Genomic DNA, 71,501 nt, shown 5'->3' with positions numbered 1-71,501 from the left:
GTCTAGGAGAGTAGATAGAGCAGTAATAAATTTTATTTGTTAAGATGCAGGCGTGCATAAAAGGGCACCTAACCCAGGCTTGGTGGGGGAGGACACCTGACCTGGGCTGGAGGGATGGGTGGGAGGAAGCAGAAAGCACCGTGGGAGCAGTTAGAGCCACGCAGGAAGGCAGAAGGAGCCCAGCCTCTGTGGGAAGACATGCTTGTTGCTTCGTGTGGCCAATTTGGGAGGGAGGTAAGCTGAAGACAGCTTAGGATTCTGAAAAGACTTGAATGCAACACAAGAAAATTTGGGTTTATTCCTCAGAGCCATTAGAAGCCACCAACGGTTTTCAGAGGGGAAAGGAGAGAAACCATTTTTTTTTACAATAAGTCTCCAGCAGCTGTGTGCAGAGTAGAGGAGACAAGGGACCACTGGGGGCTGTCACAGCCATGTAAACAAAATGAGATGCCAGAGTCAGCAAAGGCTTCAGGAATGAGGTGAAGGGAGGGACCCCACTAGAGAGAAAATTAAATGTACCAGACATGGTGACATATAGGGTAGAAAAGAGGGACTCATTCAGCAAACTCAGCAAGTGTTGAGCCCCTACTATGTTCAATGTGTTCATGAGGTCTTCTGGGCAATGGGAGTGCAGCACCAAGCAAAACAGACACTATTCCTGCCCCATGGACTCCTACTGCAGGGAGAAAGGTGATAGACAAAATGAAGAATAACTCAAATAGTACAAGAGAAGGTGATAAGGGCCACAGATAGAGCCAGTTGAGGGAGATAGGGAGTATGGGGTGGGGGACACTGCAATTTTTTTTATTGTAGTTGATTTATAATATCGTGTTGTTTTCAGTTGTACAGCAAAGTGATTCAGTTTTTTTTTTTAGATTATTTTCCTTTATAGATTATTATGAGATACTGAATACAGTCTCATGTGCTATACAGTAAATTATTGTTGCTTATCTATTTTATGTATAGTAGTTTGTGTCTGTTAATCTCACACTCCTAATTTGTCCCTCCCTCCCTCCCTCTCCCCTTTGGTAACTATAAGTTTGTTTTCTATGTCTGTGAGTCTGTTTCTGTTTTGTATATAGATTCATTTGTATTATTTTTTAGATTCCACATGTAAGTCATATCATATAATATTTGTCTTTCTCTGACTTACTTCACTTAGTATGACAATCTCTAGGTCCATCCATGTTGCTGCAAGTGGCAATATTTCATTCTTTTTATGGCTGAGTAATATTCCATTGTTTATATATACCACATCGTCTTAAACCAGTCATCTGTTGGTGGGCCCTTGGGTTGTTTCCAGGCACACTGCAATTTTAGATGGGAGGTCAGGGAGCCATGTGGATTTCTGGAGGAAGAAGATTCTGGGGAAAAGCAAATGCAAAGGCCCAAGGTGGGAGTGTGTCTGGCATGTCCAAGAAGCAAAAGGAGGGTAGTGTGGCTGGAACAGAGTGGGGGGGAGTAGGAGAGGGTGTCAGGGGGTCAGAGGACCACATGTCAAGCTGTGAGGGGGAATGGCAGCCCTTAGAGGGTTTTGAGCTTGAGGAGTGACATGATCTAGTTCTATTGGGTTGGCCAAAAAGTTCCTTCGGTTTTAAAGTACAAATAAAAGACACATTCTTTATTTTCACCCAGAACTTTATTGAACAACATATTCACTGTTTTGTTCCACTACCTTCTGAAATTTTTCAGACAACTTCATAATTCCATCTTCCCAAAACTTTTTGGCTTTTTGAGCAAAGAACTGTTCCTTTACAGTCTTCCAGGGAACTGAAATTTTTTCCATTAAGAGAATTTTGTAAAGACTGAAAAAAATGGAAATCCAAAGGTGCAATGTCTGGTGAATACGGTCGATGGATCAGAACTTCCCACCCAAGCTGTAACAGTTTTTGCCTGGTCATCAAAGAAACGTGCGGTCTTGTGTTACCCTGATGGAAGATTATGCATTTTCTGTTGACTAATTCCAGACGGTTTTTGTTGAGTGCTGCTTTCAGTTGGTCTAATTGGGAGCAGTACTTGTTGGAATTAATCGCTTGGTTTTCCAGAAGGAGCTCATAACAGAGGACTCTCTTCCAATTCCACCATATACACAACATCATCTTCTTTGGATGAAGACCGGCCTTTGGTGTGGTTGGTGGTGGTTCATTTCGCTTGCCCCACCATCTCATCCTTTCCACATTATCGTACAGTATCCACTTTTCATCGCCCGTCACAATTTGTTTTAAAAACGGAAACTTTTCGTTATGTTTAAGTAGAGAATCGCATGTGGAAATACAGTCAAGAAGGTTTTTTCGCTTAATTTCTGTGGAACCCAAACATCAAAGTGATTCATATAACCAAGCTTGTGCAAATGATTTTCAACACTTGATTTGGATATTTTGAGTATGTCAGCTATCTCCCGCGTGGTATAATGTTGATGGTTCTCAGTTAATGTCTCAATTTGATCCCTGTCAGCTTCAACTGGTCTACCTGACCATGGAGCATCGTCCAGCAAGAAATCTCCAGCATGAAACTTCACAAACCACTTTTGACACGTTCGATCAGTCACAGTACCTTTTCCATACACTGCACAAATCTTTCTTTGCATTTCAGTTGCATTTTTACCTTTCTTGAAATAATAAAGCATAATACGCTGTAAATGATGCTTTTTTTCTTCCATCTTCAATATTAAAATAGCTACACAAAAATTCACCAATTTTGATAAGTTTTTTTTAAATGCATGCTGATATGACAGCTGTCACAATACAATCTAACAAAATTGTTGTGAATGAAGTTAAAGACAACTAAGCGCTACTCGAGCCATCTTACGGAAAACACTGAACTAAACTTTTGGCCAACCCAATATTTTTAAAGGATCGTTCTAGCTGCCAGGTTGAGGGTAGATTTCAGGCTGCAAGGGTACATGCAAGAGACAGTCGGGAGGCTGCTGAATTACTCAAGGGGAGAGGTGATTGTGTCTCAGACAGGGTAGGAGGGCGCAGGGAGGAGGGTAGTGGTTGAGTTTCAACCTCATCCCCTTCTGCTGTGCACTCAATCACTCCATTCTATCCACATTAGCCTTGTCATTGTTCTGCAAACATACCAGGGCCCCCTCAGGCCCTTTGCACTGTTTCCTCTACCTGGAATGCTTTTCCCCAAAATGTCCACATGCCTCATTCCGCTCTTTACTCAAACGTCACATTCTCAGCAGGCCTTCTCTGGCCACTTTACCCAAAATTTATACCACCACCCCCAGCCACACACACACACATACATAAATACACACTAGGTATCTTCCTTCCCTACTTTGTTTTTTATTAGCATGTTTTATTATCTGATACGTTTGCATTTTCCTTGTTTATCATATGTATTTCTGGTCTTGCCCTATGACATGTAAGCTTTATGAGGGCAGGATAAGTGTGAGATGCCAGTAGACATCCAAGTGGAAATGTCTGGGAAGAATTGAGTCTGGGATCTATGAGTCTAGAATTTGGGAGAGCAAACTGAGCTGGAGATAGAACTGTGGGCATTACCAGCCAAAAGTCAGTGAGCCTGGCTGAAATTGCCAGGAGAATGCAAAGAGAAGAGATTACAAGACTCTTCTTATAAGGGCACTCCTACACGTAGCAGTGGGGACATGAGGAAGAAGGAGCAAAGGCAATTGACAAGGAGTAGAAAATCCAAGAGAATGGTGCCCCAGAAGCCCCGGGTGAGATGAGAAGTGTCCAGGATGGATAAGAGCTGTATCTGCATGTGGGAGGGCTGGGGTGGAGTGGGGCAGTGGGGCAAAGCAGTGGAGTGAAAAGCAGGTGGGGAAGAGGAGGCGGCACGTGTGGATAGAAAGGGTGGAGAGAATGAAGTCATAGCCAGAGAACCAGCAAAGAGGGTGCAGCTGTGACAGAGGCAAGCTCACAAGTGACTGATGGGTCGAGAGCTCTACAACACAAGTAGGGACATGAACCTTGGGTGGGAGGAGAGACTCCTTTCTTACCAAGGAGGAAGACAGGTGAAGAAGGTTTGAGTGAGTGCCCAACTTCTTTGTCTTGTTTACTCTGTGAAACAGGAAGTGAGATCAACTGCTTTGGAGAAGGCGAAGGGGCAGACTGCAGGGCCTGTGGAGAGGAGTAAAGGCTCAAAGGAGCTAGTGCAGGAATCGGTGGCGGGGGGAGTGGGCTGAGGATGGGTGGCAAGATTGCTTGAAGCCAGGACACAGAGCTGAGGTTGGAGACCCTAAGCGTGTTCAGAGTGTGGGTGAATCTCTCCAGAGTTAGGATCTGGCTGGATAAATACAACCCAAATCCAGAAGGACATGCGCATGGAAGGACTGAGGAAAGAATGGCTGGGGTGCAAATGAGGAGAAGTCTCAGCTAAGCAGAGATGATAGGAGAAATCCAAGGGGCTGGCAGGTCAAAGTTCCGATGAGAAAGAGAGAGAGGACAGAAAGCTGCAGTCAGCAGTGGAATATAGGTTTAAGTGAAGAAATGAACTGCTCAGCCTTATGTTTTAAAAGGACACCCCCCCCCAGCTACTATGTGGAGAACAGGGTACTATGGGGGGCACAGGGGCAGGAACAGAGAGCCCACTTGGAAGGGCACTGTAGGTAGATGATGATAGTAGCTGGGACCAGGGTGGTAACAGGGGATGGAGCAAAGTGGGGGATTCAGGACCAACAGGAGCTGGTAATGGAGGGGACGCAGAGTGTGACAGAAAGAGGGGGGTCAGAATGTGTGGAGCGCCTACGATGTGCCAAGGATGGTGTGGGGAGCTCTCCATTTAAGGATCAGATAGATGGGAAACCGGTAGTTACCCACAGTGTTCTTGGCATTGAGAAGTGAATAGATGTGCTAGAGGAGGGGGGAATACAACTAACTCTGCTGGGTCGGGAGGGGGTGGTGTGACAAAGGCTCCCAGGAGGAGATGCCACTGGAGCCAGCACTACCAGGTGGAGGAAGGAGGAAGGGCAGTCCAGGATGATCCTGTGCAAAAGCACAGAGACAAGACGGGGAGCCCGCTGTGGCCAGAGGGCAGTGAGCAGTCAGTGTGGCAACTTAGCTGATGCACATGAAGACGGAAGAGAAGCGGGAATTGCAAGAGAAAGGAGAACAAGGGGGTGGTGCTGGGCGCCTGGATGGCGGGAGGCAGAGACAGGAGGGTCCCATGAGCACCTGTTTCCAGTGACAACTGCCAAGATGAGTTAGCACAGCTGTGCTTTATGCCTTCAAGAACGGCTGTGGACAATGTGGGGAGTAGGAGAGGGAGCCAGCTCAGGACCGAGAAGGGGAGTGCCAGGTACTGAGAGACAGAGGCCTTGCCTCCGAGCCTCCATGTACCCATTGAGGCTTTCCTGTAGCTGGGCTTCCGGGGCTGGCAGAGGCTTGTGCTGGGCAGCTGGAGAGGACTGAGAAGGCAAGAGAGGTGAAACCAAGTGGTCGACCTAAGAGGCCATAACTCAGAGTGGCTGGAGGAGGAGAAAGTTGGGAGTGGCTGAGAAGGGGCTTGTCCACTGATGCCCTGACAGCAGGGCAGTGCTGCAGGGATAATGCCAGTGAGCACCCTCGGGAGTCTCAGGACAGTTACCCACCTCATCCATGGCAAAGGGGAGGGAAGTGCCCACAAGCCCCCCTCCCCCAACCCAGAGATCCTTGAAAGAGGCTGTGGGCAGAAGAGAGAATGTTGGGGCAGGCAGGCAGCAAAGAGTGAGGCAGGGTGCAAGGAGGTGTAGGGGGTAGACTGCAGCACTCTGGGCAGAAGTAGGTGTGAGGCTCAGGACTGCCATATGTGAAAGGAACAGAGTAAAAGTCTCTTAGGAGCTCCTGTCTGTGAAAGCTGGAGCCCAAGGCACAGACGTCTGTATTTTCCAGGCAAGATGTCTGTGCACAGAGGGCAGACAGCAATGAAACAAAATTGTGGTGGCTGCTGTCAGTGCCCCACCCATCCCCCCTGAACATGGGTCACTTTCCGCCCCAGTAGCTGCCTCCATATCTTCGCCTGCAGCTTTCTCTGAACAACAAAATCGTCACTGTCCACCCACACAGCAAGCAGGAAGTATGGAAAATTAACACCCTGAGGGAGCAACCCAAACACTGGCTTATGGTAATGGGAGTATAGATACCCCACCTCCCTCACCTTACTGGTCCTGTTCTCCAGTCCCCCAGAGCTCCCAGTGAGATTGCACCTCAGTTGCCCACAGCAGTGACTAACTTGTTAACTCTCCTTTCATTGGCTTCCTTCTCTTCCCTCTTTTTATCACACTTCACTACTGGTGTTTCATTTACCTTCCAAATTAACAACTTGCATTTGAATCCTTGTCTCAGGTCTGCTTCTGGAAGAGCCCAAAGTAAGACAGAACCCTCAGCAGGACACAGTAGGAAAAACTTGGGGCTGAAAGGCTGAGTTTGTATCCCAGCTCCTTTGTGTGTAAGGAATTCCCAGCTGGCAGCAGGCTTCTGCATAGGTTGGTTGAGCATGAATTAGAATTTTAATGCTTCAAACAAGGCCCAGGCCACACTACTATATGCCATGTTGCCCACCAATCCGAATCAAAACCACACCAATAACAAAGCCCTTTGGCTGGCTTTTGGCTTACTGCTTAAAGCATAGTCCCCTGATTTGTCATCCTGGGCTAAATATAAAAGAATTCTAGCCTGAGTCAGAAAGTTATTTTCAGCACTCTGTCTTATTTTGCAGCCGTTGAGGGATGCTGTTCAGAGGCTGTCTTTCTGGAGGCTAAGGTCAATGCTGGTGGCCCCCACATTCCAGGGACAACTGCCCAATTCTTCTCCCAAGGGAAATTATCTCCTTAACACATTCTGATTTATGCCCCAGCCTCCCCCAAACCCACCAGGTCTCGGCTACTGTTTCTGGCCACTCTCCAGAGCTGGGAAGGGGGTCCCTTCCCAGGGCTGAGGTCTCCTCTCTCAAAAGCCACAGAAGTAGGGAAAGGGGGAGTGAACAGACTCCAGTATTTACTACAAACCTGCGAAGTCTTGTGCCCTGAAATTTATGAAGCGTCACAAAATCCCTTCCAGAGAAATTGTTGTGTATATCTCACAGAAAAGAAGAGTGAGACTTAGATGGCCAAATAACTTGCTCAAGGCTGCGTGACCAGGGTTTGAAAATGCTGTGCCATACAATACTGCCTGACACTCCTCTTCCTCCACAGTGTCTCTTAGCATCAGGGATCCCACTGGGTGGGAGGCGGGTGATATGCAAGGGTCCCCAGGTCAAAGAGGGGGGCATGGTGCCTCTGCTCCCTCAGTAGGGGGCACTGCTCTTATTTCTTTGAGGGCAAGGAGAAAAGAAAGCAGGTCCCATGATTTGTCAAGGACCACTACCCCTTGTCTCCTCAGCCTGGCAGACACCTGAAGCTTTTGCCTGGCATGGGACGCTCCTGCCGCCTACCCCCAACCCCTGCTGATGTTGAGGATAGTGAGGGTGACAAAGTGGCCTCTGCCTCCTGGATGATGTCTTTGCATTTTGTTAGGTGCCTTTGGAGACATGACTCCTTGAGGTCTATGGTGGGGAAGACAGGGGAAAGGTATGCAGGGAGGAGGGTCTTCCTGGCACAGCTCAGACCCCAGTGCCCCCACCTCCTCCTGCCTGGCACTCTGCTCCCTTTCAAAGCCATCCCAGAAGCCTTCCTGACCACTTCCCACTTCCACTGGGACAGCCCCACTATCCTGCATTCCGACAGCTCATGGGCATTGTGTTTATTGAGGCTTAATTCTAGGTACTATCTCTTGCCTGCTCAAAAATATCCATGGCTCCTAACTACCCACAAAATAAAAGCCAAACTTCCCAGCATTTAAGGCCCTTCACCATTTGTCTCAAATGAAGTTTTCTGAGCATATCCTACAGGACATTCCCATGCCCCAAACTTGTTATCCTCTTGCCCACCTGTCCCTTCCACTCCTGATACCCTCTGCCCTTCCTCATCCTGCCTGGCTCCTGTCCATCCTGAGACCCTGGAAGCCCCCCACCCCAATATACTGAGCACCACCATCATCCCACCTGCATTCCCATGATATGTGATCCACATTGCTACCGGGAGAGCAGGGCCTCAGGTGTTTGATGAGAGCCCAGCACAGTGCCTGGCTCAGGGCAAGCCTGGGTCAACATTTAATTCAGGAGTTCTTACCCTTTTTATACTAGGGACTACTTGGCCATCTGGCAAAGTGTATGGAGCCTTTCTCAGAGTTACTCTTTCAAATGCAAAAAATAAAATACAAAGGATTGCAGATGAAATCGACTTCATTTAACTGAAATCTGTGATTTAGTCTCCAATGTGCTTCCATGTGAAGGCTTTAAATAACAAGATCTAGTGGTGTGATCTAGTGACTGACACTTCCAAATAGTGAGGAGCGTAGACAATATTCCAAAATATCTGTAGCAACTGCTAATATTAGGGGGTAAACTGCCAATATTGCACCAGTTTTGAGCTACAAAACAGTGATTTCATATCGTTTTGTCTAATTCTACTCAGGTTTGTTGCTTACACTCGCTGGAAATGCTCAATTTCAGGTAAACGTGAGTAAAACTGAAGATGACTATTTTTCCTCATTCAAGTTCATGGACACCCTCAAATTATATCAGGGACTCATTGAGGAGAGATATCTTGAGAGCCACTGGTTGATGAATGGCCAGGGCCCCTGAAAGGGGTGGGGGGAGGGGGAGTAGTGCGGAGAGGGTGGCCCCTTTGCACCAGGCGCTGCCTGGGACTCCCTCTCCCTGAGCATCTAACCAGCCTGGGTCTCTGCTTCCCACAGGCTCCCTTTTCCCACAGCTGAAGCCCTCAGAGGGCGTCTTCAAGGTTATCTTCTGGCTGGGCTACTTCAACAGTTGCGTGAACCCGCTCATCTACCCTTGCTCCAGCCGGGAGTTCAAGCGGGCCTTCCTCCGCCTCCTGCGCTGCCAATGCCATCGTAGTCGCCAGCACCACCGCCCCCTCTGGAGCATCTACGGTCACCACTGGCAAGCCTCGAATGGCGGCCCGCGCCCTGACTACGCTCCTGGCCCAGGCGCCGCACCCTCCGGGGCCCTGCTGGCCCTCACCGCGCCCTCAGCCCCCGGTTCCCCAGGCACACCCAAGGCGCAGGCTCCAGTCGTCGGCCGTCGAAAGCCGCCCTGCGCCTTTCGCAAGTGGAGGCTTCTCGTGCCGTTCCAGAGACCCACCACCCAGCTGCATGCCAAGGTCTGCAGCCTGTCGCAAAAGAAGCACGCCAGAGAGGCTGCGTGCGCCCTGCACTTGGAGGTGGAAGCTGTGTCCTTAGGCGTCCCCAGTGATGCAGCTGAGGGCACCACCTGCCAGGCCTACGAACTGGCAAACTCTAGCCATCTCCGGGAGACTGATATTTAAGGACCCCTGAGTTAGGCCGAGGAGTGTGCTGGGGATGGGAGAAGGGTGTGGAGATGGAGGCTGGCTTTGTTCAAGAGGCTGGTGAGAATCAAGGACCCAGAAACTGATCAGGGAGACTGCTCTCCAGAATCCTTGAGGAACTGAGGTGTGGGTGAAGCCCTTGAAGGGTGGAAAGTTATGGGCTCCCCCTCCTGGACACAGATGCCCCCAGCTCCTCCTTTCAAGGGAGAGGCTGAGGGCTCCTTGGGGCCATTTGCTTCCAATCCCTGTTTGAGAAACACTGCCCCATCCATGACTTGAACCCTGGGTAGATGGCCCCAAGTATGGCCAGGCAGCCCTGTCCCTCCTCTTGGGGAGGAAAGGGCACAGAGGCCCTGCCTGGCTGCCCCCAATGCCTCCCCTCCGGAAAAAGTCAGTGGGGCCAAAGCTTCTCAATGGACACAAGTTATCCTTACTGTAGACTGAAGGAATCCAGTGGCCTGCCATTGCCACCCACAAGCTTTGGTGGCAGATTGGATGACTGTCCTACAAGCCTGTTGTATTAACCTGTGGGCCCACTTTGCCCTACTGAGGCTCCGCCCTGCCCCTCACTTTGTCTCCCCAAGGGCCTTACTGTTTACACTGTATATAGCTCCTTGTGCCTGTGCCCATCACTTCTTGCTGGGCTCTGGAACCATCAAATGGGGAGAACTTTGTCATTTTTAGACATATTTATTGGTCAGAGTACTTCTATTTTGTCCAAACTGTGCAAACTGTTCATCTTCAGCTTACAACCCATAAAGAACTACTTTTTGTTTTTCTAAAATCCTTCAAGTACTAAAGGCCCACAAGAGGATAAATTGGGTCTGTGTTCACCTTTCTAGTTTCAACCTGTCTCTTTAACTGATGGCTGCTGTCCTTTGGGACTTTCAGCATAACCAAAAGATTCGGGCATTTTGTTGGCTTTTAAAACTCACATGATTGGTCTTGGGAACAAACAGTAATTATAAGCACAAAGTTTCGCTTTTTTCAGTCTCACCAGATATATCTGTGATGCTCTGAGGGCCTCAGTCTGGAAGGTGGCCATCAGTTAAATGGGTGAAACATTACTTTACATGAAAAAATGTACAAGCCCAAGTAGACAGGTATACATGGTGAGAGAACACCTACCTAGGAACCATGCTTATTAGCTTTGAGTAAAATGTCGAACACTTGTCATGTTCCCAAGAGACTACAGGTAGTTCAGTCTTCAGCTAGATAATATCAACCACATACATCCAACCAGCATGGGAATGATGACTGTAGCCCAATGGACCCTTGGAAGGAGAGCTGGTTAGATAATACCCTGGGCTGTCTGGAGTGGAGGTGTTCTGAAACTGGAAGAACCAACTGCTGGGGTCAACATGAGCCAGTATTTTGAGCCAAAAGCTTCCATCCTGTAGTAGGGAGGTAGTCTGTTTAAAAGATCACCACAATTTCAGACCCCTCATCCCAATATTACAAGGTAAAAAGACAGCCAATATCTGGGCTTGGGAGCAGAAATTTCACACTGTGGGTCTACAGCAGGTACTGGACTTTCAGGCCTGGTAACCCCCACAAGGAACAGGAGGGGCAGTTAAAAGCAGGTACTGGGAGCATGTTGCACACCCCAAAGAGGGCTTCATCTTGCAGCACACTGGCTGCCCTAAAGCTGGGGACACTGGGCACAGCCCCCACAGTCTTCTCACAGAGGTGGGGGCCATCCGTCAAAGCAAAGGTCAGCAAGGAGGCAGACCCTAGTGTCAGAGGATTGAACTCTGGGCTCCCCAGCAGGGGTTCAACAGCAGGGGAGGGTCTCTGAGAGGGTTTCCCACATGCCAGGGCAGCTGAGCCCACAGGAGGTCAACAGTGAGGACAAGGGAGAAATGTAGGGAGGGAGCCTTCATCAGAAGGATTTTAGGGGGCCTCCCTGTCCTGGATAACAATGGGTGTAGAGGCAGGTGGGGTCAGCAGCTTGCCCAGTACCTTCTCTAGGCTTGATGATCAATCAGCAAAACATATCTGACCTTTAAGCCTCAGCTCGTGTCTCCTGCACACGGGACTCTCTGCACACAGCTGCCTCCTCCTGTGCCCTCCACACCAGGGAAGGAGCCTTCAGGAGAGGGGGGTGGGGCTACAGAGCCCCAGAGAGGCTGTGCCACAGCAGAGGCATCCAGCATCACAGTTCTAATCATCAGTAAAGCACTGAGCTGCTGACCTTGTTCTCAGGACATGGCAAAGAGTCCTGGAGTGGCCAAGAGGAATGGAGGGAATAGCAACAGCCCTTCTAGAGAAGGTAGCCTCTTGCAAGTGATTCTGCGACATCTGGGAGAAGGTCCTCAGGTACCCCAGCCCAGCCCATACAACTGATTAAAGAGACTGTCCCTGAGGTGCATATGAAAAATGGGGCCCTAGACTGCAGGAGGCCCCTGTGAAATGTCAAGGTGACTGGGGGAGCGGGGAAGACTCTCAGTACCCATCAAAATGGGACTAGGAGTTCCTTTACACAATCCTCCAGGGATGGAGTGAAGCCTGAAGGATTCCGTGAGTGGGAAGGAGGATGGTCTTGTGAAATGTGACAGAAACAGAAGCAAGCCTCCAAGGGCACTGGTATTTGCCCAATTCCCCCCACACACATGCAATTCCTTAGAAAGCTGCATTCCCACTTCCCTCACAAGGCCCCAGCTCCAGTCTACCCTCCCTCTCCAGCTGGGCTCTTGCCACCCATCTTGCTTGCTTCCCACACTCCTTCCAGGACCTCTGTCCCAGCATCCCCCAGGGCTGCTTTTGCAAGTCACCTGGGACCTTTCATTTCCCCAATCTCCTCCCCGCCCCCGTCTCTGCCGTAGTCCACACTGGTGGCTGCTCCCTGCTTCCTGAAATATTCCTCGTCCTGCCTGAACCACACCCCTGGGATCTTCTCTCTCCCTCTCTCTCTCTCTTTCTCTCCCACTCTCTCTCTCTCTCTCTTTCTCTCTCTCTCCCTCCCTCCCTCCCTCCGTCCCTCTCTCTCCCCCTCTCTCTCCACCCCCTCTCTCCCTCCTTCCCTCTCTCTCTTTCTCTCTCTCCCTCCCTCTCTCTCTCTCTCCCTCTTTCTCTCTCTCTCCCTCTCTCTCTCTCTCTCCCTCCCTCCCTCTCTCTCTCTCTCTCCCCCTCTCTCTCCCCCCCCTCCCTCCCTCTCTCTCTCTCTCTCTCCCTCCCTCCCTCTCTCTCTCTCTCTCTCTCTCTCTCCCCCCTTCCTGTGCAGGTGCCTCTCTATGCCCTTAAGTGTCCCCCAGGGTTTTTTTTCTTCTTATCTCAACTTGCTACCCAATCTCATCCACTCCAAATCATCTAAATGACCACTTGTACATAAATGGATCCCAAGGGTCTACTCTAGCTCTAAATGTGTGTTCACCCTCCTCTGGATGACCCCAGACACCTCAAATACAAGCCCAACAGCCTCCTGCAAAGCCATGTCCTCTACTCCATGCAGGCATGACAAGGCCACTGATGCTGAGGCTTCAGGCTCCCAGAGGCCCTGAGCCTGCCCGCCCTCTCCACTCACCATTATCTTCCCAAGACCTTCTTCCCAGACCCCCTGTTCAGAATTAAGCCCTGAGTAGCCCTCAGCCTCTCCAGTAGCTCACATCAAGCTCATCCTGGCTTAGAGTCCACTGATAGAATCCATGTCTTCATCCACTATGAGGAAGTGGACTGTCTGACCCAGGGCTGCTCCAGACTAGGTATAAGTGTTCATTAAATCCTAGATTGATGGAGTTGCCCCATTACCCTTGCCTGGGACACTGCCCCGGTGCCAACCTGATGGCTGGCTGACATCACCATCTTTGCAAGACCCTCCCCCCAGCTGGTTCCACCAGTCCTCAACGGGCTAGAACCTGTATTCTTCACCAGCCAGAGAGCCAGCTACACCCTGGACTTCTGCAGAAAGAAGTCCTCCTGCTCCAGGTGCCCTGCAGCCCACCCACCCCACCCACCTGGAGCCCCACTCTCCCCTGCAGGCCCCTCACCACCACTACCACCACTACCACCAGTACCACCACTACAACCTAGTCCCTTAGTCCCTCCTGCTCCAGGCACTGACAGGTCCTGGGGAAAGGTCTGGGACCTTGGTGACCTGTCAGATCCCTGACTCCTCAGTGCCCTCCTGACCCTGTTTCTATTCCCATCCTGTCATATCCCCAGGAGGTTACATGTTCACTGTCCACTTGCAAAAGAATTTCCTTTTTTTTCTTCTTCTGTGGTTCAGCGAAGCACAAAACCAGATGCTTGTAAAGGCTAAATCCGTCCCGTAGCCTCTCAGCTCAGAATAGCTCTCTGGGGAGCCCAGTGGACCCAGGTGGTGCTGGGGGTGGTACCTTTGGGAAGTGGGGCTGTGCTCAGCTCTCCTGCAGGTCTGGGCTGGCGTTTCTTCCCTTCCCCCATCCACCCCTTGGTGGAAGCAGGGAAACAAAGGGGGTGCTGAACAAGCCCCTGGCCTACATTCTCTAATTGCTCTTTTCTGGAGAAGAATGAAGCAGGAATTCCAGGGTGAATTTGGAACCAAGAAGAAATGCAGGAACTGGGGCCACAACAGGCTGAGCTTTTAGAGCCAGGAGCAGGAGGGAAGGATGCACTGGAGGAGTACCTCACCCATGACATTTGTGGCCATTCCTTCCAGGAGTTCGCCATTCATGTGACTCCATCATGCTGTTTGCATCCACCTTTTTCTGTCCTGCCAGAAACCATAGGAGTCTCAGCTCTCATTCCTGAGACCAGCCACAAAGATCGTGGTTCACTAGCCAGTCTATGGATTGACTAATTTGAGGTCAGGTCTGAACAGCTGAGCAGGCAGATGGGAATGAGATGGAGCATGTGATACAAAACACAGCTGTCTGGGTACCGGTGTCTGTGGGTAGAGTAATTCTCCTAGATGGGGGAGGGGTGGAGCACATAATGAAGGACATCTCTAGCACACTGGATCAATTAAAAATGCAGCTGCAAGTAATAAGGAAGCTGCTTAAACATTGGTCATTATTTTTCTCACCTGACAATTTATGAAGTAGGTAGTTTCTGGCAGTGTAAGTCACACACACAAGCTCTGTCTTTGCTTCATAGTCTTCAGTGTGTCGGTTTTTATCCTCCTTGTTGCTTCACCATGACCAATGGCACCATAACTCACGTTCATATTCAAGCAGGAGAAAAAAGGAGAAGGGTCTGGGCTATGGAATCTGCCTCCTTTTATCAAGATAATAAAGTTTGCCCCAAACCACCCTTCCCCAGACACCTCCACGTAGGTCTTAAGGGCCAGAAGTGGGTGCCATGCCCACCCTGCAAGGGAGACTGGTAAAATAAAAAACAAGATGGAGTGATTGGTTTAGAGCAGAGGTCTGCAAAGTGGGCCAAATTTAGCCCACCACCTGACTTTGTACAGCCTATGAACTAAGAATGGGTTTTACATTTTTAAATGGTTGGAGAAAAAAAAGTCAAGAGAATATTTCATGACAGGTGTATTGTATGAAAGTTATCTCTTGGCCCACAAAGCCTAAATTAAAAAAAAAAAAAAAATTTGTCGAAAAGTTTGTTGACCCTGCTTTAGGGCAAGGTGGATCATTGCCTCCCGTTGGAAACACTGCTGTTCTGAACAAAATCACGATTCTGGCAGCAGGAGGAAGCAATGGATATCAGGCAGGCAGCTTTCAGTGTCTGTCACAAAGGCGAGTCACCACACTGCAAGCCTGTGTCAGTTATCTAATCTGAAACAGCATAAGCTAAGAGTTCCCCCTCTCACCACAAACATAACACAAGGGGTTTTTTTTTGGAAGCCCTCTACCTCAAGGACATTTTCCCTAACTGACCAAATGTGTGGGATTTTGAAAGAGACTAATAAAAAGTAAAAGGGGACACAACAAAATATCTGGCTGGCTGTGCCCCAAAAGGCTCAATGAGGTATTATTTGCTCAATGAACTTGCCCCCAGCCAAGGGACAGGTCCTCAGTATTACAGGTCTAGAAAATGGGTCTGGTCGGTGTTCCAAGGTGTTCCACAGTCTCATATAAGCTGACACAGATGGCCTAACTCACTAGGACATGAAGATCATAAGCTCAAAGCCAATGTGCTCATTTTTAATGGGAACTATAATTTAACTATCACACAAGCCAATGTCCTCATGATAATAAATGAACCTGATGGGAAGCCAAACTGTGGTCTGAAAGCCACTAGTGAGTTCAGAGGCCAAGCCAGGAAGTTAAAGGGAAGAGTCACTTATTTAGTGCACCAGGCATGGAGATCGGTCCCCAGGCCAGGGTTCCATCTCCCAGTGCATTGTGCCTCTGTTTCCATCATATATCCCTCTCCATCCTCCCATCTCATGCTTCAATCCCAGCCTTTTGTCTCACTCTGTACCTCTAAGTTTGCTTTACTTGTCTCTAATCTCATTTATCATGTGTCCAATCTCAGAGTGGAACCCTCAGAAGCCAGTCTTGAGAGCTTTTATGTCCAAGCTCTTAGGGAATAGTCACCCTAGTAGACAAGCCTACAAGTGCCAAATGCCTGGGCCTCTTACAGATTAGGCATTTGGTATTCCTCCAACCCCAGGTGGGAAATGCACCTGCTCAGATGGGCCCAGGTGCCCTCTGATGCCTCTCAACCAATAACAAATGGCCAGGTGATGGTCAATAAACAATGCATGCATTTTATAATATTTACTGACCACCTACTATGTGCCCAGTCAATGGGGATACATCCATTTAAAAAAAAAAAGTCAGTCTCCATGGAGTTCTCATTTCAGGAGAGACAGGAGTGATAGGTAATAACAACAAAACATATAGTAAATGGTGATAAGCAAAAGAAATATAACAGGGAAAGGGAACAGGAAGTGTTGAGGCTACAGGATGTGGCACTTTCAGTTTGAGTACCTAGGGAAGGTCTCAGGTAGAAGGTGATGTGTGAGAAAAGGCCTGAAGATGGTAATGATGTAAACCATGCAGATTGCTGGGGGAAAGCATTCCAGGCAGAGGGAACAGCAGGTGCAAAGTCCTAACTTAGGAGGAGACCTGGTATGATCAGATTAGCGAGGACTGTCCTACTGCCAAGAATTGTTTTCTGAGCAGCCGAGAACACAGTAATGATCACCCATCCTCTTGATTCCCTGCAGGAACTCTCTACCTTCAGCAAAGACTTTAATACTGTCCAAGCTTGTGGGTCTGGGTCAGAAGGGACCTTGAGAGCAGAGGGAAACATTGTAGTTTCTCAGGTGCTCCATTTGGTGGAAGAGGAGTAGCAGCAACTCTGAATTTTTAGAACAAAGTTCTTCCTCATGAGCTGAGAACTGGGCAGTGGCAGTTAGAAGATCCTTCCTCAGTCTGGTAGAATGGAACTTAAAAAATGCCACTGGCTTCTATCTCTTCCAGCTCCTTAAGCCAGAGTCAAGCCATGAAATGAACCCTCCAGGAATCTGAATCCCTTGGCCCATTCCTGCCAGGCCCCTTTGCTGGAACTGTACCACCCTGTACCGTGGGTGGCTTCCCAGTCTATGGGCCATTGCTCACTCTATCACTAGTGCCTAGAAATATCCCTCTTGGGCTAGATGACTCCCCCATAGTGAGGTGTAACAGTCAACTATTGCCATGATAATGCTGCAAAACAAGCCACCCTTAAATTCACAGGTTATAAGAGCAAGCATTTGTTTTTCTTGTTTATGTGTCTGTCTGCAGGCAGTAGGTTTGGTTCCAGGCTTCTGTAGGCTCACATCTATTCCCCTTTCTCCATATTCTCCTTGAAACATCAGCTATCAGGGACCTGTTCTTCTTATGACAAATGGCAAGTAAACGAGAGGCCAAAACCAACTGTGCAAGCATGCTGGAAGCTTCTGCTCATACCACATCATGTCTGTTCATTTTCTGTTGGCCAAAACAAGTCAGATGGCCAAGCCCAAAGTCAATGGGGCAGGAAAATATATTCTGCTCCCAGAGGAAGAGGAAAGCGATTGAATATTTGCTGAATAATTTTTAATCCATTATAGGGAGCTGGGTTAGGACTTCAACACATGAATTTGAGGGGACATAATTCAGCCAATAACAACCTCTTTAGTGGGAGGAGATGCAAGATCACACAGCAAAGCAGGGAGAAATGAAGAACTGAGGTCACTTTTGCCATTAACAACCACAAGTGGCAACACCAATCTAGCTTTTGCCCTGAGCTAGAACAAGCTCTATTAAAAGGAATCAGGGTTCCCTGGAGAAACGGCTGTTTCAATGACAGAAGCAGGAAATATACAAGATAAGCCTGGAGAATCTTATAGTGCCAGAAAGTAAGGAAGTGCCCAAAAAGGAAAAAAAACCCACACATTGATGGGGGCATGTCAAAGGGACATGGGAGCCAAATGAAAGAGCTCCCAGCGACCAAAGTGGGAACAATTTAACAACAGTATAAAGTAGTATTAGATTATAATCCAAAGTATAAAATAAATATCCATGAGTCCATTCTGATATAAATAAATGATTGAATAAGTTAATAAATAGAGAGAGGTAAGGGAAGAGAAGGGACAATTTTCATACGTAGAAGAATTCCAAATAAATTATGTAGATACTCTACTCTAAAGGAGGGGAGCATAACTCCTTAAGTGTGGGCTGCAAAGCGACTTCCTTCCAAAGAGGACAGTACGATGGCGGGGGGTGGGAGGTTGGGGGTGGGGGGGGGGGCGTGGAGATAACTTTATAGTACAGAAACCTGACAAAGTCTATCTCAGCAAAGTGATCAAGGTCATATGATGAGATGAAAATGGCACTTTAATCTGTGGTTTTCCTCCAGAAACCTATAACCCCAGTCTAGTCATGAGAAAAACATCAGAAAAATTCTAATAGAGGTCCATCCTACAATATACCTGACTATACTCCTCAAAACTGTTAAGATCATCAAAGACAAGGAGAGTCTGAGAAAACATCACAACCAAGAGGAACTTAACGAAACATGATGGCTAAATGTAATGTGGCATCCTGGATGGAATTCTGGAACAGAAAAAGACATTAGTTTATTCATTTAACCTATGGACTTTATTTAGTAATAATATACCAATATTGGTTCATTGATTATAACAAATGCACCATATTAATGTAAGATTTTTTTCTGTAGCTGGATTTTTTTTTAATATTTTATCTATTTATTTATTTGGCTGCGCAGGTCCTAGTTGCAGCACGTGGGATCTTCACTGCAGCATGCAGGATCTTTTAGTTGCAGCATGCGAGATCTTTTTTAGTTGCGGCATGCGGGATCTTTTAGTTGCGGCATGCAGAATCTTTAGTTGCGATATGCAGGGTCTTTAGTTGTGGCATGCAGGGTCTTTAGTGTGGCATGCGGGGTCTTTAGTTGCAGCATGCAAACTCTTAGCTGCAGTATGTGGGATCTAGTTCCCTGACCAGGGATCGAACCCGGGACCCCTGCATTGGGAGCGTGGAGTCTTAGCCACTGGACAACCAGGGAAGTCCTGTAAAATGTTAATAATAGGGAAAATGGAGGTGGGGTCTATATACTCACTTTTTCTGTACATCTAAAACTGTTCTTAAAAAAGTCTATTAATACAAAAAACTGATAGAGTTGAAAGGATAAAGAAATACACAATTATAATTGGACACTTCAACTATTCTCTCAACAATCAAAAGAACTAGACAGAAAATCAGCAAGGATATAGAGGAAATCAACAACACTGTCAGCCAGCAGGATCTGATCAACATCTATAGAACATTCCACCCAACAACAGCACACTGCACATCCTTTGCAAGCACCATAGATCATATACCAAGATATACCATATCCTGGGCCATAAAAAAAAACCTCAACAAACTTAAAAGAATTGAAATCATACAGTCCAGATTCACTTGGGGAATAAGTTCATACTTATTTATTTACTTAATAAACTTATTTACTGAAGCATAATTAAACCTTTCTAGCACAGAAGCTGGCACACAAAAGTCTGCTGGATGAACAAAATAATGAATGAACGAATGAATGAATGAATAAAAAAGAAAATATCTTGGGGGCCAACAAGGCCCCTTTTTAAAAAAGGTTAAGAATGAAAAATAGGGCTTCCCTGGTGGCACAGTGGTTGAGAATCTGCCTGCCAATGCAGGGCACACGGGTTCGAGCCCTGGTCTGGGAAGATCCCACATGCCGCGGAGCAACTAAGCCCGTGAGCTACAATTACTGAGCCTGCGCATCTGGAGCCTGTGCTCCGCAACAAGAGAGGCCGCGACAGTGAGAGGCCCGCGCACCGCGATGAAGAGTGGCCCCCACTCGCCGCAACTAGAGAAAGCCCTCGCACAGAAATGAAGACCCAAAACAGCCAAAAATAAATAACTAAATAAATATTAAAAAAAAAAAAAAAAAAAGAATGAAAAATAAACGGTGTTCTAGAATAAGTTACAATCTTACTTTATTAACTTATTCAGCATTAATTAAAGGTACTTTCTATGATTTATCGAATTTTTTTTTTTTATTCAGGAAAGCTCACAGAATCCAGGACACAAATGTTCCCTGTGCAGCAAGAGGGTTGCATTCCAAAATAGCCAGCAGATGGCGCCAAAGGATGTGGTTCAGCCCATGAGGTTGTCCTTCCACAGACCTAGAGGTTCTCCTCACCTCTCCCAGCCATGGAAAGGAGAGCCAGCCCAGTCCTTCCTGTGTCTCCCTCTGTGGCCTGAGGACCCCCACCAACCACTGCTAGGGTGAGGATAGTAAGAATGCAGAGAGAGCAAGTGTAGGAAATGCTAACGTGATGCTTGGCTGAAAGAGAGGCAAGGAAAAGTGGGAGTAAGATGAGGGTTGGTGATGGGAAAGATGTGAAGACACTGAAAGGTGGGTGGCAAGCATGGAGTGGACAGAATGGGGATAGGAAAGGACAAGCAAAGTCCCTGAGTTTGGGGCATGGGATGCACAAGTGATGGGTCACACACTTCCATTGTGCCTGGGAAAGGTCTAAAACAGCAGTCCCCAACATTTTTGGCACCACGGACCGGTTTCATGGAAGACAATTTTTCCACAGACTGGGGGAGCAGGGGGGATGGTTCAGGCGGTAATGCAAACAATGGGGAGCGGCAAATGAAGCTTCACTCACTCACCTGCCACTCACCTCCTGCTGTGCAGCCCGGTTCCTAACAGGCCGCAGATCGGTACCGGTCCTTGGCCCAGGGGTTGGGGACCCCTGGTCTAAAAGGACAGGTGTGAAGGCTAGCAGTTTGTAGATTTGTCGAGGAAGTTGCCTCCAGGTGGCTTCTATTTTGTCCGTGAAGCAGGAGACCATGGTGCCTGTTGACAGTTGGTGGGGGAGGGGAGGTGTCAGAGTTGAAGGGGAGCTGACAAGGGAAGCCCACAAGGACTGCTGGCCAGCACCAAGGGTCGGTCTGGGGGATGACACCATTCAGCTCAGCTTCTTCATTCACTTGTTCATTCATTCTGCAAATATTCATTGATAACCCACTACACCAGGCACTATTTTGGACAATGTAACCTACATCCTGGGGAAGGGGTGGGGGGGACAGATGGACAAATAAACAAAAAAAAAATATGACATCATGGAAAGAGAAGGGCTATGAAGAAACAGGCAAGGGGAGAGACATAGAGTGCTGGGAGTGCTGTGAAATGGGGTGCTTAGGGAAGTTTTCCTAGAGAAGTGACAGCTGATTAGAGAACTGAATGCAGTGAGGGAAAGAGACTTGTACTACCTGGGGGCAAGCATTCCAGATAAAGGGGACAGCTAGGGCCAACAGAAGGGGGCCATGGAAGGAAGTGGGGGCCACAGAACAGATCACACAGGACATTGGAAATCACCTTTTATGCTCAGTATGATGGGAATCACTGGAAACCAGGGAAGCACATAACTGGATTCATATAGTTTAAAGGATTACACTGGCTGCTGTGTGGAGAACAGGCTAAAAGGGCCAAGCATGGAAGAAGGGACACCAGCTGGTCATTATGAGAAAACACGGCTTTCATGTGAATATACCATTATGTTTGGCAGACCATTAATTAGACAGGCAGTTCTCTAGAACTGAACCAGCAGCCCACCTCACTCTGCACCTTGGGATCACCTGTGGGCTCATCCTGACAGCCCCGAGCAAATGCAGAGTGACTCAAACCAAAGGCACTTCACTCCTACCTTTGTTTGTAGGTAGGGCAGACATTCCAAGTGGCTCCCATGAAGGGGGAGCTAATACTGCTCACCTGTTCCAGAGCAGCAAAAGTGGAAAGAGACAGTATTTGCCAAGTAACCCAGGCCCCCTGAAGGAACATTTCTGAGGCTTCCACAAAGCCACAACTGAACACCTTGCCCATGGATTCACTAATGCCCACAGCACAAGAAACCATGCAACAAATTCTACACAGAATCCAGTGCCAGGAAAGAACTTTCCTCTCAGGTGACCTCCCACATGTGACAGAAATTGTATAGCAGGCATAGGCCCAGGTGTTGGCCTGAGCATGCCATATTAGACACCACTAAGAGTCATTTGAGTTTCAATCAATGCCACGGCTGTTTCAGAAACCTAATCACAGGAAGGAACTCAGCCTGTGTCCCTGGTACATCTAGTCTCTGGTACATATTTCTGGTGGGCATATGCACTCATTTCTCTTCGGTATATACCCAGGAGTGGAAATGTTGGCAGGCACATGGCCTGCTTTAGTAGAATCTGCCACCACAGTTTCCCAGTGTGGTTGTACCCTGTTCCACTCTGTCTGGTAATGGCCTAAGATTTTTTTTTTTGATGGCACCAGCCTCTTCTTTTTATCACATAATAACTAGAATAAGCCTGCACTGTAGCACCAAACAGACCTTGGATCAAGTCTCAGCATCACCACCTACCTGAGTGATCTTAGGTGCATTACTTGGATTACTTAACTCTCTGGAAGTTTTGCTTCCCCGATGGGATGAATCATCCTTCCCAGCCTGAGCTGGCATCCATGTCAAATTAAGAGACTACCTCCAGCACTGACGACTACCCTCCTGACTTGCGCACACCTGAATCTCCCCAACATGCAATCACCAAATAAACATTTCCAGCCCTTCACCCTCATAGAGTTCTTCAAAATTCCTACACCTGTGATCCAGAGACTACGTATTACTTTCATCCCCCATACTTATGTGATGGGCCACTTCTGTCACCACTTTCCCCAGCACAGTTGGTGGGGAAAATCCAGGACACGGGGAGGGTCCAAGACTGGATCAGTGCCTCCAAAGGTGAAGTTAATAGAAGGTGCTTCCTGCAAAGTAACTCTGGCCAGGAAGGAGACAGACACTCTCTGACCAAAGTAAGATGCAAATTGACATTGTCCATTTAAGTATTGTTATGGAAAGATCTCCAAGATACATTATGTTAACTAAAACAAGCAAAATACAGAACAGGATGAATACTTTGTCACTTTAGCATAAAAAGGAGAGAGAACGGTATACATTTACAGTGACATATCTAAAAACGGATACACAAGATACTAATAACATGGGGCCATTGGAAGTGGCGATGGTATTGGGGACAGGCGTGGGAGGAGGTTGTTCAGTGTATCCTTTTATGACTTTAGAGCTTGAACTACATTGATAGATCCTCTATTCAAAAAAATTTTTTAAATATATACTTACAGTTTTTCAAGTTATGCATCAGGTGAACATGAATCCCTGACATAAACTCCATGAGGGATATCTGGTGGGTCAACCCTGGCAAAGCAAGGATGCCTATTAGATATGTCCATGTAGGTGTGTGTGTAGGGGTGTATATGCATGTAGGAGGGTGTGCATGTAGGGATGTGCAGGCAGGTGCAGGGAGGCGTGTAGAGGTATATCTATGTGTTAGACATGTCCATCACAGCCTGAGGTGAGGGGGGAAAGGATGTAGAGTCGTATCAAGGGCACTGCCCTAAACTTCTGAAGAGTGGACCCAACCTAAGTTCATACAGAGTTAGACCAGGGGGTGCACCTGACTTTTCATCACTTCCTCCACCACCCAACCCCTCAACCCTATAGAATTCAAATTCTGTCACTAGAAATCTGGAGTAAGAAAATGACTAAATGTTCTTTAAGGTTTTATGCATGTGTGTAGGTGTAGTTGTGTATAGGTGTAAGGGTGTGGGGTAGTGTATCTGTGTGGGAGTGATGTATGTGTGTGGGGGTATATAAGGGGAGTATATGTGAGTGTGTGTGTGTTTTCACTCAGCAAAAAAATGGCTGGACTATCCACCTTCCCAGAAGTCAACAGCAGCTAAGCCAAGGGCCAGACCCAGGGCCCTGTGGCCAGGTGACACTGATTAATAATTAACACATCTGAGCTTGGCATGGAGCCACAACAGGTGTCCCCTCCCATAAAACTCACCTTCACTCCATGTGGCCATGTTACCCAATCAGGCTCTGAGAAGTCTGGCAAATGGCCAACAGGCAGACCCAGGCCTGTCCTGAAGGAGCTGAGGCTGGGCAGTGAGGGGCCCTTACTCCAGAGGGGTCTCACGGGCAGGAAGGGAAACAACCACAAACAGATTGGGGTGAGGGGATGCCCCTTCCACTAAAGGCAGGCACCTTCCTTTCTGGGGGTATAGCCAGACCACAGCGCCCCCCACCATCCCTTCACTCAAAGAGGATATGACAGATAAACACAGACACACATACACACACGTACACACACACACACACACACACACACACATATACACACGAGTCTAAGAAAAACGGAAGAGAGAAGCTGAGGAGCACAGGAAGGGCAAGCCTCTTTTATTATCCCAAAATGTAGAGTATTGAAGGCACTTACAATAACAAGTTCGGAGATGAGGGGAGGCATGGGGAGGTCAGAGGTCAGAGCACAGAGGTAAATCAACAGACCCCACCCTGGTCACCACCCAGCAAGGAGAAAAGGAAAAGCTACAGGGCCAGGTCTGAAGCCATTTAGATGTCTAGCTCTACAAAAGATACAAATCCATTCTCCAGAGGATTAGGAAATGAGGAGTACACAAACAGCAAGGGGCAGGGCTGACAGTCACAAGTTAGTGGTTCTTTAAGGAACACGCTCGGCAGCAAGGAGGCCCTCAGGTTCCCTGCTGGAAGAGGTCTCGGTACATCTCAATGAGACGGGCAGCCTCGCGCTGGCCAGAGAGCAGAGCACCATGGGTGGTGGAATAGTACTTGCGGTGGGTGGCCTCACCTGAGAACAGCACCTGCATGGGCTGGGCAGGGGGACAGGGAAGTGAAGGTGGAGGAGCAAGAAAGGCTACCTGTCTGCCTCAGAACCCCCCATCCATACTACAAGTCAGAGAGGAATAAGCAGGCATCTGAGATGCAGGTACTGCTATTTCCACAGGATGAGGAGTTGCCCATCCCCCTGCCCATCTTCCCCTGCTTCTTCCCCAAACATCCAGGCCTCAGTCCTTTCTGCTCTGAGGCTTTCATGAGTCCTGGCTCTACAATTTCAGAGACTCACTGTGCCTCTTACTAGTGAACTCAGGGAATGATTTAACCTCCCTAAGCTTTGATTTTCTCATCTCCAAAATGGGTTTATACCCTCTACTTCTGAGAGTGGGTGTAAGAATTAAGTGAAATAATGTATTTAAAGGACTCAGAACCTGAAAGAATATAAGCCCTCAATAAAGTTAGGCAGTAATTTAACAAACCTTTATGGAGCCCCTATTAGGTTCCAGGGACTGTTCTGGGCACTTGGAAGATAAAAGGTGACCAGGCAGCTGCTTTGAGGAGCTTCCTTGCTGGTGGGGAAGCCAGACACGAAACCCAATTACTAAATGGCGTCATACGTGACGTGATGGGTGTTTGGGCGAGGTGCTGAGAGCCCACAAAAGAGGCCCACTGTCAGGGAGATCACACAAAGCTTCCCAGAGGACAGGACCTTTGGGCTTCTTCTCAGAAGATGCTGGATAAATAAACAGGCAAAGGACGTTTCAGGAAGAAGGAAAAATGGGGGCAAAAATGCACCAAAACAGGCCTGGTCTAGGAGACAGAGAGAATTTTGGTATAGCCAGGGCTTAACCTTAAGAAAGGAGGCTGTTTAGGTGGGGTCCAAGCACAGAACAAATGCTTGCATTCCAAGCTTGAGTCTGGATTTTATTCCAGTACATCCCAAACTGAATGTGCAAAGGTACCAGCTGGGGACCGTGGTAGGATGCAGTTTTTAATTCATCAGGTCTGGGGTGGGCTGAGAGTCTGCACATCTAACATGCTCCCACATGATGCCAGTGCTTCTTGTCCATGGACCACCCACCTTGAGTAGTGAGGTTTTAACCCATCAACAAAGAGCCCACAGAGGTGGTTAAGCTGAAAGGGGGGCACGTATTGTGGCAGAGGGCAAGCTCCCTACTCCCACATCCATTCTCTTTCTCCTCAGTAACAAAAATCCTGTCTTTTAACTGGGTCCATTGCCATCCAGAAAAAAAAAAAAAAAAAAAGATGTATCCCAACCTAGTATCCCACTAGCAGCTGGTGGAGTCATGTGACTAAGTTCTAGCCAATCAACTTCAAGTGCACTGTTGCTTGGAAACACTGACTCAGCCCAGGGGTTCCGTTCTTTTACCCATCAGCCTGTCACAGACATGAGAGTGAGAGCAGCAGCCTCCACAGCCCTCTTGGACCACGAGGTGACCTGGAAGATGGAGCCAGGTGCTATTGATACTGGGCCCTGACACCTACCTCCGGATTTCCTTTTATGTGACCTAAGTAAAGTTCCATCTTGTTTAAACCACAGTTTGTTTTGTTTTGCTTTTTGTTATATGCACTAGTCCTAACTGATGCAGGTGACAAGAGAAGGTGTGCTTTTCAGGAGGATGGCTGTAGCAGCAGTGAAGGCCTTTTCCTCTCTCCCCCTGAGCACAGCCAGGGCAGGTACAACACATATTGGTTGACTACAATCTTCTTCACCAATTACACCAAAGAATTATTTTAAATATAATTCTGTTGGGATTTTAACATTTATTGTATGTGTATGCTTGGTGGGGGAAACTCAAAATTTACTTCATGGGAACAGAAATATATAGAGATAATTTCTTTTCAATTTATTATTTTTCTGTGTATATTATTACATAGTTGATGTAATTTGGGGGAGGGTCAGTATTCTCAATTTTATTTTCTAAAACATATCGGGGAAAATAAACAAAACATACTCGGTCAGTGCTGTCCAAAAGAACCTTCCACGATGACAGAAATGCTCTATAGTGACACACTCTAACGTGGTAACCATGAGTGACAGGTGGCTCTCAAACTTGAAAGGTGGCTAGTGCAACTGACGAACAAAATGTTGTATTTATTACTTTAAAGCTAATGGCTACCATATTGGACAGCACAGCATTAAATGGCTCAGTTTTTATAACCTCAAGAAAGAGTTTAACACATCTCTATTTGACTCTGTTCTTCCAGATGTTAAGTGCACATTTTCTTGTTTTCTCCTTCATTATGGGAGCTACTCCATCTATCTTACCTTGGCACTCCTCAGTGAACACTACCCTCCCACTCCTCCCCTGGACCAAACACACATACAAAATGCCCATTGCACCCCTCACAGATCCCCTCACTCTGCACCCCCTCACATACCCAGCACACTCACACTCACCGCTGTCTTGGAGCTCTCCGTGTATGGCAGGGGCTTGGCCAGCTTCTCCACATCTGCCCCACTCGAGCCCACCTGTGTATATGAATAGGATCCCCGGAAGTAGGGGTTGCTGCCCCAGGCCGAGCGCAGAATTCGCCGAGGCTTTGGAATGTTGGGGTTCCCTGTTGGGGAGTAAGAAGAGCCAAGGGGAGGGAGAATATGAAATGGCTGCACACAGAAGACACCCCTGAGAAGACAACTCCCACTCTACCTCTAGGGCTCCAGAAAGGCCAGGCTACTACGGATAAACATGGAGGATGGAGGAGGGAGGGATGGAGGCTGGGGTTCAAGCTGTGTACCCCTCAATGCCTCGTTGTGACCCCCAGCAAAACACCTCCTCTCTGTGGGCCTTAATTTTCCTATCTGAAAAAAGTCCAGATAATAATGTTCCCCCTTCCAACTTCAGGGGTTCTTGTGAGGCTCTTCTGGGATAGTGGAGGAAAGATGTTCAACTAAAAATCAGACAGAAAAAAACCACAAATCCATCTCTTAGCAAGACAACATGAGTAGGAAATCGGCAATCTGAGGTTTTGCGGTGAAATCTGTTTTTTTCACCAACAGCCCTTAGAAACAGAGAAGAAATACAGAGTCTGTGGTTTTGAGTGTCTCAAGTTCCAAACAGGGGGAGAGCCTGCAATTTAGGAGGCCAAGGCCAAGATGCAGTGCCCTACCGCATCTCTCCCAGTGGGCACACCACCTCAGTGTCACAACCTAGGGATGAGGATGCTAGCACACGGTTCAGGAGACTCAGAGGGTCTAGCGGAGGAGGGCAGACGCAGTGAGGCCCATGGAGCAGGCAGCGGGGCAGGGACAGGGACGCACCTGTGAACTGCCGCAGCATCTCTGTGCAGATCTCGGCCACTGCCTCGTCATCACACTTCTCCATGACAAGGGCCTCCTCCCCACAGATCCAGCCACTCAGCACGTGGCCGTAGCGCTCAGGCGGGTAGAGGACATCGAAGCCACAGATCTTGCGGTACCAGAGCTCGGGTGGGTAAGTAAGCGTGTGGCTCTCCGCCTCGTCCTCCCACACAAACTGTAGGCTGTTGCACTCGGGGCCCCAGAAGGGCTCCTCGAATTCTAGAAAGATCTTGTCGGTGGTGCCGATGCCCAGTCGGTGGATGGCAGCCACCTTCTCGGCGGGCAGGCCTGGCCGGAAGAAGCTGGCATGCTGCGTCTTGAGCACGCCCAGCGACACGGTCACGATCACGTGGTCCGCTGGGATCACCTCACAGTCCTCGCACTCCACCACCACCGGCCACTGCTCATCCTCATCCTGCCTCTCCCCCTGGGGCTCCTCTCCACCCTGGTTGCCCTCCCCAGTGTCATGATTATGGTTACCCTCACCCCGGGGCTCAATCTCAGGGCCCCGAGGACGGGAAGAGGCCTGGTCCCAGTGAACACAACGGACAGGTTTCCCCAGCTGGATGATGTGGGCCGGGATGCCCTCAGCCAGCAGCTCCACAACCCGCATGAAGCCCGAGGGGATGATGTGGTGGGCACCAGGAATCTCAGTCCACTCCCCAAAGGCGCTCAGGGACACCTCGTCCATGCTGTGCGAGCTACTCTCACAGCTCTCCACCTGTGGGAAGAGCCAGAGGGGAGCCAGGTGACCGCCAAGGCTGGGCAGGGGTAGGAGCAGGACTTTAGGGCAGTGCCGCCCTCCTCGGACCCAGATTCCCCAGGGTCAGTCTTCCTCACTCTGGCATTTGTACTCAACAGATCTCCGAGATGGCAAAGATACCTTCAGGTACTGCTGGATCATGGCGAGCTTCAGGCGCTTGGTGGCCTCTGGATCATCAGGGTCGCCCCTAATGCGGTTGCGCACCTCCTCTCGGGTGAACACCCCCACGCTGTTCTGACTCTCAGCATTGACTGGTTTACCGTGCCGGAAGAACTCTTGGGTCAAGTTATAGACCTACAAAGAGACCCCAGGAGACTGAAAACACATTCACTCATCCCACCTCCATCTCAGACCTAAGAGCTCCAATTCAGTAGTCACCACCTCCAAGGTATTCCCGGATGTGCTGAGCCCATGGGGCCTCTCCTTTAGTAAATCAACATGGTGCTCAGTGCTGCACTGAGGCTGAACCAACAAAATTGAGGTTTGGGGCTGAACCTGGGCAGTCAGCTTCCTTGCCTCCACACACAGGAGGTGGGATGGGTCCCAGAGGCTCTCTTGCTGAGCCCCTGCTTAGAACAAAGTGAAATGTCTGGTGCCTATACAGTCTGTGGGGAAGGAACTGCCACTTCATGTGCTCTACATGGCTGAGCGTACTGCCCACTGAAGAACCCAGGTCTACACACATTTCCCTTTTCCAAGAACCAAATGCACAAACCCTTCCCCTGACATTCCTGCTCAAGTGTATCTGCTTCACCCTATCGCAAGAGGGCAGTCTGGAGCTGTGGCCTGGGTGTTTTGGGGGAGAGGGAGCAGAAGGGGCCCTGAAATCTGATCTTTCGGGAGACCCTCCCTATTCATACTCAGATCCACACAAAGTGCCCTCTTTACTGCAGGACCCAGACGCATTTAAGGAAGATGGCCATGTTGGGGCAGGGCATGTGGAGAGGAAGGTGGCCCCACTGCACCGAGGAATGGAAGTATATTTCACGGGCATATTTTGGCAAGAACTCCAAACCACACGTCATCAACAAAAAGCAATGAACAGTCCCTTGGAGTGGGGGCCTATTGCCTCCCCTGCCTGCCTGATACAAAACTCCCACCAAACACTGGGCAGGTCTCCCTGAGGAAAGTAAGCCAGTCCTGGGTCAGGCTGGGATCCCCAAAGGGCAAGGTCTGAGCCCCAACACTCACTCAACAAACATTTACTGGCCTCTGTGCCCAACACAAGTTGTAATGGTGAGGAAGACGGACATGGAACCAAGCTCCTGTCCTCACTCAAGTTGGAGAGATATCATAACTGGGCTGTTTCTATATGATGTGCTGTGACAAGAAAGAACCCAGGGGTTGTGAGATCAACTCAGACAACCTTGGACAGTCAGGAGATAGCCAAGTAGGCAGTGGAAAGGAGAGGAAAAGTATTTCAGGCAGAAGGAACGGCATATTCAAAGACAGGGGAGAGGGAGAGTGTAAGATGCAAAGTGTCTCTGTCTTGCTGAAGTGGGCAGCGAGGAGAAAGACAGTTGCAAGAGAGGACTTTGGAAAGGCAAGCAGGGGCCAGGGCACGAAGGACTAACAGTCATGCCAAGGACCCTGGACTTTATCTAAGACCCTGGCAGATTTCCCTGGTGGCGCAGTGGTTAAGAATCCACCTGCCAATGCAGGGGACATGGGTTCAAGCCCTGGTCCAGGAAGATGCCACATGCAGCGGAGCAATTAAGCCCACGAGCCACAACTACTGAACCTACACGCTGCAACTACTGAAGCCCGCACGCCGCAACTACTGAAGCCCGCGCGCCTGGAGCCCATGCTCTGCAAAAAGAGAAGCCACCACAATGAAACCCGCGCACCGCAAGGAAGAGTAGCCCCCGCTCACCACAACTAGAGAAAAGCCCGTGAGCAGCAACGAAGACCCAATGCAGCCAAAAATAATTTTTTTTTTTTTTTTTTTTAAAAGAGCCTGGCATCACTGAAGGGTTGTGAGCATGATCACATGCCCACTCTCCCTCCCAGGACACTGGCAAGTTTGGGCTCCTTGGCCAAACATCTGTGGCTGATGCTGATTAATGGCGTGTTTCCCCTCCTAAAGTGAATCTGAATTTGGTCAACACACATTCATAGGAATATGTCTGCCCTGCAACCCGGCCCTGGGGCTGCTGAGTAGAGGAAGGAAGGTGGCATGGCCCACCCCCCACCACTCCACTCAAGGGAAAAGCCTCCACATAAGATAGAAACATGAATTAAACATGTCTTTGAATATAAAATATAAAGAAGAAAATGACAAATTATTCCTTTTTCTTCTCCCTACAGTCACAAGATGCTGGGCGTTTGGCCTTAACTGGAGTCCTCAGCAAATTCCTCACCCAGTTCCACTGCCAAGGAGTCAGGCTTTCAACTTGCCTCCTCCCCACCCCGGGTTTTTCCCTTCAGTGATAAGCAACACAGTGGCTAGTCAGCTTATGTTAACTAAAGGCCAAAATGCCCAACTGAGGACAAACAAATTTAGTCCATCTATGTGATTCTTTGTGTCAACCACTGACTAGGACAGCCTTAACTGAACATGCATTCGTCATGTTCAGTCTCCTGTCCTGGGTTAAATGACATCTTTCCAATGTGATGCAAGGGAAATGGGACAGGTCTGTAACAGCTAATAATACTCACCCCAATTCTCATTAAGCACTTTTCATTGGATCTCATTTAACCGTCATGACACTATGAAGTAGGTATAACTGTGTCCACTTTACAGGTGAGGAAAGTAAGGCTCAGAGAGGCTCAATAACTTGCTCACGATTATACAGCTAATAAATGGTAGAACTGGTATTGGGTTGGCCAAAAAGTACCTTCGGTTTTTAAATAAAAATAAAAGACACATTTTTTCAATTTCACCAAGAACTTTATTGAGCAACATATTCACCATCTTGTCCCACTACCTTCTGCCATTTTTCAGGCACCTTCATAATTCCACCTTCCCAAAACTTTTTATCTTTTTGAGCAAAGAACTGTTCCAGGTGCCTTTTACAGTCTTCCAGGGAATTGAAATTTTTTCCATTAAGAGAATTTTGTAAAGACCGAAATAAATGGAAATCCAAAGGTGCAATGTCTGGTGAATACGGCGGATGAATCAGAACTTCCCAGCCAAGCTGTAACAGTTTTTTCCTGGTCATCAAAGAAACATGAGGTCCTGCATTATCCTGATGGAAGATTATGCATTTTCTGTTGACTAATTCCAGACACTTTTCCTCGATTGCTGCTTTCTAATTGGGAGCAGTACTTGTTGGAATTAATCATTTGGTTTTCCAGAAGGAGCTCATAATAGAGGGCTCCCTTCCAATCCCACCATATACACATCATTTTCTTTGGATGAAGATCGGCCTTTGGTGTGGTTGGTGGTGGTTCATTTCCCTTCCCCCACAATCTCTTCCGTTCCACATTATTGTACAGTATCCACTTTTCATCGTCCATCACAATTTGTTTTAAAAACGGACCATTTTCATTACGTTTAAGTACAGAATCACATGCAGAAATACAGTCAAGAAGGTTTTTTTGCTTAACTTCTGTGGAACCCAAACATCAAAGCAATTCACATAACCAAGCTGGTGCAAACGATTTTCAGCACTTGATTTGGATATTTTGAGTATGTCGGCTATCTCTCGTGTGGTATAACGTTGATCATTCTCAATTAATGTCTCGATTTGATCGCTATCAGCTTCAACTGGTCTACCCGACCACGGAGCATTGTCCAGCAAGAAATCTCCAGCATGAAACTTCACAAACCACTTTTGACACGTTCAATCAGTCACAGCACCTTTTCCATATACTGCACAAATCTTTTTTTGTGTTTCAGTTGCATTTTCACCTTTCTTGAAATAATAAAGCATAATATGGCAAAAATGTTGCTTTTTTTTCTTCCATCTTCAATATTAAAATGGCTACATAAAAATTCACCAATTTTGATAAGTTTTTTTTAAATGCATGCTGATATGACAGCTGTCACAATACAATCTAACAAAATTGTTTTGAATGAATTTAAAGACAACAAAGTACTACTAGAGCCATCTTATGGAAAAAAACGAATGAACTGTTTGGTCAACCCAATATTTGAGTCAAGGTAATCTTGCTACAGAGATTAAGCTCTATATGATAACTACTGAACAAACTCATTTATTTGTTAACAAATATAATACATTCAAATGAGTAGCCCTTCAAAGTCATCACCTTGGGAGGGAGGCTACATATTTATTATGAAACCACCCTCAGGCAAGGCTTCACATTCTTAGAGCACACCTCTTCAGAATGGCCTCCAGCATTGTCTAACAGCTACATAAGGAAATCTCTCTTTTGACTTCATGGTTAACACCTCTTCCTTCTGACCCAAAGCAGCACTACCCAGAGCGATAACCCACCTTTATTCATCCTACTTTCCATGACTCACACTCTTGGCTTTCAAAAATCAAACCCACAAGCAGAAGTTGATGATTATCTACTTTGAGGGACATTTAAAAGAACAAGTAAGTCATGGACCCTGAAAGTCATTCTCAAGAGGCATCCATGCTTGAAGCACTCACAATAACATGGGAATCAGGACGTGACTGATTCCCAGTAGACCAAGAAGGTCTACTTTGAAGAATACTAATTCTTACCTGCTTAATAATAATATTAGAAGTGAGAACACATAACACTATAGAATTGTACATAACATACTATGTGGGTGCACACACATAAGACAGTGAGTGTGCCTGCCCTCCATTGAGCAGGGATGACCCCAAAGCAAGAGTCATTTCTCCTTTCCCATGCCCAAGAGACATAGAAAATGTACAATAGGTGGCTGTTGACCAATTTACTGACCTGAAGTGAAGGGTCATTACACTATAAATGACAAGCTATCAGAAGGCAAGATCTACATGTTACCTTGCTTGTTCTTTGCAGTTCTTTTCAGCACCACTGAAAGTTACTAAAAATATTAACATTCTTTTTTAAAACCTGAATAAGACAAGGATGTGTGCCATTGACACTTCTATCCAACACTGTACTGGAGATTGACAGTGCAGTAAGGCAAGAAAAAAAAATTAATAGTTTTAAGTTATGCTGTCCAATACAATAGCCACTAGATCTCTATAGCAATTTAAAATTAAATTAAGCATTTAGTTTCTCAGTATTCCTAGCTACATTTCAAGAGCTCAAAGGCCACATGTGGCTAGTGACTGCCATACTGGATAGATGTCTAAAACATCTCCATTATCGTGGAAAATTCTATTGGACAACACTGGTCTGAGGATTAGAAAGGAAAAAGCAAAATTCTCATTTTTTGATATAGGATTATATACATAAAATTCCAAAATACCATTAGAACATAAATTAATGTGGTATATTAATAGATATAGTATTAGAGTTAAAATAATAATTTAGCAAGGTAGCTAAAATCAATAAATAAAAATCAGTTATAAATACCCATGACATTTTGCACATAACTAGAAAAAATAATCTTAAATTTTATATGGAACCACAAAAGATCCCAAATTGTCAATGCAATTTGAGAAAAAAGAACAAAGCTGGAGGTATCACACTCCCTGACTGCAGACTATACTACAAAGCTACAGTAATCAAAACAGCATGGTACTGGCACAAAAAGAGACACATAGATCAATGGAACAGAACAGAGAGCCCAGAAATAAACCCACACACAATTAATCTTTGAAAAAGGAGGCAGAATATACATGGGAAAAAAACAGTCTCTTCAATAAATGGTGTTGGGAAAAGTGAACAGCCACATGTGAAAGAGTGAAATTAGAACACTTTCTCACACCATATACAAAAATAAACTCAAAATGGATTAAAGACCTAAATGTAACAATGGAAACAATGAAAATCCTAGAAGAGCATAGGCAGAACACTCTTTGACATAAATTGTAGCAATATTTTTTTTCAATCAGCCTCCTAAGGCAAAAGAAACAAAAGCAAAAACAAATTTAATTTAATTTAACCTAAAAGTTTTTGCACAGCAAAGGAAACCATTAACAAAACAAAAAGCCAGCCTACTGAATGGAAGAAAGTATTTGCAAATGATATGACCAATAAGGGGTAAATATCCAAAATATATAAACAGCTCATACAACTCAATATCAAAAAAACTATCAACTCGATTAAAAAATGGGCAGAAGATCTGAATACACATTTTTCCAAAGAAGATATACAGATGGCCAACAGGCACATGAAAAGATGCTCAACGTAGCTAATCATCAGAGAAATGCAAATTAAAATGACAATGAGATATCACCTCACACCTGTCAGAACAGGTATCATCAAAAAGAACACAAATGGGGAATAGGGCAAGATGGCGGAAGAGTAAGACGCGGAGATCACCTTCCTTCCCACAGATACATTAGAAATACATCTACACGTGGAACTGCTCCTACAGAACACCCACTGAACCCTGGCAGAAGACGTCAGACCTCCCAAAAGGCAAGAAACTCCCCACCTACTTGGGTAGGGCAAAAGAAAAAAGAAATAACACAGACAAAAGAATAGGGACGGGACCTGCACCAGTGGGTGGGAGACATGAAGGAGGAAAGGTTTCCACACACTAGGAAGCCCCTTCATGGGCGGAGACTGCGGGTGGCAGAGGGGGGAAGCTTCGGAGCCACAGAGGAGAGCACAGCCACAGGGGTGCGGAGGGCAAAGCGGAGACATTCCCGCACAGAGGCTCGGCGCCGAGCAGCACTCACCAGCCCGAGACGCCTGTCTGCTCACCCGCCGGGGCGGGCGGGGTCTAGGAGCTGAGGCTCGGGCTTCGGTCGGATCGCAGGGAGAGGACTGGGGTTGGCGGCATGAACACAGCCTGAAGGGGTTAGCGCGCCACAGCTAGCCGGGAGGGAGTCCGGGAAAAAGTCTGCAGCTGCCGAAGAGGCAAGAGAATTTTTCTTCCCTCTTTGTTTCCTGGTGCGCGAGGAGAGGGGATTCAGAGCGCCGCCTAAATGAACTCCAGAGACGGGCGCAAGCCGCGGCTATCAGCGCAGACCCCACAGCAACAGGGGCGCAGAGGGAAAAGCGGAGAGATTCCAGCACAGAGGATCGGTGCCGACCAGCACTCACCAGCCCGAGAGGATTGTCTGCTCACCCACCAGGGCGGGCGGGGGCTGGCAGCTGAGGCTCAGGCTTCGGTCGGATCGCAGGGAGAGGACTGAGGTTGGCGGCATGAACACAGCCTGAAGGGGTTAGCGCACCACAGCTAGCCGGGAGGGAGTCCGGGAAAAAGTCTGCAGCTGCCGAAGAGGCAAGAGACTTTTTCCTGCCTCTCTGTTTCGCGGCGCGCAAGGAGAGGGGATTCAGAGCGCCGCCTAAACGAACTCGAGACGGGCGCGAGCTGCGGCTATCAGCGCGGACCCCAGAGACGGGCATGAGATGCTAAGGCTGCTGCTGCCACCACCAAAAAGCCTGTGTGCGAGCACAGGTCACTCTCCACACCGCCCCTCCCAGGAGCCGGTGCAGCCCGCCACGGCCAGGCTCCCGTGATCCGGGGACAACTTCCCCTGGAGAACGCAAGGCGCGCCTCGGGCTGGTGCAACGTCACGCTGGCCTCTGCCACCGCAGGCTCGCCCCGCATCCGTATCCTTCCCTCTCCCCCGCCCGAGTGAGCCAGAGCCCCCGAAGCATCTGCTCCTTTAACCCCGTTCTGTCTGGGCGGGGAACAGATGTCCTCAGGCGACCTACATGCAGAGGCGGGTCCAAATCCAAAGCTGAACCCCGGGAGCTGTGTGAACAAAGAAGAAAAAGGGAAATCTCTCCCAGCAGCCTCAGAAGCAGCAGATTAAAACTCCACAAACAACTTGATGTGCCTGCATCTGTTGAATACCTGAATAGACAATGAATCATCCCAAATTTAGGAGGTGGACTTTGGGAGCAGGATATATTAATTTTTCCCCTTTTCCTTTTTTTGTGAGTGTATATGTGTATGCTTCTGGGTGAGATTTTGTCTGTATAGCTTTGCTTTATAATAGCTTTATTTTAGTTCATTATATTTTATCCTCTTTCTTTCTTTCTATTTTTTCTCCCTTTTACTCTGAGCCATGTGGATGAAAGGCTCTTGGTGCTCCAGCCAGGCATCAGGGCTGTGCCTCTGAGGTGGGAGAGGAAGTTCAGGACACTGGTCCACAAGAGACCTCCCAGCTCCACGTAATACCAAATGGCAAAAATCTCTCAGAGATCTCCATCTCAACATCAAGACCCAGCTTCACTCAACGACCAGCAAGCTACAGTGCTGGACACCCTATGCCAAACAACTAGCAAGACAGGAACACAGCCCCATCCATTAGCAGAGAGGCTGCCTAAAATCATAATAAGGCCACAGACACCCCAAAACACACCACCAGACGTAGACGTGCCCACCAGAAAGACAAGAGCCAGCCTCATCCACCAGAACACAGGCACTAGTTCCCTCCACCAGGAAGCCTACACAACCCACTGAACCAACCTTAGCCACTGGGGACAGATACCAAAAACAACGGGAACTACAAACCTGCAGCCTGTGAAAAGGAGACCCCAAACACAGTAAGATAAGCAAAATGAGAAGACAGAAAAACACACAGCAGATGAAGGAGCAGGGTCAAAACACACCAGACCTAACAAATGAAGAGGAAATAGGTAGTCTACCCCTGAAAAAGAATTCAGAATAATAATAGTAAGGATGATCCAAAATCTTGGAAATATAATAGACAAAATGCAAGAAACATTTAACAAGGACGTAGAAGAACTAAAGAGGAACCAAGCAATGATGAAAAACACAATAAATGAAATTAAAAATACTCTAGATGGGATCAATAGCAGAATAACTGAGGCAGAAGAACGGATAAGTGACCTGGAAGATAAAATGGTGGAAATAACTACTGCAGAGCAGAATAAAGATAAAAGAATGAAAAGAACTGAGGACAGTCTCAGAAACCTCTGGGACAACATTAAACACACCAACATTCGAATTATAGGGGTCCCAGAAGAAGAAGAGAAAAAGAAAGGGACTGAGAAAATATTTGAAGGGATTATAGTCAAAAACTTCCCTAATATGGGAAAGGAAATAGTTAATCAAGACCTGGAAGCACAGAGAGTCCCATACAAGATAAATCCAAGGAGAAACACACCAAGACACATATTAATCAAACTGTCAAAAATTAAATATAAAGAAAACATATTAAAAGCAGCAAGGGAAAAACAACAAATAACACACAAGGGAATCCCCATAAGGTTAAGAGCTGATCTTTCAGCAGAAACTCTGCAAGCCAGAAGGGAGTGGCAGGATATACTTAAAGTGATGAAGGAGAAAAACCTACAACCAAGGTTACTCTACCCAGCAAGGATCTCATTCAGATTTGATGGAGAAATTAAAACCTTTACAGACAAGCAAAAGCTGAGAGAGTTCAGCACCACCAAACCAGCTTTACAACAAAGGCTAAAGGAACTTCTCTAGGCAAGAAACACAAGAGAAGGAAAACACCTACAATAACAAACCCAAAACATTTAAGAAAATGGGAATAGGAACATACATATCGATAATTACCTTAAATGTAAATGGATTAAATGCTCCCACCAAAAGACACAGACTGCCTGAATGGATACAAAAACAAGACCCATATATATGCTGTCTACAAGGGACCCACTTCACACCTAGAGACACATACAGACTGAAAGTGAGGGGATGGAAAAAGATATTCCATGCAGATGGAAATCAAAAGAAAGCTGGAGTAGCAATTCTCATATCAGACAAAATAGACTTTAAAATAAAGACTATTACAAGAGACAAAGAAGGACACTATATAATGATCAAGGGATCGATCCAAGAGGAAAGTATAACAATTGTAAATATTTATGCACCCAACATAGGAGCACCTCAATACATAAGGCAAATACTAACAGCCGTAAAAGGGGAAATCGACAGCAACACAATCATAGTAGGGGACTTTAACACCCCACTTTCACCAATGGACAGATCATCCAAAATGAAAATAAATAAGGAAACACAAGCTTTAAATGATACATTAAACAAGATGGACTTAATTGATATTTATAGGACATTCCACCCAAAAACAATAGAATACACATTTTTCTCAAGTGCTCATGGAACATTCTCCAGGATAGATCATATCTTGGGTCACAAATCAAGCCTTGGTAAATTTAAGAAAATTGAAATCGTATCAAGTATCATTTCTGACCACAACGCTATGAGACTAGATATCAATTACAGGAAAAGATCTGTAAAAAATACAAACACATGGAGGCTACACAATACACTACTTAATAACGAAGTGATCACTGAAGAAATCAAAGGGGAAATCAAAAAATACCTAGAAACAAAGGACAATGAAAACACGACGACCCAAAACCTATGGGATGCAGCAGTTCTAAGAGGGAAGTTTATAGCAATACAATGCTACCTTAAGAAACAAGAAACATCGAATAAACAACCTAACCTTGCACCTGAATCAATTAGAGAAAAAAGAACAAAAAACCCCCAAAGCTAGCAGAAGGAAAGAAATCATAAAGATCAGATCAGAAATAAATGAAAAAGAAATGAAGGAGACAATAGCGAAGATCAATAAAACTAAAAGCTGGTTCTTTGAGAAGATAAACAAAATTGATAAACCATTAGCCAGACTCATCAAGAAAAAAAGGGAAAATACTCAAATCAATAGAATTAGAAATGAAAAAGGAGAAGTAACCACTGACACTGCAGAAATACAAACGATCATGAGAGATTACTACAAGCAACTTTATGCCAATAAAATGGACAACCTGGAAGAAATGGACAGATTCTTAGAAATGCACAACCTGCCAAGACTGAACCAGGAAGAAATAGAAAATATGAACAGACCAATCACAAGCACTGCAATTGAAACTGTCATTAAAAATCTTCCAACAAACAAAAGCCCAGGACCAGATGGCTTCACAGGTGAATTCTATCAAACATTTAGAGAAGAGCTAACACCTATCCTTCTCAAACTCTTCCAAAATATTGCAGAGGAAGGAACACTCCCAAACTCATTCTACGAGGCCACCATCACCCTGATACCAAAATCAGACAAAGATGTCACAAAGAAAGAAAACTACAGGCCAATATCACGGATGAACATAGATGCAAAAATCCTCAACAAAATACTAGCAAACAGAATCCAACAGCACATTAAAAGGATCATACACCATGATCAAGTGGGGTTTATTCCAGGAATGCAAGGATTCTTCAATATACACAAATCAATCAACGTGATACACCATATTAACAAATTGAAGGAGAAAAACCATATGATCATCTCAATAGACACAGAGAAAGCTTTCGACAAAATTCAACACCCATTTATGATAAAAGCCCTGCAGAAAGCAGGCATAGAGGGAACTTTTCTCAACATAATAAAGGCCATATATGACAAACCCACAGCCAACATCGTCCTCAATTGTGAAAAAGTGAAACCATTTCCACTAAGATCAGGAACAAGACAAGGTTGCCCACTCTCACCACTATTATTCAACATAGTTTTGGAAGTGTTAGCCACAGCAATCAGAGAAGAAAAAGAAATAAAAGGAATTCAAATCGGAAAAGAAGAAGTAAAGCTGTCACTGTTTGCAGATGACATGATACTATACATAGAGAATCCTAAAGATGCTACCAGAAAACTACTAGAGCTAATCAATGAATTTGGTAAAGTAGCAGGATACAAAATTAATGCACAGAAATCTCTTGCATTTCTATACACTAATGACGAAAAATCTGAAAGTGAAATTAAGAAAACACTCCCGTTTACCATTGCAACAAAAAGAATAAAATATCTAGGAATAAACCTACCTAAGGAGACAAAAGACCTGTATGCAGAAAATTATAAGGCCCTGATGAAAGAAATTAAAGAGCATACAAATAGATGGAGAGATATACCATGTTCTTGGATTGGAAGAATCAACATTGTGAAAATGACTACTACCCAAAGCAATCTACAGATTCAATGCAATCCCTATCAAACTACCACTGGCATTTTTCACAGAACTAAAACAAAAAATTTCACAATTTGTATGGAAACACAAAAGACCCCAAATAGCCAAAGCAATCTTGAGAACGAAAAATGGAGCTGGAGGAATCAGGCTCCTTGACTTCAGACTATATTACAAAGCTACAATAATCAAGACAGTATGGTACTGGCACAAAAACAGAAATATAGATCAATGGAACAGGATAGAAAGCCCAGAGATAAACCCACACACATATGGTCACCTTATCTTTGATAAAGGAGGCAAGCATATACAGTGGAGAAAAGACAGCCTCTTTAATAAGTGGTGCTGGGAAAATTGGACAGATACATGTAAAAGTATGAAATTAGAACACTCCCTGACACCATACACAAACATAAACTCAAAATGGATTCAAGACCTAAGTGTAAGGCTTGACACTATCAAACTCTTAGAGGAAAACATAGGCAGAACACTCTATGACATAAATCACAGCAAGATCCTTTTTGACCCAGCTCCTAGAGAAATGGAAATAAAAACACAAATAAACAAATGGGACCTAATGAAACTTAAAAGCTTTTGCACAGCAAAGGAAACCATAAACAAGACCAAAAGACAACCCTCAGAATGGGAGAAAATATTTGCAAATGAAGCAACTGACAAAGGATTAATCTCCAAGATTTACAAGCAGCTCATGCAGCTCAGTAACAAAAAAACAAACAACCCAATCCAAAAATGGGCAGAAGACCTAAATAGACATTTCTCCAAAGAAGATATACAGATTGCCAACAGACACAGGAAAGAATGCTCAACATCATTAATCATTAGAGAAATGCAAATCAAAACTACAATGAGATATCATCTCACACCGGTCAGAATGGCCATCATCAAAAAATCTAGAAACCATAAATGCTGGAGAGGGTGTGGAGAAAAGGGAACCCTCTTGCACTGTTGGTGGGAATGTAAATTGATACAGCCACTATGGAGAACAGTATGGAGGTTCCTTAAAAAACTAAAAATAGAACTACCATACGACCCAGCAATCCCACTACTGGGCATATACCCTGAGAAAACCGTAATTCAAAAAGAGTCATGGGCTTCCCTGGTGGCGCAGTGGTTGAGAGCCCGCCTGCCAATGCAGGGGACACGGGTTCGAGCCCTGGTCCGGGAAGATCCCACATGCCACGGAGCAACTAGGCCCGTGAGCCACAACTACTGAGCCTGCGCGTCTGGAGCCTGTGCTCCGCAACCAGAGAGGCCGCGACAGTGACAGGCCCGCGCACCGTGATGAAGAGTGGCCCCCGCTTGCCGCAACTAGAGAAAGCCCGTGCACAGCAACGAAGACCCAATGCAGCCAAAAATAAATAAATAAATAAATAAATTAAAAAAAAAAAAAAAAAAAAAAGAGTCATGTACCACAATGTTCATTGCAGCTCTATTTACAATAGCCAGGACATGGAAGCAACCTAAGTGTCCATCGACAGATGAATGGATAAAGAAGATGTGGCACATATATACAATGGAATATTACTCAGCCTAAAAAGAAATGAAATGGAGGTATTTGTAGTGAGGTGGATGGAGTCAGAGTCTGTCATACAGAGTGAAGTAAGTCAGAAAGAGAAAAACAAATACAGTATGCTAACACATATATATGGAATCTAAGGGAAAATAAAGGTCATGAAGAACCTAGTGGCAAGACGGGAATAAAGACACAGACCTACTAGAGAATGGACTTGAGGATATGGGGAGGGGGAGGGGTAAGATGTGACAGGGTGAGAGAGTGGCATAGACAAATATACACTACCAAATGTAAAATAGATAGCTAGTGGGAAGCAACCACATAGCACAGGGAGATCAGCTCGATGCTTTGTGACCACCTAGAGGGGTGGGATAGGGAGGGTGGGAGGGAAGGAGATGCAAGAGGGAAGAGATATGGGAACATATGTATATGTATAACTGATTCACTTTGTTATAAAGCAGAAACTAACACACCATTGTAAAGCAAGTATACTCCAATAAAGATGTTTAAAAAAAAAAAAAAAGAACACAAATAATAAATGTTGGTGAGGATGTGGAGAAAAGGAAACCCTTGTGCACTATTGCTGGGAATGTAAATTGGTGCAGCCACTGTGGAAAACAGTAGGGTTGTTCCTCAAAAAATTAAAAATATAACTACTATATAACCCAGCAATTCCATTCCTGGGTATATATCCACAGAAAAAGAAAACACTAATTTGAAGAGATACTTATACCCCAAAGTTCACTGCAACATTGTTTACAATAGGCAAGCTATGGGAGCAGCCTAAGTGCCCATCAACAGATAAATGGATAAAGAAGATGTTAGATAGATAGGTAGATAGATATAAAATATATAGTTATATAGTTATAGTTATGTATATATATATATAATATATATACACACACAATGGAATTTTACTCAGCCATAAAAAAGAATGAAAATCTGCCATTTGCAACAACATGAATGGACCCAGAGGTTTAGTGAAATAAGTGAGACAGAGAAAGACAAATACTCTGTTATCACTTATATGTGGAATCTAAAAAATAAAACGAATGAACAGAACAAAACAGAAATAGACTCAGATATAGAGAACAAACTAGTGGTTACCAGTGGAGAGAAGGAAGGGGGGAGGGGCAATACAGGGGTATGGGATTAAGAGATACAAACTACTATGTATAAAATAAATAAGCAACAAGGATATATTGCACACAGCAGGGAAATATAACCATTATTTTGTAATAACTTTAAATGAAGTATAATGTATAAAAATGTTGAATCACTATGCTGCACACCTGAAACTAATATAATACTGTAAATCAACTACACTTCAATTTAAAAAAAAAAAGATGCAGTTATAATTCTATACACCGGGAACAATTAGAAAATGAAGTATTTTAAAATTACCATTTAAAAGAGTATCCAAGAGCAATAACAACAATAATCATACCCACTTACCTAGTAATCTAATAAAAGATGTTTAAGGACTTTCTGGGGAAATATTTAATCATGAGTATCAATAATCTCTTACCTAGTACTGCTCCACTCATTGTCTTCATTCTACCCTCAAATTGTCCTGATTTTCCAAATGCAGGGCCCAGAGAATGTGTAGACATGACCAGGATCGTAGAAGACCCAAGCAGGTCACCCAGCCCCCTCAAGTCTGATACATACACACACACACACACACACACACACACACACACACACTGCCAGGGCACTCCCTGCCCCACAAACCCTTGGGCCCAACTATCCCCCTAATACCTCACCTCGTTGTATAAATCACTGAATTCCTCAACCACATCCTTGGGGATCCTGCAGCCACGGTTGGTGAGGTAGCAGGCCACGCCATTCTTGGAGTAGAGGCTGATGCGGCCCACACTGCGCTCTCCATCAGTTGTCTCTTCCAGAAGGCCATTGGCTTCTGCTAGATGATAGATGGGATTCCCGTGGGAGCCATGGATCCACGTGGCTCCCAGCTCAAAGGTGGCGTGTCCTGATGGCGACAATAGGCTCTTATAGGGGCAAGGAAGAGGGCCAGAACACTGCCTCACCCTCCTTCCTCCAAGAGGATCCTTCCATCCCCAACAACAGGGGAAAGGAAGGGGATTAGGTCCCGCTCTAGCAACGAACCAAAATCTTCAGTGAAAATATCTCAGTAGAAGCCATGTGTGGCACAAAATGGATTCCACTTTATAGCTAACTTCCACCCTGAATAACTCTATGATCTGACACCAAGTCATCTCACTGGAATAATTAGAAGACTCTCCTAAGATAACACCAGACAACAGACCTCTCCTCCCCATCAGGAGAACTTCTATGGGTACCAGTGGGTACAATGGGCCCAGTGAGGGGAGCAAGGGTGCTTGAAATACCCAGTGAGGAGGCCCAGCCTTCCAGACCCAAGGTCCCCATTTGGCCTTATTCCAATTCCTCAAAATCCAGTGGCCCAAGAGTCTAAGCCACTCTGCCAGATGGAAAATGGTCACCTCCCAACTCAGTCTGGGGCAGAAGAAAGAGGGCAAACATTCCAGTTTGGAAGACTCCTCCCCAAGGCAGTCTAAAACAGACTTCTGGAGAAAACTAAGCTTTCTCATCCTATGGCACAGGTGGCAGAACCCTAAGAGTCTGACTGAGGCAGAGGGAAACTCCTGGGCCCAAGTTGGGACAGGGCTGGTGGCTCATTTTACCACCCCATCCATAGCCAAGGTATCAGATGCTCTGAGGCAAGTTGTCACTGTGCCTGTGCCTATTTCCTCTTCTGGGCCTCAGTTTCCTTTTCTCATGCTGCATGCTGTGATACATTTGTCTCCTCCCTTGCCTAGCTCCCAGGGAAGCTGAAACAATGAAAGGAAAACAGAAAGGAACATTTTTTGGTGTTTTGTTTTATTTTTGGAGGCCTGATTCAAGACATCATGTGTGGTAACTTTTTTGCCAAGATGGTCACAATAATCCCTCTTATTCTTACACACATGGCCCTTTGCAACGTGACTTTGCCAGTCCTGCCATCAAGAGATGGAGTCTTTCTGCACCCCTTGACTCTGGGCTGGGCTTGTGACTTGCTTTGATTAATAGAATGCAATGAAAGCAATGTTTGTGGTTTCAGAGCCTAGGCCTCAAGACACCTTGTGGCTTCCACTCTCACCCTCTTAGACTGTGACCACCATGAAAAGAAACCCAAATTTCTGGAGCCACAGAATATCAGCAAATAAAATGGTGTTGTTTTAAGCCACTACATTTTAGGGTTGTCTGTTATGCAGCAATAGTTATCTAATACACTATAACAGACAACACTCACCCCTCACCCCAGGAACTGGGCATTTCTCTTTTTTGTGTCTTCTCTTTCCTGGGCTGCTTCTAATTAAACCATCAGTTACTTAAAAAAAAAAAAAAAAAGCCCTGTGTGCATCTATGTGCCAAACACAGAGCAAGAGAAAACACAATCAACCTCAAGCCACAGCCAGCAAGACAGAATTTCCTGGTGACTCTGGAATCAGAGGCAAGAATGTGTGGGTCCCTTTGTCCAGGGAAAGTGGGCAGACCAGAAGGCACGAAAAGCTAGAAACCCAGTGCCCTTCTTCCTCCATGGGGTTCCTGGGGGGGGGGGGGGGCACTGGGGACATTTATTACTAATTCTCCTTTAGAGCCTCAGGCTCCCCAAGGTGTTTTGCCTGGTTTGAGCTCCCAATAGGAGCAAAAGGGGCCTGTACCCTCCCCAGGGTACACCAGGGAGCTCCAAGTCATAGTCACCGGGCAGTGATGTCCAGGCATGGGGTATCCAGGCATAAGCAGGAACGAGGTAATCAGCTCAAGGTCAGCAGCAAGGTCAGTGCTCCACCCCATCCCCCAAGCTTTACAAGGAGGTGGGGTGGCCCAGAGTACGCCTCAGTCTGAGGATGTTTCCTGCCCTCTCCCACAGGCCTCTCACCTTTGTCATCCTTGTTACATCCTGCATCCAAAGGGTACCAGGCACCATCTCCACATCTACCTCACGGTGTCCTTGGGGCTTCTGGTCATCGCCGCTGCCCTTACCACCGGGATTCACAGCTAGCATCTCACACTGCTGCAGGTCCAACTGCAGCCTGGGCTTTCAGCCCTGGGTGTCTGCACACACAACACACACACATACGCCCTTGCCTGGATTTGCTCTCCCGTATCCTGGCAGGGTCTGCCTTGATCTGATTCTTCACATACATCATGTGTGCAATTCCATGTGTGCAATTACCCCCTTCCTTCTTTTCACTACCTATCCAACTCCCCTCATCACCTGAGGCCCACCCAAGCTCCCTCCCCTCTGAGGAAGGCTTCCTGCCATGTGCATACCCTCAGCCTCCTGCAGCCCCATCCCTTCCACCTCCCTCCCTTCTACCATCACTTCCCTGCACAGCACGTCTTGGCTGTCAACTACCACTGAAACTGGGCTGTTTGTCCTCCCGTCTTCTGCTTTTATGTCAGACCCTGAATGTCTTATCAAGATTCAAGAACCACAAATGGAGCCATCCCATCCCTAAGGCTCCTAGTCAGCCAATCAGGTGTTGAGCAAAGAGTCTCAGGGCTTCCCAGCTGGCTGTCCCCAGGTTTGCACATGCCTTGGACTGCACTTTCATCCTCACTGCCAACACATACTCCTGTGTGTGCCCAGGGAAGACAGTATGTATAACTTCACATACACCTTCCAGGAAATACTCTAAGGGAAGACTTTTAATGTGATCAAAGTTTTTGAAAGAAAAGAGAAGGTTGCTCCTCAACCTCTGCTTATTCTAAGTCTGACCACCTACTTCTCTGAGCCATTTGCCCCATTCATCAAAAGTAAGCACACAGAATCTGCTTGGCCTTGCTGCCCATGTAGCAACAGACACAAAATCCTCTGGAGGGTCAGTGTAGCCCACACACTCCAGGCCACCATGAGTGGTCCCAGTGGGCCATTTTCATGGTCAGACCCCCTGGTTGGGAAACCCCCCTGACTTCTACCTGCATTTCAGGCAATTTCCCACCCTCTAGGACCCCTGGCAAAACCTGCCCACCCCTAGGGTATGTCTCTTATCTGGCTGCTTTCTCCAGAGGCCTCATTTCTCTGCAACCTGGACAGACCCTATTCCTGGACAATCCTAAGACCTGCCCATCACTCACAAGGAGGCCCAAAGTCTTCTTCCACCTCCACTGCCCTTAGCTCCTATTGTCCCAGGGCTAGCTCTCAGTCATGATACACTAATTCATACTCAAAAGTTAACAACTAATAGAAACTTGCATAATTCCCCTTCTTGTGAAATAGAAACCAGTCTACCCACTGCGAAGTTTGGTTCTGGGTGTCCTTTCCCTCCTAAACACTGTGAATTCTAGGTCATGTTCCAAAAATAGAGGCCAGAGCCCCATCCTGCCCACCTCAGAAGAGTGCTGAGGGGGGCAAAGGAAGGGAAAATGCCCAGGCAGCATGCATGATAGAACACTAACCCCCAGAAGAAGATAAAATAACGAGATTTCAGGCTAGGCCAGGGCACTGGGAGATAAGAAGTGACCTTAGGAGATGACTGGACTGAGGTGAACTGAGGCACTTACCAAGTTTCACGCTCTGTACGCGGCCTCCAATGCGGCTGGAAGCCTCAAGCACAGTGACATCCGTAAAGCCCTGCTCCAGAAGTGCTTTGGCAGCAGCCAGGCCAGCCAAGCCGGCGCCGATCACCACCACACGAGGCTGTCCCCTTCTCCGCAGGCCACGACTGAGAGGGTCATCCGCACTGTCACCACTGGATTCACAACTTTGCATACCGTCCACACTCGCCTCCTAGGAACCTGCAGGGGGCAGGGGGTCACAGCTCACCTGCTCTGCCTTCACTTCCCACCTGCCCCAAGAGATGCTCACAGGCTCTGCCTTCAAGGGGGGACCCTGAGCCCTCTCAATCCCTTCCGAGGACCTGGGCAAGAAGAGCCAACTCCAAAGGATGTGGGGAAGGAGGGAGGGAGCCACAGGGAAGGAAACAGGAAGGCAGGATGCACCATGGGCCCCCATCATCAAAAAGGAGAACTGACAGCCCACCTCAAACCCCTGAAATCCATCAATCCCATCTCAAACCTATTAGGCACCACCTCTTCCCCAAGGATGAGACAAGAGTCAGCAAGACAAGAGTCTTGGTCTTGTATCACCAAGGTCAAAATCAGGAGAAACTGATCCTGGTGCTGCTAACCTTGGACCAACACAGCCTAGCACAGCCCAGCACAGCCCAGTACCACTGCTGTGGTCCAGCTCACAATGACCTCAGGATGCTCTCATGGACCCCAGGATACTTGTACAGACCTCAGTGTGCTGGAGCCAACCCCAGGATACTTGCACACACTGCACTAGACCCTCTGCTCTCCCTCCCTTCCCTGGCCCTTGCCTCACTCTCCCTTGCCCTGTCTTCTCTCTCCTCTTGCTTTCAGCTAGTCTTTCACAGCCTCAATGAGGTGGCAATTTGGTAGGCAGGACACAGTCCCACCCTCCCCCCAGAAAGTGCCACGAGGCTGGTATCGAATGAACCTCTGCTATTCCGGGTAGGTCTCCAGTTTTTTTTCCCAGGCCACCCAGCCCCTCAGTCACCACAAAGCAGCAAAGAGCCCAGGAAACAGTGGACCGTGAGGACCCATGGCACCAGAGGCCAGACATCAAATTGACAGTTACGCTAAGCCAGCTTGCTCAGAGACGCCAGCCTAGGGAGCTGACGGGAGGCCAAGGGGGTCCCTGAATCTGGCCCCAGGGCTGGGAGAGGCTACCCTTCTATTCCTGGAGTGACTACAAGGGTTTGAAGGTATCTGTGGGCCATCCCAAGGGGCCGCTCATATCTGATCCTGTCCCCATTCCTTTCCTGACCCAAGCTGCCTAAGGTTTCAGCGGCAGAAGTTGCATACTGTCCAGTTAGTTATCCATACTATCCATAGTATCCAGGACCTAACAACAGGGGAGTGAATGTGAGTGGAAAGTAGCTGCTGGGCAGTGGACAGGGGGCATATAAAAAGCTGTCACCCATACCTAATAAAGCTAAGTAAAACCCTTCCTATGACACAGCAATCCCACTCCTAAGAATACACCCAAGAGAAACAGGGTATACTCCACCAAATAGACATAGAATGCTCATAGCAGCTTTATTCATGATAACCAAAAACAAATACCCCAAAGGTCCATCAACAGAAGAATAGATAAATATATTGTGCTATTTGTAGCATATTCATACAAGGGAATATTCTTCAGCAATAAACAGAACTAAACTACTCTCAGCAACATTACATTGAACAAAAGAAGCCAGAGACAAAAGAGCACCATATGGTATGACTCCATTTATGTGAAATTCATGAAGAGGTAAAATGAATCTGTGATGACAGAAGAGAGATTGGGAGGAGGGGAATGAGTGAAATGGGTCAGAAGGGAACTTTCTGGGGTGGAAGGAATATGTATCTTTATATGAATGGTGGTTAACAATGTACATAGTTGTATACTTAGGATTTGTGCCACTCACTATATATACGTATGCATATACATCTCAATAACTATTCAGATATTCATTCCTGGTTCACTATAAAAAATAAAATAAAAACTGTGCGCTAACTTCCTCCTTCACACGCCTCAAGGTCTGACCACTTAGGTTTCCACCCCACCTCTAACATCTTTTTATCACAGATTTTAAAAGCGGTCTTTTTCTAAATATTCTCAGTCTGAGAAGCTGCTCCTTGCACCTCCCCCGCCCACTTCACCTGCCGATGCCACACCTGGGCACGGACAGGAATGTCACCCCAAATCCCCTCCAAACCACACCCCACCCCCCACCCCCAGGCGGCCGACTCGGTGCGGGACTGGTTCCCTAGAGGGCCGGAAGGTGGCGCCCGAGGCCCAGAGAACCTCAGAGGCCGGGGCTCCCCACACAGCCTGGATCCCTGCCTTCTTCTAGGAGAGCCTGTGTCCCGGCTTTCCCATTCCTCCCTCCTATGTCCTTCTGTCCTTCTGCGGTCCACCCCACCCCCCACCCCCGTCCCAGTGATGTCCTGTTCGGCCTCCTGGGAGCATGGAGGTCAGAGCTGGCGTAAGCCCTTTCCTCCCCTCCCCCTTACCGTTCCTCCTCTCCCCCTCTGCCACCTTCCCCTCCCTCCCCCAGGTTCTGGCGGAGGACTAGAGGACTAAAATTAGAGGTGAGGGTGTGGCTGCCTGCACCAGAGGCCAGCAGGGAGGAAGAGTCCGCCCCGCGGTGCAGGCAAGGAGCGTGCTCTGCGTCAGGTTTGTAAACACACAGGGAGCTCAGAGCTGCTGCTAACGGCCTCCACAGCTGGGCACCCTGCTATGCTAAGCCAGAGTCGAGACTGCCCACCTCGCCCCCACGCCCCAGTTCCCCAGGACTAGGGGGCTCTGCCTGTGCGCTGCTCTCTGGGCCTCCAGCCCCACCCCCAGCCTGAGGCCGCCCTCCCCAAAACAACCACTTTTACACAGTAAAGGGGTGGGATCGCTACAGTGGTTTTCAGACCTTACTGGTGGAACCCCTTCTCGAAAAGCGCCTGTGGAGACCAGGGTGTAACTGGGTTGAAACTGGAGTTCCCGCTACCCTCTGAGGTCCCTAAGGTCTCATGGCAGAACCTCCCAGGCTCCCTGGAGCACCACCTATGAAAACCCGGGGATTAGGATAAACTGCAGCCTTCGGTAGAGGTAAGGAATGCTTGGGGCAGTGGTGCATTCCCAGGAGGCTACCTGAACTTCCTGGCTTCCCAGCCTCCCTTTCCTTCTCTCTGAAGTGGCCCAGCTTGTCCTAACTGCATTATTGTGACAGTTAAATAAGGCCCTATATGGATGTCAAGAGATTGTCAGCATTTTTAAGAGCCTTGTGTGGGAAAATCATCTGTAAAGTTCTGTAGCTAAATTATGAATAGACTGCCTTTGGTACAGGCTTCAGGAATGGATTGTGGGAAATGCAGGCAGGCAGTCTGCCTTTAAGATGAACACAGAAAGGACCACAAGTTCCCAACATATTAGAGACCTTCAACTCAAATAGACATCACACATATGGTGCCATGGTGGGAGCAAGTAAACAGGGACCATATAGGTCACCTATTCCCCTGGCCCTCACTGCTAACCCCATAGTTCTGTCTCTCCACAGGCTTTGTCCCAGATGAGCCTGTCAACCCCTGGGGCCCCCGCAAGAAGCCAGAGAAGCCACATGCACAGTCCACAGATGGCAAAAATGAGTCGTCTGCCTCATGGTCCCCCATAATGGCCCATGGAGCCAATGTACCCTGGGGTCCAAACTGAATGGAAAGAGAAAACTGTATGTAGCAACACCTACTGTGTGCTGGGCCCTCAGCTAAATGCTGAACTGGACTTTTGGGCCCTCTTATCTCAGGATGGGGGGGGAGCACATTTGTTTTCTGTTGGTTTGTGTCATCTCTTCCTTTGGAATTTTTTTAATCTTATGAGAAAATGCCTAAGAAGAATCACTTAATGCTCCTTGGTGCCTCCCTGTCCTTCTCTTGCCTTCAGTAAATTAAATAAATAAATAAATAACATCCCCCTCCTTGATCTGTATGCACAGGAGAAACAGAACACCCTGTACTTTTTTGAGCAGATAAAGGAGAGAAGAAAAAAGTGTTGGCTCAGCCAGGCAGGGAGGGGGAGTAGGGAGGAGGGAGGCACAGGGCAACAGACATTTGCCTACTTGCTCCTGTTTCCAAGGCAAAATAGGGGTGGGAGGCTAGGGCCGCCGTGTCCCCAGGCAGGCCATGCCTAGTAGCTTCAAGAAATCAGGTCCACCCCCATTCAACATGCCCAAATGCCCCACTGCCTCCCACCCTTACCCCACCTCGCTCCATCCCCACCCCCACCCCCACTTCTCTGGCCTGCAGGCCACCACCTCCCCCTGCAGGCCAGAGCCAACACTGCCCTGACTGAACCTGCCCAAGAAGCCAAATTGGAAAGAAGGCAGCAGGGAAAGAAGAGGGAAGAAAGGCCCTGTCCCATGGCAGGGTCACCAAAGAAGGATGGATGAAGACTAGGAGGCCCAGGGAGTGAATCACAAGGAGAGTCAGTGGCCCAGGTTGGTGCAGGACACCCCTTCCTCCTCAGTGTTGGAGTCCACTTCAGCTCATCAGGCAATCAGCAGGTCACTTCCCTCCTTAACAGTGACCACTACAACAAAAACAATGCCACAAGGGGCCCAGCCTCCCAGGTGCCCCATACCCTTCCAGAGTTGCCCCTCAGAAGAAACAAAAGAAGTCTGCCCATCCTTGGCTCCCTTCTGAACACAGCCTACTCCCAAATATGTCTGTCTCCCTGTCCTTTCCTCAAGGTCACTCCCGGATGAATGACCATTTCCCAGAGAAGAGTATGGCCAAGGCATTTAGCCCACCTGGACCTTAGGGTCCAGACTCCAACAGCTGAAGCACTGCAAAATGGGCCCACCCCGGGACTTCCCTAGCAGTCCAGTGGTTAAGACTCTGTGCTTCCAATGCAAGGGGCATGAGTTGGATCCCTGGTCAGCGAACTAATAAAATCCCACATGCCGCATGGTGCGACCAAAAGAAATTAATTAATTAAAAAAAAATGGGCCCACCCTTTCCAATGAGCAGGCTTCTCTCCTCTAAGCCACACATTTGCTCATGTGAGCTCTGTCCAGGGCTTTGGGGGCCACCTGCACCTTCCCCATCAGGGACTTACAAGTGTCACCTCCCAACAGATACTCCTAGTGCCCTAGGGCAGCAACCCAACCTCAGTTTCCCTGAAGGAATCCCTCTCTGCCTCAGGCTTCTAACAGGAGGAAGGGAGGGGGAGGGAAGCTGGGGTACTGGTCCTGAGGAATCTCTCTGGACTGCCTGGCAGTTTGGGGGCGGGGTGGAGGGGAGTGGGGGGTGCGGATTTGGATTCTCGAGGACCCCCCAGACAATGCAATTATTCTTCAAATGTAAAAAACGCCCAGAAATCCCAGACCAGCTGCTTTGCACAGCGGCCCAGACAAAGGGGCTCTGTGTCTGCCCATGAGGCTCCTCCCACCCCTAAAACCCAAGGAGAGACTGAGCCTGAACTCCTCCCAGCCAGACCCTCCCAGTCCTCCTCACCCAGGCCAGCCAGCCAGGAAGTGAAAGAAGTAGGATTTCTGGGCCAGGCCTGGCCAGCCACGGAAGGTAGGTTGGGGTGTATAAAGGTGGGGACAGGGCAGGAGCAGCCTGTCAGCCCAGAAGACACAGGGGGAAGGGAGAGAACATTGGCCTGGGAGCCCAGAGACCTGGATTCGGGCCCCAGCTCAGTCTCTCTTGGCAGGTGACCCCAGACCAGTGTCTTCCCTTCTCTGGGCCCCACCTGGCCAATACCTCTGAACTCACCCCAAGGACACAGCATCTGTACCCCGCCTCCTGGACATAGTTATCTAAGCCCCATCTGATGCTTAACTGCCTGCCTCCTTCAGTCTTTAAACTTTCCCATCTGTAAAATGGGGGTACAGCTACCTGGTGGGACTGCTGGGAGAATTAAATGATAGCACAGGTAAAAGGTGTGGCCGCCTGCCAGGGCCACCTCAGAGTGGGAGGGAGAGGGAGGATAATCCCCAAAGAGACTAGTACGGAGGAGGGAGCCACCTCTCCTAGGACCCAGAGCTCCATTTCATGTGTAGAAGAACCCAAGTCTTCACCTGAGCTTAGACTCCAGCCTCAACCTTGGCCCCAACCCTAATATCAGAGTGGACCTTGATATTGACATCAATCATACTATCCCACAACCTGTGTTTGACTGACCCCCAACCCTGACTCAGCCTGACCATCCCACCAGTCTTGGCCAGGGAAGTGGTGGGGAGTAAGCATCAGATACAGTGGCCGTTAGCCAACCCTAAGCTCAATCAGTAAAAGAGACAAGGCACGGGGCCTCATTCTGCAGAGCCCTCCAGCCAGCAGTGTCCTCTGGCCCTCACAGGCCGACATGAGGAAGGGGCTCTAGGGGCCCCATCTTCCTTCCTGGCACTTAGACTTTTCTCCAAGCACAATGTCTTTATTACCAACACCTCTTCCCTGCAACCAGATGTGTAAAGTCCCTAAAAACACAATTTTAAAAGGCTTTGTAAGCCTTTTTCAGAAGAGAAGTGGGGAGCCTGTATTGCATGGAAAAAGACAGCCCTAAACTCAGTGTTTGAGGGAGGGGAGGTCAGAGCCAAAGGCATGGCCCACAAAGGCACTGGTGGGCAGGAGGGGAAGGTATTTCTGGAGAGGTGAGTGCTCTGGCTGGCTTCTGTTCCCCTTGATGCTCTGCAAGGTGGGACAGACCTGAGTGAATTGTTTCAGGACCCCAGCTTATAGCTGCCTGCAGAGACAGAAACTGGAGACTACCTGAGTGGGGGTGGAGGAGGGGAAGAAAGCATGGACAGAAGTCAGAGAAAGGGTTGGGTCTTTCTGATGGGCATAAAGCTCAGCTGGCAGTAGAGAGAGAAACAGAGGTGGAGATGGACCAGGGCAGAGTCCAGGACTGCATTCCTGCCCCTATACTCACACCCAAAGAGCTTTATCCCAAACTCCATCTTAGAGATCCCATCCACCTTCAGCAAAAATGAATGGGTCATGCTCTGACAATAGATCAGATCAGGTACTAGTCATCTAAACATCTCCTATGAACCTCTCAAAATCTGGGCCAGCACTACCAGCTCAGCTTCCATCTCTGATCCATGCATGCCCTGGTTTCCCATCTTTGTGTGTGTCTGCACACAGAGGTCCTAACTGGCCAGGTCACCTCTCTGCAAGCAAGGCCCACATTCTTCCCCTCAGATCCCAGGTCTTCCAGAGGCAGGCACAGCCCACGCTCCCTCAGCCCAGAGAGAGGTCAGGGGTCTGACATGATGGCTGCCACTCCTGGAGAAGATGAAATTGCCCAGACAGCAGCTTTTGTCCCTAACCAGCATTCCCTTGGGTGAGTCCATTAGCACCTGAGCTTCAGTTACCCCATCTGTAGAATGGGAACAGTCACCCCTACCTTGAATGAGGCCAGCCCTGACCCCAGACCCTATTAGCCAGTTTTCTTTTCCTCAGCAAAGTCCTAAAGGCACAGGTTTCACTGTGGCTCCCTTTAGCAATCCTTAGGATGAGACCTCATGGCCTGGATTCCCTCCCTCTGAGCAGGATGTGACACCCAAACTCTAAACCCACCCCCCCTAGGAAGTCATCAACCACAGAAATGTAAGAGACCACAGAACTGGTTACTATGCCAGTGACTACGTTGGTGTGAGACTGCCCTTGGTGACATCAAATCAGGCCATGAGCAGGGGAGGGCTGATGGGAGATGGTACTCACAGTCACTCACTACCCTGGGAAAGGCTGAATCTGGAGAGAGAACACCAGCCTCAAGACCATACCAGCCCTGTTCTGAGGCACCCAAGTCACCATGGCCCCTGGGGAACCCCAGGAAGACACCTTTCTTCCTCTCTCTCTCTCCCTTTCCCTCTCTCCCCACCTCCCTTTGTCTTTCTCTCCCTCTCTCTCTCTCTCTCTCTCACACACACACACACACACACACACACACACACACACACACACACTTTCCTTATGTTTCCCTTGATGACTCAGCTTGCTAAATAGCCTCCTCCCTTGGGAATACTTTATTGCACCATGGTTTTCATACAGGCCCTTGTTTTTGAATACCAGTGGTTTGAGGCTCCACAACTTTTTAGATGAGTGACCTGAGCCTCAGTTTCTTCATCATTAGAATGGGGATGAAGAGTCCCTGCCTCACAGGGTTGAGTGTGACAATGCAGAATGCTTAGCCCAGAGCCAGGCATGTAGCAGCAATGGTTTTTATATTAGTTTTCCTACAGGCCTAAGTCTGCACACTAGTGGGGTCACCACAGGGATGGCTGGGCCAGGACATCAGACATGGGTAGGGATGGGAAATCCAGCCAGTAGAGAGGTCACAGACCCTCCTGCATGATGACTCCAAAGCAAGACCTCCAGGCCTCAGAACTACACCACCCCACAGTGGCACTGCTATGGTCTGATGACAGGGAGGAATAGACAAGTAAGAGAGAAGGGCCACACCACTTACTGGGGGCACTTGCTCCTCCCAGGCAAGGTCTGTGAGGCTGAAACTGCAAAAACAGGACAAACTGTATGGTCACCAGCCTCCAAGATGGCCCTCAATGATCCTCCCCTCATGGTACTCATGCCTTACAGTCCCCTCCCAAGCTGATCTGTATAGCCAATAGGATATTGTAGAAATATGGAGTGTGACTTTCAAAACTAGGGCGTAATACACACTGTGGCTTCCACCTTGCTCTCTTAGACTGCTTACAAGAGGGGAAGCTAATCACCATGTTGTGAAGAAACCCACATAAGCCCACTGAGAGGCAAGGAACTGAGTCCTACCATCAGCCAAACCATCCTGCTAAGCATGTGACTGAACCACCCTGGAAGCAAATCCACCAGCCCCAGTGAAGCCTTCTGATGACTGCACTCCCAGCCAACACCTTGACTGCAACCTCCTAAGAGATCTCAAACCAGAAACAACTAAACTGCTTCCAAATTCCTGACCCACAGAAACTATGAGGATAATAACTGTTTATTGCCATTTTAAACTACTAAGTTTTGGGGTAGTTTGTTACACAGCACCAGGTAACTAACAGTCAGCAGTTCTCTCTCCTTGGAGACCCCTCAGAGTAGAGACCCCAAGGTAAACTCCCCATCCTACTCAGGGTCCCAGCTCCCTCTTTTCTAAAACTCAGGGCTGGGGTTGAGTGAGCAGAGAGCCTGGCCCAGGCCCTACAGCATACAAGGCCCAGGAGACAGGAATGCCTTCCCAGCCTGTGCATTAGACTCACCTGGAGATTTTTACAAAAGACCAATACCAAGCCCGGAGATTGGGTCATCTAAATCAGACTCTTCCGGGTGGAGTTCAAGCATGGAAATTTTTTAAGGACTCTACATGATGCTAACATATAGCCAAGGTTAAGAATCACTTCTCTACAGCAGATTCCAAATGCAGATTCCAGGCCAGCCCAGAACATCTGGGATCTGCCTGTACAGGAGTAGAGGAGGCAGAGAGACCAGAAAGGCCAGGCAGTACCCAAGGTCCACTCCCCACCTTCCAGCCTAGGCTGAGGGTCTCCCTCTGTCCTCCCTCCCCAGCTGCTGCCCAACTCCCAAAGCACTCTGCATTGAACACCTGTAATGCACCTCTGCTCACAGGGACTGCTCCCTCAGAGAGGACCCAGGGTGCAGGGATGGGGTCTAACTCTGAGGGAAGACTCTGTTTTCTCATCTGCAAAATGGGTATTGCCATCACACCTGGTCTGCTCTCTAATGGGTATTAGGCTACCACTCAGAAGTTTTCAGAGAGATTTATGCTTTATCTCCCTCAAGGCAGCTTCCCGCTCCTTCATAGCAGCATTATTCACAATAGCCAAAAGGTAGAATCCACTCAAGTGTCCATCGATGGATGAATAAACAAAATGTGGTACATGCATATAATGGAATATTATTCAGCTTTGAAAAGGAAATTCTGACACATGCTACAACATGGATGAACCTTGAAGACATGATGCTAAGTGAAATAAACCAGTCACAAAAGGACAAATACTGTATGATTCCACTTACATGAGGTACCTAGAATAGTCAAATTCACAGAGACAGAAGTAGTCAAATTCACAGAGACAGAAAGTCGAATGGTGGTTGTCAGGGGCAGGGGAGGGAGGAAATGGGTAGTTACTGTTTAAAGGATACAGAATTTCAGTTTTGGAAGATGAAAAATAGTTCTGAAGATGGATGGTGGTGATGGTAGCACAACAATGTGAATATATTTAATACCACTGAGCTCTATACTTAAAAATGGTTAAAATGATAAATTTTATGTTATGTATATTTTACCACAATAAAAACAACAAGAACAACAACAACAAAAAAAAGTTGAGTGAGTGCTACTCTGTACCAGGCACTCGAGATACTGAAACAGCCAGATGCCTCCCCTTGGAGGATCAGGGGTGACAGGTGCCACAAAGCAAAGCAGGTAAGGGGAGAGGCAGCTGCTCTGGGTAGGGAGGTCAGGGAAGCCTCTCTGACAAGGGGACACCAGAACAGAGGAAGTGACAGGCAGGAGAGGACCAGAGGGCAAAAGTGCTGTGGTGACCTCCTAGGGACTTGCTGAATGACAAAATATGTGGGTAAGAGCAAGGATGGGGTCAGGATGACTTGGGTGACCAGTCATGACACCAGGACCAACCCTTACAAGTTCTGTGTCAAGTGGTCATCTCCTTTCCCCTTCACAACAAGCTTGTGAGGTAGGAAAGACAAAAAATTGGTGCAAGACCCACAGGTGGGAGGAGGGCCCCGGTGGTCTGACTCCAGAGCCCAGTTCTCTCCTTAGGGCTATCACAAGAGTTGGGAAAGCTTCTCCAGGCCGTCTCCCATCGAAGGGCTGAGCCTGCCTCCAAACACACAGCCCAGGGCCCCTCTCCCAGCCCCACTGCATAGGGCATCACATGCAGGCATGGCCCTGACCAGCCCCTGACCTGGGTTAGTGTCCCCACATGGAGATCCACCCATTCAGCAGATGGGGCATTTGAAGCCTGGGAGGTGTGAGCTGGCAGATGAAGAGGTAGCCTCCCGGCGGGCTTCTCCCCTCTCCCCGCCAGGAGCCACAGCCCTCACAGTTCTGGAGGGAAGGAGGACAGCACAGTCAGCACTTTCCCCTGACTCTTTCAAAACCACTGACAAGAAATGAGGCTTGTGAGACAGCTCAGCCAGTGCAGTTTCCCCTTGCTGGCCCCTCGTGACTCTGCACAAAGCCCGTCTGTGCTTCGGCTCCAGCCCCTGGGGGAGGGGGGTCAGGGAGGGGGGTCCCCTGCAGGCCAATCCTCTCTCCTGAGCCACGGGTGGGTCCCCACTCTGCCCAGCCCAGGACTCGTGCTCCTGGCCCACAGGGCAGACCGCAGCCCTGACAGCAAGGCTGGGCTGTCCAAGGCTTTTGCTGGGTTCAGGCAGTACTTGTGGGAAGAGGGTCCCCTCCATTATAAACTCTCTTCCTGCAAAACTCCCTCTTCTATGCTCATCCCCCACCCCCAACCCCCATTCAGCATGGTTTATCACAGAGCAAAGGTGGCATGCATGATCACAACATGGAAAAAAGAAAACATCCCCCCAAAATCCAGCCAACAGATAAACCCCATAGCAAATCTCTATTTATTAAGCCCTTCATGTGCCAGGTCCCATGCTGGGCACTTTCCATTCATGGCATCATTTAATCCTCCCAAACACCCTGGTGCCCATTTTATAGATGAGGAAACATCAGAAAGGTTCACAGGTGTGATGGAGGCCACCCAGACAGAGTGAGGGGTAAAGCAGGGCTTGACAATGCTCAGCTCATCTCTCTCTACCCAGCACTTGCTCACCTCTCAGGCCCTCACTCAGCCTCCCGGGGCAGCAGGCCTAAGGACAGCCCTCAGCCTGGCACTTCTGTCTTACCCGTCCCCACACACTGACACTGCACACATTGTGCTAGGCACCCGGGGCTAGCAGGAGGTATCCCCAAGCCTGGCAGCTTAACCCAGCTACACTGCCAAAACTGGGGCTGCCGCCGGGAGATCACCTGCCTCCTGGCCAGGGCGTTAGTCAGGTGGGCTGCAGGCCAGCCACCCTAGTCTCCCTGCCCCACAGGGACTGGCTTAAGGCTTGCCAGACCACAGCCCTTTGCCCTTGATTTTATCCTCCATAAAGAGTGACAAGGATAGTGGTCTAATGGCTTCTGGCAGCACAAAAGAAAATTCTAAGAGCAACTAAATGATAATTCCCTCTAAACAGTCACCTCCTGGTCATCTGGCCCAAGATTTTCCCCTCCTGGTAACTCCAAGGTGGTTTAACTATGCTCTCCTAACAAGTCCTAGCACAGGATCTCCTGACACAGGATCACCCAATAAAGGGCTCTTCATAAAGTTCAACCCTGAAGCAGAACACCACCCTCCCCCACCCCTGCCAACCTCAGAAAGAGCTGGAACTAGGTCTGAAAAGCCAATGGTGTTCATTTCAAAATGCACCCATGGGCCCCATGATTCAATCCATAGAACACCTATAGGGTTAAGACGCTGAGCTTAGACAATAAACATATTCTTCAAGTTCTTTTATTGAGTTCAAAGAGAGACTTAATAACTGACCAGCTTTTGGAATCAAGAAATGCCTGTCCTTATAATTCTATCATCGTTACCACTATTTTTCACTGAGTACGTCCAAGGTACAGAGGGCAATGCTAAGCATTTCACGTGGAATATTTCGGTTGATCTTCATGTCACTATCCCCCTTCTACAGAGGAAGAAACTGAGTTTCAGAGAGTTTCCACAACCTGTCATCTAACATAAGGCACTCCAAAATATACTCAGTAAGATACTAAGGCTCAGGCTTTACTCTTTTTTTAAAACCAAGGAATGAATCAAGTTTATCACCTTTTCTTGAGTTACTTTCTCAGATTAACTCAAAAGTTTTGCATTAATTGTATATGATTTTTAATTTTCCAAAATAGAAAAGATAAAAGAGATATGTTTGTTTAACATTTAAAGGCCTCATTTAAAAATCTTTCCTATGAATGTTTGCCCACTGGTGGTCCTGCGTGTCTCCTACTTAGCTGACTCAAGGTCTAGTTATTTGCTAGTCCACTAGGAGCACCCATCAGTGTCTTCTCCCTAGAGTCAGGAGTTTGGGGGAGCTGGGCTGGGCTGGCTTGGGGAAGAGGTCTGGTTGTGGGTAGGAAGGCATGGTTGAAGGTTTGGAGACGGGCTCTGAGGGGTCTGTGACTTGAGGAAAAGGCATGAAACCAGATGTCCTAGAACCTGGGCTTGAGACCCAGTCATGCCATTTGCTGGCACTGCCAGAGTTCCCATTTGTGAAATAGCTCATGCCCCGTGGGCCACATGCGGAGGACAGGAATTATGGGTCTACCAGGGCCTGGCACAAGGCTGCAGAGGGTGGCTGGGTTCTTTGTTCTGTTTCCTAATAAATTACAACTCATTTCCAAGTGCTGCTTCTCTTGGTCTTAAATCACACCTTCCTTAACACCCTCCCGCAAGAAGCAGCTAGATGATAAAGGAATCTGGACTGAGGGTCAGGGGTACTGGACTTACCCCCGCCGCACAACAGCCAAGCCACCCTGGTCTGATTGAACCCAAATGCTTTTCTTCATCCTCCATCCTACTGACCCCTGATTTAGAGAGAGCAAGACAAGCCTTGGGCTCCTGCCTATTTGAGGAAGAAAGAGACAGGGCCAAAGGAAGAAGAAAGTGCAGCTGAACTGGGTAAGAAAGCTCACTGAGCACCCCCTACCAGGGCCTCCCTGAGGGCTGTTGTCACCACATAGGCCTGTTACCCACATCACACCATTACAGCAACTTCTGGGTCGCTGTTTGAAATGCTGCACCCCATCACTTCCACCTGAGCTGCTGAACAAAGAGTCCTCACACCTCAGAGGATATGAGGTGTGGTGAGGGGCAAGGCAAGGTGGCCTCACTGACCTTCTCTCCCAGCGACAGGGGAGGCAGGAGGAGCACGAGCCCGGGGACACTCCCTGTCCTACACTTTAGACACCCCTTCCAGGAAGGTGACAAGAGTGAGATTCCTAAACTTTTGGGAAAATGACTCAGAGCTCTGATAATCTGAGTGTCATATGAGCAACTCGCCCCTCCCCATGCTTGAGACATGAAAGCACACAGCAATTCTCTAAGGAAGCCCAATGAGGGGGGAGGGGTCCTGTACCCCCAACCCACCATCACACCCTGCCACTTTTCTCACTAAACCACTGATCTGATCAAACCACTGCCCTGCTCAAAAACCTTCAATGGCTCCCAGTGGCCTAATGAATGAAGGCAGGTCCCTGACACCTCCTCCCTGCCCTCAGCCCCCCTGTCTCCTACATACACCCACTGGACCCCACGACTCCCATACCCAGACTAGGCCCACAGGGCCCAGGGTGGCCTGTGAAATCTCCTCACTCTGCCCAGATATCCCCACCCTGCTAGCCACTCCCCCAGGAAGTCAGTCCTCACTCTTTTCTTGCTGTTCTGGAAAATCACCCCTCTGTTCTAATCAAGACCCTATCCTGAGCCTTACATGCTCTCTGCTGACCTTTGTGCCTCTCAAATCCCTGACGAGTGTCCCCTTCCCTGGGTCCTTCCTGGAGACACTGCCTGCAGCCATGTCAATCACATTAAGAGCAGCCAACAAGAATCTGGGTGTCACAACAACCCTATGAGAGAGGTAACATTATCCCCACGGTACAAATGAGGATAGTGAGACACAGAGAGGTTTTACCTTCTTGCCCAGGGATCACAACCTCACTCTCTGAGATGAGAGGCTGGGAAAGAACTTGCAGGGCAAGAAGATGGGAGGGAAGGATGGGATAGGAGGCCCTCCCAGAATCCCGAAGACCCAGGCCTGGTTACTATTGGGTCCCTTGCTCACCCACAGTGAAGCAAAGCTGCTGCCACTAGAACCCAGGTCTGGTCCTGGGCCCCAGTCCCCTCCAGGCCATCCCTCCCTCTACAGTACCCTTTTCTTCCACTAACTCTCCAAATGTACCCATCCCACCAAGTCCACCTCCCCCAGGAAGCTATTGTTCCACCCTACCTTCCCTCCCTGGCACTTCTGGACCCACCCATCACCCGTGTTTGTAGTCTCTCATGGAGCAGCATCCTCCCATATCAGCCCTTCCCACCAGGTGTTCTATTGGTCAGTTGGTCATTATTAAGATGTCTTCAAAAAAAAAAAATTGTCTATGATCAAATCAGTTTAGAAAACACCAGTTTCTTTTCTACAGGACTTGTCAAAGCCTTTAATTCTCTTAAATGCATTCTGAATCTCCCATAGGACAGTGGAGTGGATTTTCCAGTTTCTACCCTTGTTTGTCCCCTGAACCCTTGAGGTTTCTCAGAACAGTCTTTGAGAAATGCCACCTCCTCCCACCCCCTCAGGACAGCCTGGCACAGCAGGGGGCACATGGGTAGGAATCAAGAGGGGTAGTGGGGGGGGTTATCCTTTTAGGAGTTATGAGTGACATTTTGAGAGCTTAGCCTGAAAGCCCCTCTTGGCACTGCCCACGGCAACAGAACCTCTGCCTTTAGTGTCTGCCCTTCCCACCTTTCTTTGAGTGAGGTGACTGCCTACCCTCCTGCTAGGGTCTAGAGGGACCTCATCTGACCAGTGGTCTCAGATACCACCCGTCAGGCTCTGCAAAGCCCAGAGAACAAGGGGTCTTGGGAGATCCCCAAATCAAGCTGGACAGCTCTTCTGGGCAAATTGCTCATTCTACTCCATCATCAGCACGCAAGTTTCAATAGCAAACCAAAATTAAAATGTATTAAGCTGCCATTCTGGGAACATGCAGTGCTCTACTCAACAAACCCTGCAACTCTCTCCCCTGCTCCCCAGAGAGGGGACTGAATCCCTCAATTTACAGGAAACTGAGTCCTCAGAGCAGAGCAGACACTTGCCTGTAGTGTCTCAGCCAGGGGCAGAGCAGAATGAAGCATCCAGGCCTCCCCACTTCCAGGTGCACTGGGGAGGTGGCCTGAGTGGAATAAGACCCCAACAGCAGCTCATGCAACCATCAGGGCAGCTACAAGGACTCACGCAGGCCAGGCGGGGGTCAAGGATGCTCGCTGGGGGTGAGAGCTCAGCAGCTGGGGGGACTTTAGGGGCTTTCAGGAGAAGATGGCATGTCTAAGTCTGGCGTCAGCTGTTTCCCCAATCTCCTTGGCCCAACCCTGGCTGGAGGAAGAGTGCTCACCCCAGATTGGCTAACCACAGGGCCGGGCTTGGCTGTGGGGAAAGATAAGATGCCCTACATGCCGCCTGCATGTCACCCTGCCCAGGGGCAGTCGCCTAAGACACTTTCTCATGGTTTTGGGAGCTCCTCAAAGTCAGGCACCCTAGAAATCAGGCCTGTGCTCCCAGCCTGAGACCCAAGTCCCCAGAAGCACCTCACCCAGCCCCACCCCCCCAAAAGAGTAGCCCCTGCATCCCATACCCTCCACATGCTCCCCTCTGCCCTGCCCCCATATAAGCAGTCTATACGCCTCCCCCAACACAGTTCATAGGAGCCAGGACAGTCCCCTTTATCTGTTTCGGGTCTCACCTGATCTGTGCCCATCCCTGTACCTGCCTGGCCCAAAGTCCCCAGTCTCAACCCTCACTACACAAAGATAACCCATTGGCCAGCAGCATCACACCACCCAGGAGCTTGTTAGAAATGCAGAGTCTCAGGCCCCACCCCAGACCTGCTGAATTGGAACCTGAATTTTAACAAGCTGTCCACATGTATGCTAGAGTTTGGGAAGTAATTTTATAGACCACTGCTCTAATCAATTCCTTGCACCTATGGCCTATAAGCTTTGATGGTTCCCCAGGGCCTAGTGAATCAAGTCTAGACTCAGTGGCTTGACAATCAATGATTTGACTGACTTGTCCAGGCCTGGACTCCCCTTCCACCTCAGGAATGCCATCCCCTCCTGTGTCGGTCAAAGCTACCCAAGACTTCAGGGCGCTCTAAAAGCACCACCTCCTCCAAGAAGCTGGTCTGAACTGCACCTCATTACATCATATCTGGCATGGCTCATTCTTATTTCCTGGTGAGTGGGGACCCTGTCCTGTGTTCCCAGTGGCCCCAAGCACCAGAGTGGGGCATAGAAGATGCCAGGTGCCAACCAGAGGTAACAAGGCACAGTGTCCAGTTGTTGGAAAGTCCACCCTCAGCTCTAGCCTGCTGAACTCAGGCTCTGCCACAGCCTTCACCTCAACTCAGCAGACAAGGACTCAAGCAGTGTGGACAAGCCTCCTGCATACTCCAGAGAAGGAGCACTCCTCAGAAACATGGGCCTAGTGAGCTTCCAGCAGCAATGTGCTTGCTCTGGGCCTCAGTTTCCCAAAATGCAGAAGAGAATGCCACTGAGTCTGCCTCCCTCTTTTCCTGGAGGGCTGGGAGGATCTGAGATAGATGAGCAGATCCCCTAAACCCTGGGGTCAGAATTTGCAGCAAAGAGACTCCAAACCCTTTCTCAGCCTATTAGCCAGGCCCCTGGGAGGCCAAGTCACCTGCCCAGAGGTGTCCTCATGACCAAACAGGAAAGCCTCAAAGGACAAGGCTGCCACACCCTCCTCCCCACTCCCTCCTTCCTGGCCCAGTTCCTACAGACGGGCATCCCATGGGGAGTCCTCGCTCTTTACCCTGGGTCTGCAAGAAGGTGCTCAAGCATGTAACCTCAAGGAGTTCCTGGCTTCTGTAACCTCAAGGAGTTCCTGGCTTCTACAACCTCTGGGGAGCAAAAGAAAAGTCTCTCTAATCTCATTTTACAGACAGACAAAAAGGGGTAAGGACAGGGCCAATACTGAAGTGGATTAAGCTCTTTTCAGTTCCCATTTCTCTGTTCCCCCAGCTCTGCTCCCACCTTCAGTCCAGTCCTACTCAGACCCCCATCCAGGTTTCCCAAGGCCAAGTCTGAAGCTCCACCTCACAACATCCTAGATGGAATACAAAACAGGCCAGTTTATCTGCAGCGTTCCTACCTGACCTCTCTGGGCTCTCCAGAGGCAGATGAAGAGGGCAATGTGGCAATGCTGAACCCAGAGAAGTGACACTCCAATGGTGGCATCTCAAGCAGGGAGCTGTTTTTGTACGAGAAGTAGGTGTCCTCCCTAGCTCTCGGAAATCACAGTGTGCATGACACCCAACTACCTGGCCTGGGCCCAGAGCCCCTCCTGGAAGAAACAGAGAGACTCAGCTGCCCACTCTGAGTGAGGACCCTTTCTACCTTACAGGGTGTGACTTCTTTCCTACCTCCCCAGCCCCGAGGCCAGGCACCTCTGCAGGTCAGGAAAAAACATTTGTTAAGAAGACTTCAGCTGGCGCATATCTGAGAGGCATGAAAGAAGTGACAGAGTAGAGTGTCTTAGAGCATTTATTCTGGAGCCAGGCTGCCTAAGTTCAAATCCTTGCTCTGTCACTACCGAGCTGTATGACTGTGCCTCAGTCTTCCAGTCTGGAAAATAGGAATAAGACTTACCTCACAGAGCTGTTAAGAGGATTCAAGGAGCACTTCCCTGGTGGCACAGTGGTTAAGAATCTGCCTGCCAATTCAGGGGACACGGGTTCAAGCCCTGGTCCGGGAAGATCCCACATGCCGCGGAGCAACTAAGCCTGTGTGCCATAACTACTGAGCCTGCGCTCTAGAGCCCACGAGCCACAACTACTGAACCCATGTGCCACAACTAATGAAGCCCACGCACCTAGAGCCCGTGTTCCGCAACAAGAGAAGCCACCACAGTGAAGAGTAGCCCCCACTCGCTGCAACTAGAAAAAGCCCATGTGCAGCAACAAAGACCCAATGCAGCCAAAAATAAAAAGATAAATAAATAAATAAATTTATTAAAAAGAAAAGAGGATCAAAGGAGCTAATATTTGCAAAGTCCTTAGAACACTACCTGGCACGCAGTGAGTACACCAGGGCCCTGGCCTAGCCTCTTGGCCTCTGCCTGATTTCTCCCACCCAGGATACCCTCCTTTCTTCCATCTATCCCAGCTCAAAGCTTTTCCTAGGCATGCCAGCCCAGCCCTGATCTGAACCCCTATCCCCTAGTTCCAGCACTCACCTCCCAATGTTACCTTGGTCCATCACCAGTCCCGCTGTCCAGGGCCAAGCTTCCCTCTCCCAGATCTGAGGTCCCTCATTTCTTAGCCCTCCATTCTGAGAGCACTAGCCAAACAGCTCAATTCTCAGTTGGCTCCTCTGTGCAAAAAGGAGAGCTGTGTGTGGAAAGACAAGGGTCTACAGAGACCCCCAACTCCAGCTTCTGCCTCCCCTTCAACTCCCTGCCCTGAGAGCTAGGCACCCAGCACTCACCCAAGAGATTGGGTAAAATAAAGCCCTGGCTGCCCAGGCCATCCCCATCTCATGAGTTAGAAAACACACACAAGCACACAGGCACACACTCCTCTGTTGACCCAGTCTGGATTTCCACCAAAGAGAGCAAAGGAAATCATTTCTCCCCCACCCACAGCAACCCACATCAACTCCACACCCCCTCAGACCCACCCAATCTCCCACTAGGCATACAGGCCTGCCTTTGAGCCTTCCCTTTTTCCCACTGACCCCGTCAGATTCTTGCAGTGATTTGCACAACTGCTTTCATGGAAAGAAAATAAAAATCCTTAGGATCACCTGAGGTTTACAGGGGGCTCCTGCACTGCCTTGACCTTTCCACCTGGCTCAAGATTTCCTGAGTATCAGCTACATGCCAGGGACTGTGCTAAATGCTCTAGATACAGCAGTGGGCCATTCAGTCAAGGTTCCAGCCCTTAGAAAGCCAGAAAAAGTAAACAGACAACTGCAACAAATGGTTATGAACTGTGATAAATACAATGAAGAAAGTAAACCAGGTGCTACGATGAATTACAGGGAATGATGGGCTTCTACCAAGACTGGGAAGGCATATGAGGAAGGCATATTTAAGCTGAGACCTGAAAAATAAGAAGGAGCATAGCCAGCCCAGTAGAAAACCTTGGAAGAACATTCCAGGCAGAGAAAACAGCACAGGCAAGGAACACAGGGCAGGAAAAAGCTTAGGTGTTCAAGGGGCAGAAGTGATTCAGGTGTGGCTGTCAGGAAGATGAAAAGGGGACAGTGTTAGGATAAGGCTGGGGGAGGTCAGCAGTGACCAGACCTTGGAAGATCTGAAAGGCCAGGGGAAAGCTTTGAAATTTCATTCCAAGTGCAATAGGGAGCTATTGAGGGTCTTAGAGGAATGAGACTACTCAATATTTTTCTAAATTGTTCTTGCTGCTCTGTTAAAATGGATTTGAGGAGGCAATTGCAGACTTAGGGAAAGCAGGCAAAAGCTACTACAATATTCAGGCAAGATATAAAAGGTGGCTTGGCCTGGGGCAGTAGCCTAGGGCAGCAGCAGTGGAGTCAGAGCATGAAGAATAGGCCTGAGATAGATTTGGCAAAAAGAACCAAAAGCACTTGCTGTAGCACTAGATGTGGAGGGGGAGGAAAAGGGAGGAGATGATGCCACCTGGTTTCCTGTCTTTAATGGTGGGTGGGTTATGGACCCTTTACTGAGATGGGAAGGCCTGCAGAGAGTCATGCTTGGGGAGCGCAGTCAGGGTTCTGTTTCACCCATATTAACTTTTTCATACCCACGATGCCATAAGTCATCAGATGGGTGGCTGGATAGAGAGGTTTGGACTGGAGATAAAATTTGCTACTTAAAATCATGAGAATGAAAATGATATACATTTAAGACCTGTGTTTGTAAATTAATGTTTGATTTTAAAACTTATAAGAAAAAATGAGAGCTTGAGGGGTATGTAAATAGAAGGGACTCAGGGGAGAGGAGCGGGCTGAGAACAGAGCCCAGGGATCCTCCAACATTCAGAGTGAGTGAAGGAGTTGTCCTTAAAGACAAGTAAGGAAGGGCTTTGGTTGGGGTAAAGGGGGGTTGGTAAGGAAGAAAACCAGGAGAAGCCAAGAAAGGATATGGGAGAGAATGATCAAGACCAAGGGAGGTCAAGGAAGACCTACTTGTGGGGGAGTGTAAATCACAGGAGACCTTTACTTGGGTAGTTTCAGTGAATTGCTGGGACCAAAGCCAGGTCAAGTGAGCTGAAGAACCCAGGGACCACAAGTACAGACAGCTCTCTGCAGAAGTTTTGCTGTGAAGGGAAATGGAGAAGTGTGTCTGTAGCTAGGGGAGAATGAGGGATGAAGGAAAAAAGGGGGGCCATAAAATGGAGGGGAGGTGTGGCAAAGCATGTTCTTACACTGTTGTGAATGATCCAGGGGAAAAGTAGCCACTTTTAATACTGGAGCGAGGGGAAGTAACTTGAAGAATGGGGGACAGGGAGCAGACCATCTTGGAACCCTAGTTAGGCATTAGCCTGTGGCAGGAGCCCAGCTAACAAGAGGAAAAGGGAGGGGGGCAAAGATGCAAAACGCAGATGTGGGGCCTTCACTACACACACTTTCAGATGCACGCCTACCCATTCCAGTGACCCCCCTAGACACTTGCCGTTTTGCTGCCTGCTCCAAACACGGACAAGTTACCCACCCCCTCCGCGGATTGGCACGGGATGTGCCACCACAGGCAGACTGTTCAACCAACCTGTGGGCACATCTCACCACAGGTGCCAGCCACGGCGCTTCTCTTATCAGGCCATACCCCGCTTCCTGGTGCAAGCTCCGAGGGGGTCCCCAGGCCCCTCACCGGCTCTACCAGAGCCCCAGCCCCCACCCCTGGGCAGTGGGTGAGTCCCTCCCCCAAATTGAGCATTCGACACTCCCTACCCCTTTCCGAGCCTGACTCTCGCCTAGCCCAGCGCAGCCCGTGAGCCCCTAGTTGGCTCTTCGGAGAGAGCTGCTCCCCACATTGTCCGGGGGACACCCCGAGAAGACCACCTGGACGCCCTTTGGGAGGGCGGCCCAGCCTCTCCCCGTGTCCCAGCCGTCGCCCCGGCGCCTCCTCTTCCCTCCCCAGTGCCCATGCTCTGGGCGGCCCAAGCCGTCGCGGGGCGTCCGCGCCCGGCTTTGTCTGCGCCCACGGAGCGCGCCCGCCGGGCGCCGCGGGCGCTCCCCAGCTGCACGCAGCCCCAGGGTCCTGCCTGCCTTCCACCCTCCCACAGCCCCCCACCTCGGGACCACCGCCACCCGGCCTGACCGCCGCCTCCCACGACGCGAGCGAAGGGGCGCGGCGCCCACCGCCCTCGCCGGCCTCCGGGAATGTCGGGCAACCTGGCCCTCCCGCCCGAGCGCCGCTCCGGCTGCCGGAGCCCCGGGCCGGACGAGCCCTCGGGGCCGCAGCGGGCCCCTCACCCTCCCGCGGCGGACGCAGCTCCAGCCTGCGCTCGAGCGGGGCCGGCGGCCGGGGGTCGGGGAGCCGGGAGCAGCCGCGCGTGGTACCTTTCCCTGCTGAGCCGGGGAAGTGAGTTTGTGACGAGCGGCTCTCCACCTCGGCCTCCTCCGCCTCCCCTTCTCTTCAGCCGCCTGGCTTCCTCCTCCAGCCGCCGCCGGGACCGTAGGGGCCCGAGCCAGCCGCCGCGGCCTGTGTGGGGCCCCGCTCCGCCTAGCGTCCCCGGCCCACCGCCCCCCCGAGTCTGTTCAGGCCCGGCCCCCGCTCCGCCTCGGGGCGGGGACGCGCCGAGCTCCTCCCCCGACCCTCCCGCCGCGGGTGGGGAGGCTGAAGGCTGCGTTGGCAGAGAACCTCAGTGACTCTCCTTGCGGAGGGACCCGGGCCCACGCTCCCCACCTGGGTTCCACGGCCCCCTCCTCAGGCTGGGCGCCGAACGTCCCCACCTGTTCCCAAAAGAAAAGCAGGCAGCCCAGCCTTCCGCGCCCTGTGCTTGGGCGTAACGTGGAGCCGAAGCTGCCTGCCAGGCGACGAGCAGAGCAAGGACGCAGGCCTCAGTTTACCCGCAGAACTCGAAACCCTCCTGTTGAAAGGAAGGGGTGCCTCTCTGTCCTCCCGGAGCTGCCTTCACTCCGGCAGACCCTCCACTGGATCTCAGTTGGGGTCAGAGGGCTCGTCCCCAGGGGGCCACCTCCAACCTCATTTTCTCTGCAACACTACTGCCGCACCCAGCCACCACCACCCCCTCCCATACCTCCTCGCATTAGTCTCGAACCTTCAACTGCAATGGGGAAAGGGGGCATTCAAATCGCTGGAGCCTGTCCCTTCACAGCCACGACCTTGAGCGGAGGTGGCCTCTGTAAGAAATATCTTTCACTGGTACCTACTGCCTCGTCCTGAATTTAATAAAACCCGAAGCAACTGTAAGTATGAGGGTCATTTTTTTCCTTAAAAAAAAATCAAAGATTTGGAGGTTATTTGTTTATTCTTTTTCTATTTGAGATTCTGCTCCCCAGTAGTCTTTCATTGTTCTACTTTAAGGGGGGGTAGGGGGCAGTGGTCTCTGACAATTTCATTCTGTTTAACCTGTGAGCATCTCCAGGGCCTCCTGGGGCTGATAGAGATCCAGTCCAACGGGGGCAAGCCTTCTGTGGAAGCTGGGTCCCTGCCTGAACTGTCTTTCAGGCTGAGGAGGGTGCCCCACCTAACCTGGACCCCACAGGGAACCCACCAGGCACCAGTGCAGAGCATAGGTACACATGGGTCCAGAGACCAGGAAGACAGAGGTGTTCCTGCAGAAATGGAGTTTGATGCTCCCCTGAAAGAGGGACACTCTTGAGTACAGACTGCAGGCCAGGGACAAGGTGAATTTCAGGTGAGGTTTCTTCTTAACGCAAAGTCCTTGTCATTGCCCAAGCTATTCCCTCCACCTAGAAGCCTTTCTCCCTGCTCCTAACAAACCCCTGTGTCCCCTTGGAGTTAAATGTCAGGTTAAATGTCACACCCTCCTTTGTGAATCCTTCCCTGTCACCAAGGAGAGCAGAATGTTTATAAGTGGGCTCTCAGGATTAGCTTTCTTGGGTTTGGATTCTGCCTCCATGTGGCCTTGAGGAA

General features: G+C 48.6%; 2 protein-coding genes across 5 annotated transcripts in view; one reads left to right on the top strand and one right to left on the bottom strand.

Moving 5' to 3' along the window:
• The window catches only part of ADRA1D (adrenoceptor alpha 1D), a 20,204-nt gene extending 10,091 nt beyond the window's left edge, over window positions 1-10,113 (top strand). Inside the window, exon 2 of the mRNA XM_059896855.1 lies at window positions 8,745-10,113. Within this exon, the coding sequence (XP_059752838.1) occupies window positions 8,745-9,334 (590 nt within the window). The 3' untranslated portion in view covers window positions 9,335-10,113. The remainder of the gene's footprint in view (window positions 1-8,744) is intronic.
• A 13,912-nt stretch (window positions 10,114-24,025) lies between these two features.
• Window positions 24,026-70,116, bottom strand: SMOX (spermine oxidase). 4 transcript variants are annotated; one of them, XM_059897555.1, is made up of 8 exons: window positions 69,941-70,116; window positions 47,598-47,831; window positions 43,811-44,037; window positions 28,673-28,846; window positions 27,751-28,510; window positions 26,890-27,050; window positions 24,947-25,036; window positions 24,026-24,502 (listed from the first exon to the last, which is right to left on the bottom strand). In XM_059897555.1, the coding sequence occupies exons 2-8, from the start codon at window positions 47,803-47,805 to the stop codon at window positions 24,365-24,367; spliced, it is 1,758 nt and encodes a 585-aa protein (XP_059753538.1). In that variant the 5' UTR covers window positions 47,806-47,831; window positions 69,941-70,116; the 3' UTR covers window positions 24,026-24,364. The 4 variants fall into 4 exon arrangements, with proteins under 4 accessions (XP_059753538.1, XP_059753542.1, XP_059753539.1 ...); XM_059897559.1 differs by having other exon boundaries at window positions 27,751-28,105; XM_059897556.1 differs by lacking the exon at window positions 24,947-25,036.
• Window positions 70,117-71,501: the final 1,385 nt, after the last annotated feature.

The sequence above is a fragment of the Balaenoptera ricei genome, chromosome 15 (assembly GCF_028023285.1).
Source record: "Balaenoptera ricei isolate mBalRic1 chromosome 15, mBalRic1.hap2, whole genome shotgun sequence".
Lineage (NCBI taxonomy): Eukaryota > Metazoa > Chordata > Mammalia > Artiodactyla > Balaenopteridae > Balaenoptera > Balaenoptera ricei.
This window is presented reverse-complemented; position numbering and strand designations above follow the sequence as displayed.

Coding starts and splice junctions, on each gene's coding strand:
- SMOX (XM_059897555.1), bottom strand. CDS start 47,805: ATGCAAAGTTGTGAATCCAGTGGTGACAGTGCGGATGACCCTCTCAGT. Junction 44,038..47,597: donor CGTACAGAGCGTGAAACTTG/GTAAGTGCCTCA, acceptor TGTCGCCATCAG/GACACGCCACCTTTGAGCTG. Junction 27,051..27,750: donor GATGCTGCGGCAGTTCACAG/GTGCGTCCCTGT, acceptor ACTCCCCAACAG/GGAACCCCAACATTCCAAAG.